The sequence below is a fragment of the Helianthus annuus genome, chromosome 10 (genome assembly GCF_002127325.2).
Source record: "Helianthus annuus cultivar XRQ/B chromosome 10, HanXRQr2.0-SUNRISE, whole genome shotgun sequence".
NCBI lineage: Eukaryota > Viridiplantae > Streptophyta > Magnoliopsida > Asterales > Asteraceae > Helianthus > Helianthus annuus.
Window position 1 is genome coordinate 21,054,704 of NC_035442.2, and position 72,089 is coordinate 21,126,792.

General features: G+C 37.8%; 1 protein-coding gene and 2 long non-coding RNA genes across 5 annotated transcripts; 2 read left to right on the forward strand and 1 right to left on the reverse strand.

The window, feature by feature from the left end:
• Window positions 1-11,905: 11,905 nt before the first annotated feature.
• On the forward strand, window positions 11,906-14,982 carry LOC110884159 (gibberellin receptor GID1B). 2 transcript variants are annotated; one of them, XM_035978606.1, is made up of 3 exons: window positions 11,906-12,315; window positions 12,401-12,451; window positions 13,315-14,982. In XM_035978606.1, the coding sequence occupies exons 2-3, from the start codon at window positions 12,413-12,415 to the stop codon at window positions 14,317-14,319; spliced, it is 1,044 nt and encodes a 347-aa protein (XP_035834499.1). In that variant the 5' UTR covers window positions 11,906-12,315; window positions 12,401-12,412; the 3' UTR covers window positions 14,320-14,982. The 2 variants fall into 2 exon arrangements, with proteins under 2 accessions (XP_035834499.1, XP_021987532.1); XM_022131840.2 differs by having other exon boundaries at window positions 11,907-12,315; window positions 12,347-12,451.
• Window positions 14,983-41,968: 26,986 nt separating this feature from the next.
• Window positions 41,969-43,791, forward strand: LOC118483036. Of its 2 annotated transcripts, none has more exons than XR_004869491.1 (6): window positions 41,969-42,288; window positions 42,379-42,448; window positions 42,596-42,759; window positions 42,831-42,923; window positions 43,226-43,503; window positions 43,673-43,791. It is a non-coding gene; the product is annotated as an uncharacterized LOC118483036 (long non-coding RNA). The 2 variants fall into 2 exon arrangements; XR_004869492.1 differs by having other exon boundaries at window positions 42,382-42,448.
• A 14,606-nt stretch (window positions 43,792-58,397) lies between these two features.
• On the reverse strand, window positions 58,398-60,089 carry LOC118483037. Its single transcript, XR_004869493.1, has 2 exons — window positions 59,715-60,089; window positions 58,398-58,541 (listed from the first exon to the last, which is right to left on the reverse strand). It is a non-coding gene; the product is annotated as an uncharacterized LOC118483037 (long non-coding RNA).
• Window positions 60,090-72,089: the final 12,000 nt, after the last annotated feature.

Sequence of the window (72,089 nt, forward strand, 5' to 3'; positions counted from 1 at the left end):
ACTTCAGTGATCATTTTCTTGGGGACTTCTACAATGAAATCAGCCAAGACTTGGGCTTTGATGGCTTTTCTTGGAACATAGGTGATGTTATGTTCACCCAGTTCCACCGCCCATTTGGCTAATCGTCCTGAATTTTCTGGTTTTTCAAGCACACTCTTAATGGGTTGGTCAGGACCACTTGTATAGGGTGTGCTTGGAAATACCTTCGGAGCCTTCTAGCCGTTTAGACTAGGGCCAAAGCAAGTTTTTCCAGAGGAGGATACTTGATCTCTGCCAGTTTTAGAGTTATACTAAAGAAATAAACGGGTACCTGAACTTTGTCTTGTTCAATGGTGAGGACCGCACTTATTGCTTCTTCAGCAACCGAAAGGTATACAGAGATCAACTCTCCCATTTCTGGGGCTGCAATGTCTGGGAGTGAAGCTAGGTGTTGCTTCATCTGGTTGAAGGCTTCCTCAGCTTCTTCGGTCCACTTGAAATCCTTTTTGTCAGAGCATCCCTTGAGTGTTTTGAACAAAGGCAACGATCTTTCAGCCAATTTTGAGGTGAAACGCTTTAAGGCTGCAAGCTTCCCGTTTAAGCTTTCTACCTCCTTTTTGCTTCGTGGTGGCTTGGTTTCGAGGACAGCTTTGACCTTGTTTGGATTGGCCTTTATACTTTGTTTTCCCACAATATGCCCCAGGAACTTACCTTCTTTAAACCCAAACGAACATTTCTCGGGGTTGAGCTTCATGTTGACCTTCTGTTAGTGCATTTATGTCTATCGTCTCTGTCAAGATAGCTCGTAGCAGAAACGGTTTAATTATAGACTTTATATTGTAATATGTAGGAAAAGGCAAGGTGGCATTTATGTAATTAATGAAAAATCTCATTAAGCCCCTTGGCCTATAAATAGAAGGCTTATGCTTTAGTTTAGAGACTTTTTCCACTTTGGAGACTTGGAGAGCTAGAGGCTAGAGAGAGAAAGTGGCAAGGTGATTCACGGTTCAGTTGTATTTTTCATATCATCAATCGAATCACCGATTATATTACGTCTTGTGTACGGATTCCGCACATTACACGAGTCGGTTCACAATCGTTACGGAGTCAAAACCGGTCCTACACCTTCCCTAGGTTCTTGAAGGTTTCTTGGATGTTATCAAGCATTTGGTATTCTGATTTGCTTTTGATTACCAAATCGTCAACATATGCTTCCATGTTCCTACCAATTTAACTAGAAAAAGCCTTGTCAACTAGGCGTTGGTAGGTTGCACCCGCATTTTTGAGACCAAAAGGCATCTTTTGGGAGCAAAAGATTCCTTTGTCCGTGTGAAAGGCAGTTTTTTCTTCATCTTTTTCCTTCATGAGAATTTGATGGTAACCCTTGTAAGCATCGAGAAAACACTTGAAAGGGTAACCAGTGAGGGAGTCAACCTTGAGATCAATTTCTGGCAACGGGTAACAATCTTTAGGACAAGCCTTGTTCAAGTCCTTGAAGTTTATGCACATTCTCCAAGAGTTATCGGGCTTTCAAACCATGACTGCGTTTGTAACCCAGGATTGATACTTGACTTCCCAGAGAATTCCAGCTGATACAAGCTTTTCAACCTCTTGGCATGCAGCCAAGCTTCTTTCGGGTGCTAGACTCCGCTTCTTTTGGACAACAGGCTTGACATCGGGTGGTATTTTCAACTCGTGTTCAGCAATGCTTCGAGGTATACCCGTCATATCTTCTGGGCACCAAGCAAAGACATCGCTGTAATGTACTAGCAGCTTTTCAAGATATGAGAGAGTTTCTTGTGAAAGGCTTGGGTTAACCCTTATCCTTTGTTCAGTATACTTAGGGTTTATGAGTAGCCTTTGCTTGTCTTCTTCACTCTTGGAACTTTCCCCTTCAACCATGTAGGCCTCTTGAGTAGGTCGAAGGGTTGCAATCCCTCTCTCGGTAGGAAACTTGACGGTGCCATGACCAACAGAAACAGCCATGTAGAATGCACACTGCCCCGGCCTTCCTATGATCACGTCATAGTTTAAAGGCATATTGATAACCACAAAGGTGAGAGGTTGAACTCTCCCCATCTTACCTTCGCTGAAACGAACATCAAGGGTTAGTTGCCCTAAAGGCTTGAGGGGTATGTCTGTGACAATCCGAGAATTCCAGATCCTTTTCTACGCTTCGTTTGTTTCGCAATCTTGTTTTGACAATTTGTTTTATTTTATGGCATGAATCTTTGTGTGATTGATTTAACTTTAGAGTATTGTGTAGCGGCCTAGTTCTTTATACAGGCCCAACCCACTCCCTTTAGAACGTACGTGTATATATGTCGTATAACAGATCAATTGGAAACCCTAGACTCCCTCTAAACCTAGCGACGACAGTTCCTCATCTCTCATCCGAAACTCTCAAATCCTAGGCATCACTAATCTATACCACATCAAGGTTAGTGTCATGTTCTCCTTCTTTGGTTGATCCTCGTTTTATCATCCAGATTCCTTGTGTGGTTAAACATATATTATTAGGGTTAGATTTGTATGAATCAAGATAATGTGATGTAGGGTTTGTAGAAATTAATATTGATCTTAGAATGTATTAGAAACTGTGTATGATGTGCTCGACTGAATAATATCGCATGATGTGATCGGCTGATACATGGTAATTGCATGATAGAATTAGGGCTCTATGATCATGTGAATGGAGTTAAAACTTGTATACTTGAGTAAATTGATTTAACTGAATATTGATTATGAGTAGCATGATTGAATACCTTGCCGATTAACTCTGTAACAATTATTGTTACAACTATCAGTGATAATTGAAACATATTGGAGTTATGGATTATGATTTGTAACTGCATGATTATGGTTCGTAGGGAACCATCATCAGCTGTGAATGTGCAGCGACGAAGAACACAGTCCCCCGTTGGCTGGCACTCGACAAAACTCCCATGTCGACGAAAGATGGGTTCTTCGTCGACAGGGTTATGGCGAACACGGTAGTTCTTCGTCGATTGTGAGTGTGTGGCGAAAAACCAGATTATTAGCCAACTTAGGTTTTTCGCCAGGCTTTTCACATTCTTTGTCACGAAATGGGTCAGGGATGTTATGGGTTATACACTATCATTTAATGGCACACCCGATCTCCGGTCGCACATGTTGAATCACAGCCGCACATTTCAGTTGGGCTGAACTCGGTCGGGCCACACTTTGATATGAAGACCATATTAGGCAGTTAAGTGTTTTGATGATGTACGTGGTATATGTGATCCAAACAGTTAGTGTAGTCATAATATGTAGCTAACCCCATGACATGCCATGCTATGAGGATAATAGGGAATGTGAAGCGGTTCCATGAACCAATACATGTATTGAATAACTAGAGTGTATCATGATATCATATACATAGAATGCAAGATGTTAATTATGTGATTAGGTATATGTGAATCGAATACTTGCCATGTGATGATTATGAACTGATAGGTGCCTAATTAACTGTTGTGAATAGTATCATGTTATGTGCACTGTTGGTCTGTTACTGGTGTACTGTGAGCAACGAGTATGTGATCTATGTGTTTGCAAAACTGACTATCTTTGGTAACCACGGTAGGGTTTGGTTGACTAACTTGGAACGGGTAATGTAACGTAACATACCGAGCAATCTAAGGTGAGTTCACTGCTCTTTTTCCAAGCATGCATCCCGGGGAGGGACATCTGGTAACGTTCCAGGGAGGAATGTCAGGTAATGGGGTTTGACTGGAATGTTAAACATGGGATGTTGGTTAATACACTCATATCTATCATTTAAGTCCCTTCTACCGATTTGTTGCCGGGGAGGCAACGGGGTATTAGTTAATAGCGCTATTTAGGTTTGGCACCCTCACACCGTACCGGGGAGGACGGGCGTGAACTAATGACCCCAGTCTTGACCTTTGCTTAGATAGAGGCATTGGGGAATAGGGCAAATAATCTGGAGCCATCGGCGGTAATCGAGTTATTAACAACATCAAATCTCTAAAATGTTTTAGACTTATATCCAGTAACTAAAACGTGTTAACAAACTTTGAACTCACCAGCGTCGTCTGACACACTTGTCTGCATGCTTGCAGGTCGTTAGATTCATGGTTGGAACTTGCTATCTGGGAGTGCTGGAGTGGTCATGGGTCGTAGCTCTTGGATACATGTTTATTGATTTTGCACAATTGTTTGGAATACTTGAATGACTATTTACATTATGCTTCCGCTGAACGTATTTGTTTTAAGTTGTGAATTGAGATTACTTTATGAAATAAATAGGAACTTTTATTTATATCTTGTTATGGTTCAATATGATTAGTGGCTTGGATCCTGGTACGTCACACGCCCTGCGGTGTTTCCGCATGTGGTATTTTGGGGGTGTGACAATGTCAGCAATACCTTTTATGGAGGTTCATGAGGGTTGAAGCTTTAAACGTTCCTCATTGCTTAAACGGTTGAAGAACTTTTCAAACATGATTTCAGTGGCTGCACCAGTGTCTATGTATGCTCTGCTGGTTTGTAGTGTACCCACAGTAGCTTCAACCACAAGGGGGTTTGAGAGTGGGTCTTTTTCTGTTGGAGGGAAACAAACACACTGAAGCTCCCAAGCTTCCAACCGCTGCCTTTTGTGAGGAACCTTTCCATCAAAATCCATGATGTTAACTTCCTTGCCCTTTCCTTCGGCCATCTTGTCCCTTACCCCCTTCACTAAGTGAGCAAGCTCCCCGGACTTGACGGCCTCTTCAATCCTATTTTAGAGTTGGAAGCAATCATTGGTATGGTGGCCCTTCTCTTCATGAAATTCACAGAATTGGGTGGAATTTTCATTTCTTTTGCTTTTAGGGAGAGGCCTGGGAGGTCGGAAGCTTTGCTTTACTTCCTCCATGGCTAGAATCTCTTGAGGGGTCTTGGTGAGTGGTGTGAAATTCATGGCCTTCTCCCTGCTTGGAGGGTTTCGGCCTTCAGACGTTCGTTGCTCTGAACCCCTTTGGCGCCTGTCATAGGAATGAAAGTTTCCCTTTTTCCTAGCTGGGCTGTTACCTCGCAAACTAGATCCCCTTTTTCTTTGTTCTTTTATGTCTACAGCCTCCTCCCCTCTGATGTGGGCTTCGGTCCTTTCGAGAGCTTCTTCTAAGGTTTTTTTGCAGGGACTTGTTGAAATCCCTGGTAAGGTACTTGGAGGTAATTGCATTCATGAAACTGGCTACTCTCATCTTTTCATCTGCCCCCACATACGTTAGACCTTCCTTTTTGTACCTTTCTATGAACTCTCGAAGGCTCTCGTCATCCCTTTGTTTTATCTGGAAAATTACTGTAGCATCCTTGACGTATCGCCTTTGCTGGGAGAAGTTGGCCAGGAACCCCTTGCTAAGGTCGTCGAAGCTTCGAACACTTCGGGCAGACAAGTCATTGAACCAGATTCTGGCTGACCCGACAAGGGTTTGCATGAACATGAGACAACATTCAGCATTTGACCATTTCTCGATCCTAGCAGCACCAGTAAAGATCTGAAGATGGTCCTCAGGATCCTCAGTCCCATCATATGTCTTGATATGGGATGGCATTTTGATCTTCGTTTGGAAATCATAATCAACGATCTGCTGAGAGAAGCATGACAAATTGCTTGGTATATATGGCTTGGCCAGATCCTCTTCCACTCTTGCACCTGTGTTGTTGTTGTTATTGTTGTTCCCTTGGGTGGCCAACACTTGATTAATAAAGTGTTGCCACGGGAAGCTTGCCATCATCTGGGCCATCATCTGGGGCATAAGGTTGAAGCCTTGAAGGCTTCCAGGTGCAACTGGGCAGTTTACCCCCAAGGGAGTGCTCATAACGGCACTCCGTGCCAAGGGAAGCACAGACAAAGCTTGTTCCTATGTAGTTGTTGCTGAGGGTGGAAGGCTTGCTACTGGAGATTGTAGGAGATGGTCCAAAGTCAACTCGTGCCCCAAGGGAGCACCGGTTGCAATTGGTTGGGAAGAAAAGAGAGGAAAAGACGTCGGATCTGACCTCGTGTACAAATATGGGTTAGGATTTGGAGGAGGATTGCTGGGACCAGCCTCATTCCTGGACACAGCTGGTTGTGAGCTTGTAAAAGGAAGAGCGGGTGGTCCAGGAGAAAGTGATGGCTCCGGCTCGTCATAGTCCAAAGGGATCCTCACTCCCTTGTCTCGTTCTCTACTCACGTATTGGTTAAGAAGGGACCTTAACTTGAGAAAGTTGTTAGCAACCCCTTCGAGAGTAAGGTCAACACGTGAGGGAGTGTTAGAGGCACCAATGTTGGGAGAAGGAACTCTGGAACGAGATGGCGTCGGTGTTTGGAAAGTGAGAAACTCGGGATATGTTGCTCCAGTTGGAGTGCTTCCCGGTGTTGAGATGGAGGTTGGTATAGCCACAGGAGTTTGGCTAGTCTTCGGGGAAGAGGTACGAGGGACTTGGGGTAACCTCTCCTGGAGATTCACCTTCCGACATGCTGATTCTTGAGCAGAAATGGAGCTACACTACTAGGTCTTTTGGAGAAAATTAGTGGCGTAGCCCCACGGTGGGCGCCAACTTGTTGATGCAACAAATACTAGACCTATGGTAGTAGTTGGGCTGGTTCGGCAAAAGGGTTGGAGGGTTTAGTTTTGCCTAACGCAGGTCGTGGGGTCCCCCCACGTTTGCAAGACGTGGAGAGAGGTTCACTAGTTAGATTTTGTTGTTTGCTCGAAATCCTCAACTGAAATTCAGCTTCGGATGTAGGAGCAATGGAAATGTGTGTGTTGAATGTGAGGAAGAGTGACTTGCATGGAACAAGTACTCAAGAGTAAAGATCAGAGATCCCAAGGGAATCAGAGCTGATCAGAATGTCTCTAGCACTAAATGAAGTGTCATATATATAGAGAAGGTCATCACTCAAAGAGGAAACCATTAACTAGTGAAACATGCTTGCAGTGGGGGACTTACCCTTTTGGGGGTTGAAGCGTTTTGACCTGCGGGTAATAGACTACACTCTGTGCATTCGTCTTACTTTTGCGGCTAGGAGAGTTGTTGAAGTAATCAGAGACATGACCGATTACTGTACACATGCTGCTTTATCCTAGCTCCCGGGTTTTTAACCTTTGAACCTTTTAACCTTTTAAGCGTTCATGTGTTTAAGTCATTTTATTTTGGTCTTGGGCTACCCCCGTCATCAATATCCAACAATAGTTATACACCCAAATAGGGGTGAGCAAATTAACCAACATAACCGATAACCGAACCATAACCGACATAACCGAACCACTAATAACCGATAAACAATATAACCAATGGTTATGGTTATGAAACTTTGTATAACCGCTCAATCGGTTATGGTTATGGTTATGGTTATGGTTATGGTTATGAAGCTTTAGTTAACCGATATAACCGAAACCGAACCAAACTTGTAATGTTAACTTTATATAATGGATTTGTGTTTTACAAAACCATATAGAGGGTTTTTACTAAGATAAAAGCATGTTAGTAACAAAATGATCTTGATGTAGATGTCATTTATTTTGATAAAGAACTAAGGTGTTATGGCCATTATTTTTTTTTTTTTTTTTTTTGAGAATTACCTTATTAAAAAGAACCCCAAATTGGTAGTTTAACCAAAAAGTTTAGTCTCCGTTATCTTATAAAATAGGCTCAAGCTAAGTTCAAATCATGCACAACCCAATTTATTTCAAACCTTGCTTGGTTACTTAACCGAAATTAACCAAAACCGAACCATAACCGACTTCATAACCGATTAACCGTAACCGAAGTTTGGTTATGGTTATGGTTACCAAAACTCCATAACCGAGCTAACGGTTATGGTTATGATTAATAGTAAAAACCGAACCAAAACGACACATGCACCCCCCTACACTCAAATACATTAACATACACACACAACTAGTATAAAACAGTGTATGTAGAATTACTTTATCTTTTTTTTTTATATCCATTAACAATATTAATCATTAGTATGAAATTAAAAAATAGGGGTGTGCATCGCCAATGAATTGTGAGTTCGGTTAACTGACGATTTGGTTAATGAAAAGTGTTAACCATGATCATAACCGCATAACCGACGGTAGGTTAACCGTGGTTCGATTAAACCAACGATTATGGTTCGGTTATGGCTTCTCCCTCCTAATTTCCCTTTCTCCTCTAATTGTCCATTTCATATGCTTGTATAATGAAATCTCACAATTGGTTACTTGGGTTTAGCCCAAAGAGAATGATTAACATATATATAACTATATAAGGACATAAAAAGTTACCAGATAGTCAATTAAAGACTAATATATGTATATAAATATTATCAGTCATTTGTGTGTATATACGAAGAAAAGATCATAGACCAAAATCCAAGAGCACCCAAAGGTTAACATCTAATTGTATGAGTTGGATATGTGTTAGTTAATTAATTATATAAGGAAATAGTTCATTAATGTACGTATATATTAATAATAAGATAAGATGTGGAATATATATGATGATTGCAACAACAATACTTAAAATGCTAATTAGCCATTTCAGTTTTGGATGGGTGGTCGAGTAAAATATCAGAGTTTGATTCCTGGCATAGATTATGAATAATTTGTTGTGCTTTCAGTTTTGGATAGGTGGTCGAGGAAAAGACCAAAGTTTGATTCCTAACATCAAATAGATTATGAATAATTTGGTATGCCTTAAATGTATGAGTATAGTTACATTCACCGTTTAAAAGTATTTTAAAGGCTTCTTAATTAAATAACAAGAAAAAAAGTTGGTTTATCTTTCTTAGGGTGGAAGGGGCGTACTTGGTAAGTGGTTGCGGGGAGTTGTGAAAATCGGTGTGTAGTCACCGAGTTGTTTGAAGGTTGATTTGATTGTTTTTTTTTTTTTTTTTTTGAATTTCTTTGGAGAGAGGAGCACTCCTAGCGTTTGAGTGTAAGATGGGAGTTGGATAAGAAAGTTGATATGACATGAGATGATTTGATAACTGGAAAGTTTATCACTCCCTTTGTGTTTGGGCACCTATTCCACCCTTACTACATAAAGATTTCTCCTACCACTTAGATATAAGACTACCCGGTATGGTTTGGTTCGTCCCCAAAGAGACTACTCGCCACGTAGGCGCCACCTCACCAAGGGTGGAGGACCATCCCCTTGGGGACTACCCAAGGGTGTGTAAGACTACCCAACCCATAATAAAAACCAATATAATATTAATATATTAATAAAGGGGAGAGAGAGAAGTCAGAAGGGGGCCCACATCATTGTCTCGTCTCCAGCGGCTTGGAGGAGACGCCAATGCCGCGACGACCCGGGGAGGGGTGGTGTGCGACGTGGGGGACGGACTGGGACGGGGAGGGGACGACCCCCTTAGGGAGGAAAGGACCCTCAAAGGTTTAACCAACCAACACCCGCCATGTCAAATTTGACTCAAAGAACCCATTAGCTAGTAAACATTGGCGGCACCTACCCATGTCATAAACTATTTTCTATGTTAAATAAAGTCAAATATAACATAAAACCTAAACATTACATTAAAATAAAACATAAAACTTTAAACATTACATAAAACTTAAAACATTATATAAAAATAAAATATAAAACCTAAACCTTAAATAAAAAAACATAAAACCTAAACATTACATAAAAATAAAACTTAAACATACATCTTTATAATTTGCCACGTCGAAACGTGCTCAAAGTTCTCGTCGTAGTCGTGTTTGTAGTCCACAAGGCCACTTGAATAACTTCCAATTCCGAGAGCTTGTTGTCGGGATTTTCCACAATCATGAACCTTCCATGGAATCTTGAACATTTGAAACGGATAATTGAGAAACGTGAATTTAATTGATCCACATTTCGAGTGGTCTCACCTATATGGATACATAATTGTTGGAACACTCGGTTCCAAAACGAAGCCCTTCTACTAGTGGACAAGTGTTCGTGATAGGTTGTGACAAAAGACAGAGCCAACGCGATGTCTTCCTCTTCGGTCCATGAGTTTGTTGCCATTTTGAGAGGAGATTTTTGACGATGGAAATATAAAATTGAGAGACTTTTTGTAGATGGAAATATAAAATTGAGAGAGTTTATGTGGATGAGGTAAATTAAAATAATGAAATGGGTTAGTTAAATAAATAAATTTATTGATTATTTGAATTTGATTTTTTAATAAAGGTAAACAATCAAATTGGTGGGTGCAACGGTAAAAAAAAGACCGACCAAAACATCGAAATCGTAAATGTCACGCGGGTTGTGGAGCTAACTAGTAGAACTCGCCAACCATACCCCCAAGGATGGCGACGATGTTCTGGCACGGCTTCGAACCCGGGGAGGCCTGCCCATGAGGTTCCGCGACCTACCTAATGTTTCTGTGATGATAATGATAAACAAGGATGCACACATTAAGATAAGTTCAAATACTATGTATTCATCTTTACATAAGCTTGTTATATTTGATTTAGTAGGTTCGGTTAACATTCAATTATAGTATACATTTAATCATAATCATAAATCGATTAATAAAATAACCTTCTTCTTCTTCTTATTATTATTATTATTATTATTATTATTATTATTATTATTATTATTATTATTATTATTATTATTATTATTATTATTATTATTATGCATACTAAACTTTATGATTTTTTTTTATTTCTGTATAAATCAAACGAGTTTAGCCATTTGAGAGACGTTTTGGGGGACATCTTGAAGAGAGCGGGGATTTCTGCCAAGAAGGAGGGCCCTGTGAATTTCCTTACAGATCCGATGGAAGTGAGATCTACATTGAGACCAGCCGATCAGCTCGTCTTTGGCTGGGCGGGAGGGAAACATGCTTGTGTGGATCTCACAGGAGTCTCCCCCTTAGCTGGTTTAAGGGAAAGCGGGTTTGTAGCAGGACATGCTATAAGGAAAGCGGAATCTAAAAAGGTGGATAAACACGCTAAAACATGTGCTGATAACCAACATGCTTTTGTCCCCTTCGCCTTCGACACTTTTGGCTCCCTAGCTCCAGAAGCTATCCGTTTGTTGACTAGGGTCCAAAAGGTTGTCCACAACAGTTGCTCATCAACAGGGGGGGCATGAGTTTGTCTTTAATAGGCTAGGGTTTGCTATTCAAAGAGGGTTAGCGGTGCAGCTTGTTGCTCGCTTACCTGCGATATTGATGTAACTCGGCCAGTATTTTATATATAAATAAAAATGATAGCTAACCGACTATTTGAAACATAGTGAAGAATAGTAACACTTATTTTTTTGTTTTTGTGGTTTATCTATTTATTATTATTATTATTGTTTGCATAGTAAACTTTATGATTTTTTCATTTTTGTAACAAAACTATAGTTTCTTTTATAATTTTTTGTAACAAAACAGTTAAGATGTACTCACTCCTATAAAAATGTATTTAATTAGTAAATGGACTGGTAAATAAGATCTTAAAAAACAAACAAAAAAAAATAACATTTTAGAAAAGCCACTACAATAGCACAATCACGTATTCGGTTTGTCAGTTCAGTCGATCAACATCATAATCAGCCAATTCAAATAAACACGATTGAAGAGTACTCAACCAGACCAATCGTACATAATCGAATCATAACAATGGGAATAATATTTTAAAGTAAGTTTGATGAAAGAAATATCCACACTTTAATCATCCTACAAATTCATATAACTCACTTTTTTCATCATATGATAATAGAAACCAATCAAGAAATATTATTTCCATTTTCCAGAAACCCCAAAATAAAAATTCAAGAGTTAGTAGACCAGATTTGGTTAAATTTAGAACCAAAAAAAGAAATTATTAAACCATTTTAGTGTTAGGTGTTGTTTGTGTGTACGTGGGTCCCACTTTCAAGCAGCATTTCGGCCGCCTGCTTTGTCGTCTCTCTCGTCTCCGTTCACCACCGTGTTCTTTTCTCTTTGACTCCACTCCCCCCCTCACTTTCTCTCTCTACAACTTTCTCTCTCTACACCTTTCTCTCTCACACACTACACACACACCCATTTCCCTTATCCTTCACTCTTACCTTACCACCACCTCCCCAATCCAGCAAAACTTCACCCATCTCCCCTCTCTCTCTCTCTACAACTTTCTCTCTCTAAAACTTTCTCTCTCTAGAAGTCTCTCTCTACACCCCCTTCAAACCCACTCATCTTTTTTTTTAACATCAGACAATAACAAGTGTCTCATCTTGTTTCAGAAACACCCAGAAATGAAAGATCAGTTATGTGTGGTCAAACACTCTTCTTTTTCAAGATCTTTAAAGTCTTGAGTCTTGTAGCCAATCTTGTTGCTGTTATAGTTACTATTGTTGTTGTTCCAGATAATTAAGGTTGTTTTTTAAGTTGTTCCAGAAAATTAAGGTTGTTTTTTAAGTTGTTCCAGAAAATTAAGGTTGTTTTTTGAAATATTCAAAGGTTGATTGATTCATGGCTGGCAGTAATGAAATCAACGTGAATGAAGCCAAGGTATTGTTTGTTACTTACTCTCTGATCTGTCTATACTCTGTTTTTTTTTTTTTTTTTTTTTTTTTTTTTTTTTTTTGTCATGTTGTTCCCAAAATGGTTAATATTTTCCTTATTTTTTTATGCCTTTTGTTCGATTATTTTGGTAATTCTACTTTCTTCTTGGTTGATTTTGGGGTAAACTTTTGGGGGTTTTGTTCCTGATGGTTTTTATTTTTTACACGTTTTTTATAAACTTTTGTTTCTTTTCAACAATTATATTTCCCATTTTCTTTATTCTTGATGGGGTTTCATAGTTTTAACTAAAAATTGTTAATTTCTTTTAGTTTTTTTTTTCTGGGTTTTTGTTTTCTTTGATTTAGGTTCTAAAAGTTTCAACCTTTTTTTTATTAGTTTTTGATCAATTAATTTGATAATTTTTCTTGATTTTCTGTTTAGGGGTTCTATTTCTTTGATTTAGACATTAAAAGTTTCAACCTTTTTTTTATTATTTTTAGTTTTTGGTTTACATAATCTGATAAGTTTTCTTGATTTTCTGTTTGGGGTTTCTTTTTCTTTGATTTAGCCATTAAAAGTTTCCACCTTTCTTTCTTTTTTTTTTTTTTAAGTTTTTGATAACTTAATCTGATAAAGTTTCTTCATTTTCTGTTTGGGGTTCTTTTTCATTAATATGTGTCTAAAATCTTTAATTTTTTTTGTTAACATTTTCTCAAAGATTTTAATGGGTTTCTTGTTTTTATTTCTGGTCACCAGAAGTTTTTGTTGTTATCCATTGGTGTTTGAGTGAGCAATCTGTAGTTGCCAGATGTTAGTTTTCAGAAATATATGTTGATTCTATTTTTTTTTTAATTTTTTTTATTTTACAGAAAGTAGTTCCCCTGCACACATGGATCTTGATTTCCAACTTCAAGTTAGCTTACAATATGCTCCGGCGACCGGACGGCACCTTCAACCGTGAACTGGCCGAGTTTCTTGACCGGAAAGTGGCCGCCAACACCGTTCCGGTGGACGGCGTGTACTCATTCGATGTCGTTGACCGGGCCACCAGTCTCCTCAACCGAATCTACCGGTGTGCCCCGCCGGAATCAGATTCCGGCCGGCAACCGGGTGCCGGAATCTTGGAACTCGAAAACCCTTTAAGCACAACTGAAGTTGTGCCGGTGATAATCTTTTTCCATGGTGGAAGCTTCACTCATTCGTCAGCGAATAGCGCGATTTACGACACGTTTTGCCGCCGTCTCACCGCCCTGATCAAAGGGGTGGTCGTGTCGGTAAACTACCGCCGGTCACCGGAGCATCGGTATCCGTGTGCTTATGAAGATGGGTGGGAAGCCCTCAAATGGGTTCATTCAAGAACATGGCTTTTAAGTGGTAAAGACCCTAAAGTTCATGTTTATTTAGCCGGTGATAGCTCCGGCGGCAACATAGCCCACCACGTGGCGGTTCGGGCCGCTGAGTCGGGTGTGGAAGTGTTAGGGAACATATTGTTGCACCCATTGTTTGGGGGCGAAGAGCGAAAAGAATCGGAGAGCAAACTCGATGGGAAGTATTTTGTTAGGGTTCAAGATAGGGATTGGTATTGGAGGGCTTTTTTGCCGGAAGGGGAAGATCGCGATCATCCGGCGTGTAACATATTCGGGCCGAGAGGGGTTGATCTAAAAGGGGTTAAATTTCCAAAAAGTTTGGTGGTTGTGGCTGGATTGGATCTTGTTCAAGATTGGCAATTGGCATATGTTGAAGGGTTGGAGAATGCAGAGCAACAAGTGGAGTTATTGTTCTTGAAAAAGGCTACAATTGGGTTCTATTTCTTACCAAATAATGAGCATTTCTACACTTTAATGGATGTGATCAAAAACTTTGTGAGCTCATAGATGAACGAACACCCTACCCCCACCCACCCCCCTAAAAAAAACTTAACTTTTCAACTTCAGAAGAAGGCATACATAACACAAGCTTTTGACATTTTTACTACTACTACTAGTATTATTATTAGTTTCTTTGCTTTATTTCTCTTTTCTTTTCTTCTTGTGTAGTTATATATATGAATTTTTGTGCACCTTATTGATGCTATAATATGTGGTTATCTTGTGATGGGAGAGTGGGTTCTCTTCCGCATGGTAAAACGGTAACTTCGTGATGTTTTACAAAGGATCATTGGCAAGAATCCTTTGTGCACTTGATCAAACTATGGGTGAAACCATGTTTAGTAGAGCATGGATGTTTGGTTTGAAGAGGTCTCTCATGGCATGGGTAGAATGGTAATTTCATGTATTACTACGGGTTTAGAGAGGGGTGAAGTTAACTTGAGAAGAGCATGAATATGGATGTTTGAAGGCAAAAAAGCAAGCATTCATGGATGTCTTACTAGTGTTTAAATCTTGTATTGTTGCTACTATTATTACTGCTAGTGTTATTGTTCTTAAATATACTTGTGATCGTTGATCTAGTATAAGTATATAAAGGTTTGTTTGGTTTTGAACAATCAAAAGTGTAAAGCTTAATTAGTTTCTATGTTTCTTTTGACATTTAGTCTCTATGGTTTTCTTTACTTTGGGTTATATTTGTTTTCATGATGATTATGTTCACATTCTTTAGTAAAATATCTTGTTTGATTCAAGTTTCTGAATATTTGTTGATATATATGTCTAGAGGGTTAGGTTCATTTGTAGACAAACATCTTGACAGTGAACTGTGTGAACTAATCATACCCTTGATTATCGATACACAAGTGTAAATCAACGGTCAGGATTTGATGATGAAAATCACTAGTGTATTTTACGATTTGATAATGTAAATCAAAGGTCAGGATTTGTTCACATAGTTTACAAATACACTAATGTTCACTCTAGGTTCATTAGTGAACAACCCCCTTGATAGTGAACACTAGTGAACTAATTTTAGCCCTTGATTATTAATACATAAGTGCATACACAAGTGTAAATTAGTGACCAAGATTTGATGATGAAAATGCACTAGTGTATTTTACGATTTGATGATGTAAATCAATGGTTAGGATTTGTTCACTTAGTTCACAAATACACTATTGTTCACTCAAACCCCATCCTATATATATATATATATATGTATACATTTGGTGGAAATAAATAGATATGCATGAATGTTTCCCTAATGAACACAAATATAACTCCATTTGTGTTTGTTTTGTTTATTTACAACTCTACAGCTTAAACTTTATTTGGAAACATTTAAGAATTCATCTTTTCAAAAAAAAAAAAAAAAAATCAAAAGTAACAATATAACATTATAAAACTTTGTTGTTTGTTAGTTGATTTCATGTGATTCTTTTAGTTATCATGACTCATGAGTGGATCTCAAATTATGACTCACCTTTTTGTCATAACAATGGATTAAAACTTTATAACACCTTATTGAAAGTTAAACTCGTAATCTTTATAAAACTCGTATTCTTTGATTGATATATCTAATCGTATTTCCTAGTACGTCAGTCATTATTGATGTAAGCAAGCAAGCAACATTATTCGTTAATGACACACACAAATGAACTAAGTCATTTCAGTTTTTTATGTATATAAAAGTTGAAAAGAAAAGTTGTATACGAAACGATGGTTGATTGTTGTTTGTGTGTGAGTGTGGTGATTGTGGACCATTACAAATTGGAATAAAAGCATAGAGGAAAAAAAGAGAATTTGAGAATAGAAATGATTGGGCAAATGAGGACAAGTCCAAATCATGCATTTCCTTTTCTCTATTCTATCTTTTGATATTGTTTGAAGTTTTGTGTGATTGATTCTTCTATTCATGGGGATTGTTTTGGAATTTGGGATAATTGCAACTAACAATGGGAGCAAGATTTGGTTTTGTGTCAATTCCAATGGAAAATCAAAGTTTTTCCCACTTGTGGTTGGGAGCTTTGGATGCAAACCTAGGCTAGGGGCCACTTTTGGAAATCACAATTCACACCCCTCCCTTTTTTTTTCTTTGAAGTTTTCTAAGTGTAAAATGATGTGTAGTGTACCCTTTCAAAAGAAAAATCAATTATCATGCTAACTTTCATTTTAGCATCTTTTAAGTGGGTTATTAAACTAATAATAGTTTGCTATATCATGTCACTAAACTTATATTCCATTGATATATAAACCACCCTAATATAGGAATGGGATCAAATACAAACACTTAAGTTTGTAAGAACCATAAGAACCAATACATAATTGACAAGTGTCCATCAATAAAAAATTAGTTTAGGGGTAATTTAGACTTTTTGACCATATTTATTTATAACTAATTAAAAATAATTACAAAAAATATAATCAGCACAACACTATATAATTAGCACAACATCATTAATCGTTCTTCATTATCAGCACATCGTCCTCGAATCGTTCTCCATTATCAACATAAACGACATTAGCACAACATCTTCAATCGTTCTCCATTATCAGCACACCAGATGTGCTGATTATATCTACTTTTGGTGTTTGTTTGTATTATTTTGTAATTAACACATAATCAGCACCTTATTAGCACAAATATAAAACACCTTTTGTTAACTTTTTTTAAAAAACACTTTTATAAATACAAAAAGGTATAGCAATATGGTACTCATATTAAAGATAAAAAAATACTTGATTTTATGGTATATATTTTTAAAAAAAATAATGAAGTATATAAAAGTTATTTTAGTTTAAAAAACCTTGGTGGAATTTGTATTTAATAGAAAATGGTCAAATGACTAGCAATTTTACAAAATTACCCCTAATTTGTTAGTAGTAATTTTTAATTATAAGAGTTTTATTTATAATCAATATCAACCCTTGATTTAAATTAACAATGGTTCAGATCTGTTCTTACGGTTCTTATAATTAGCACTGTTTGTACAGGATCTCAACCCCCTAATATATATTCCGTTTTAACTCTTGAGTCTTCTTTTTATTGGTCATATTGTTTAGTAGAGTATTTGTGAGTTGTAATGAAATCAACGGCAAGAGATCCTATGGTCATGAAAAATAAATATTAAAATGGTGAATATTGATAGTAGTGACAAAGTTTGATGACTTGATTAACAAACGAAAATTAGGTCTATTCAAACTCTTAGATTCACGTTAATAGGATGAACCAAATATATAGTTTTTCTAAGTTAGTGGCCTAATTGAAATGGCGAATGAAAAAAATGGTTTTATATAAAAAAGAAATGATACCTAAACTAGTAATAAAAAAAAGTAAATTGTCATTTTAGTCCTTGAGTTTTTTTCTAAATTGTCATTTTAGTTCAAATAGTTTTTTTCTCATCTGAGTCCATGACTTTTCTCTTTTCTTGCCATTTTGATCAAACTGCCTAACTTAGTCTAAAACCAGGTTATAATCAGGGGTATTTTTGGCATTAAATTATTATGAGGTTTATAAATTATGTTGTAAACTACCACTGGTTATCACCACACAACAGTTATGCCAAAAATACCACTGGTTATAACCAGATTTTTAAACTGAGTTAGGCAATGTGATCAAAATGGCAAGAAAATTGAAAAGTCAGGGACTCAGAGGAGAAAAAAAAACTATTTGAACTAAATGACAATTTAGATCAAACCTCAGGGACTAAAATGGCAATTTACTCTAAAAAAAGGAAAAAAGAAATAACATACGAGATTATGCCGGTTTTGTTAAATAGACATATTTTGAATGGTAAAAACTATTTTGAGTTGAATAGAATTTAATATAAAATAGTTAGTATGTAGGTGTATTTAACATTCTAAAATTAGATTGGATCGTACCAAACTAGACCGAACTAGAAAAAACAAAACAAAACTGAGTATTAGAACGAAGAACTCGTTTAGCTCCGCCATTTGATGTTGATTTAGTGGAATCAAAGTGTTGGGCTCGTGATCAATTATAGACGGGTTGTTCGACTCTGAAACCCAAATTCCTTCGTCTAAAACCTTGATTGGATTTTTAAAGACCTTTCCCCACTTTTAACAGTTTTATTGTATTCCTTTAATGAACAATCACGTGAAATTAGAGTTGTATCAGCGATCTAATTTAATTTAGTAGCTTCCTTGATATTAAAAATCACCTATTAAAAACATGCAATATAATTATTCTATAATATAATTCGTATATATGTAATTTTTAAATACATGTTTCTACACTTTGTATATCATTACTTACGTATAAACAAGCCTTTTATATTAATTCTTTTTGTACATAATACAAATATGTTTTTCAAAATATAACACACACTCTATTTTGAGCTCCATAGACATATAATGCTTATATATGGGAAAAAAAATCAAATATAAACATATTCCACTCTATATGCTAAGCACCCATAATTTTGTATATCAAAACGTTATCACGTAAGCATTTGTTCACCTTGTCCTAGTTTTGCCAAGTTAATAGTCAAAATCAGCTTTTAAAACGCCCTAAAAGCGTGCCCTTTGTCATCCCCTTATTGTTGGTGAATTCGTAGGGCAGTTCAGAATAGAAATTCGAGTGCAATTCGAATACCTCAATTAATCAAACAATTAATTATATCCACAATAATTATCTAACAAGTCTCCTACCATAATCCATATAGAAACAATAATTATCCACAGTTCATTAATTGAGGGATTCGACTTGCACTCGAATTCCTACTCTGAGCCGCCCACACACCAACCACAACTAACCATCTCATCTCCTTGAATCTGATTCGTGCCAAGGCTTTCGTTAATGGATCTGCTTTGTCTCCAGAAACATGTTCAACCACCACTTATTCGTTTTCCACACATTCATGAATAAAGTGATAACGAGTGTGGATATGCTTGCTTCCACCATGGAAAACCGGCTTCTTTGATAATGCAATTGTTGATTTATTATCAACCCGAATCAATACCTTCTGTTTTTCCCATCTTGTCAATTCCGTGTTGGTTCAGTTCTGTTTGTTCATGATGGAAAACATACAAATCATACCTGTCACCGCAGATAGTGCAGAGGAGAATCCTGTGAGAGAGTTCGACATGCCTGTCATCTTGATTCGGTTCCTCCTTAGGGTGCTGACTGATGATGGTGACTTAGAAACCGAAAAGGGTATCGGTTTAGGAGAGGAGGTTTCGTGATGATGTTATGGCTTATGGGGTGTGAATTGTGAAACTGAGTAACCCCTAAACCTCCACATAACTCTCCTTATATAAGCACCCAGGAGGAAACCTAATTAGTTACTAAGGGTAATATGGTCCATCAACAATTACCTACTAATTAAATAATAGGTTCTAATATATTTTGATCTCTATAATGTAAATGATTAAGATGGCTATAGATTAAATATTAATACGTAATATATTTAATCTTACATTCTCCCACTTAGCCGAGTAATCATTTACTATGAGTATTAGATAAGCCTGATCAGGAGTTAACACTCATTTTAGCCTTAAACAAGTACTATAGCAGAAAAATACAGCCGTTGAATCATTATGCGACTCAGGACCCCCATTAATCATACTATAGCCTTAATTTAAAACCTAATCATCATGATCAAAATACGCGTAAGCCCTTTGTTTGATTTGTAACTTTTATTTGTCTATATGCCATTATACCGGTTGAACATATTCTAACAGACATACAAAATCAAACTTGAGGAAAATTAACTAATACTTAGTCATTCATAGTACGATATGCGGTTGCGCATGGCCATTAATTAATACCCGTCTATGAGCTCTCTTAGTAAGACTTATGGGTAATAGCCCTTCAGTTATAGGATCCTTAAGCATATCATGAATGTATTCGATACAAAACTTAGTTTCCTCAATTCGTTCATAAACGAATAATTAATTGCGTATCGAAACTTAATGCAGCACCTCTTGAACTGTTACTGTTCAAGGAGTTATGGTAGCTGACTTTATCACACTAATTCTTCAAAACATTATATGGAGTTAATAAACTTATGAGTCCACTGATTAAATTTCCAACAACATTTAGTGACCATGTTATGTCGTTATAACTTAGGTTGTTAATATCAGTGCATTATGACTCCTCCATGAAATAGGTTTTGTCTGCTGACATAAAGATATACCCGAAACTGCATTTTTATAATCTTTGAATATCTCAAAGTTAGAGTAATAAACCGGTTTTAATTCTCACTTCTTCTTTAAATTGTAGTCTCTCGTTTCTTTTAAAGATATTGTAATACTCCATTAGATGCTACACATTAATCTAGACATATCTAGTGTGTTGCAATATGAGTAATATCTAAACGAGTATAGACTTAAACTTACATAAGGCTTCTAATTAATGAAGCATAAATAAATAATCTCATTTATCCTATTATCCTCTATAGGAGAGCAATATTGATTGTTACATATGTAAGGACCCATTTAATGTTAAACTTATGGAACGAAACTAATATCCCATTGGGTCTATCTCAGTATGTTATGATATCAATCACGTAAGAGATATCTCTGAGTTTTATTATATCAAAGTTTGTGTTAACAATGCTTTGACTTATGTAACATATGCTTGTCAAAGAATGTCATCTATATAGACAAGTTTATTTTAGTTGCTCCCACTCATCTTGAGGTAGGTACATTAATCCACTTGATTCTTGATGAAAATAATTACGTTAGCTTTTCATCACATTATGATGTTTGCATTAACCCATACATGGATATTATTGGCTTACAAATAAAGTGTTCTTTAACCTTCAGTTTGAAACTTTAGGTTGTTATCTAATGAACATGTAAATGTGTCAGCCATTTATTAGGGAAAATCGTTTTAATGTTCATCTAATGTAGCTTAAAACTATTATAAGCTACTAGAACAGTGATGATCCTCAAAGAAATCTTTTGTTAGATATGCAAAAAAGAGTCTTTAATAACTTATCTCTTCCTGAGTACAACCTTTGACAATCAATCATGCTTTTGAGTGTCTTAATGCTTATATTAGGATTTGGTTTAGTCATGAACACTCTTAGGTAACTTAATCAAATCCCAAACGTTATAAGAACACACAAAGTCAGTTTTACTAGAAAACTGTTTTATTCCATTCAAATGATTGATTTACACTAATGGCTTAATTTGAAGAGATAGGATCAGTAAGCATTTCCAAAATCCATTTCAACTTCAATTAGGGAGGTTATGTAATCATCAAAGTTAGTAGGCTTTTAAACCTAGATGACCTCCTGAGTTGATTATTGGGTTCATTAGAAGTTTCAATTTTATGGATTAGCTCTTGGTTAGGTTGCTATCATTTTCATTCTAAGTTTGTAAGAGTTGGTGCAGTATAGTGTACAAGAGGTGTAATCGGAGTTAAATTCGGAGTGAATTTAATGACACTCTTCCCCCCGCCTCTTGTATTCCTTGCAAGTCATAATAAGGACTTTGACTGCTCCCACTAACCTTAGAAATCTTTAGGAACTCAGCATGCTTAGGGTCAATACTTAACGACCAACAAATTCTAATAAAGAAAACAAATTAATGACATTAGTCGTTGTAGTTTCTCTTGTTGAGGATTACGTTAGTTTAGGTAAGAAATCTAAGTGCGCCCACAATTAAGCAACAATGAAACTTTTGTAAGAGTAGCATTAGATTTAAGGAGATAAGGTTTGATTGAACAGTGTCGTGATGGAACGATGTCTTGTACAAGAGGTGGAAATTCAAAATTTTCAATCCCCCATCTCTTGCAACTATTGCAAGTTATTATTAAGACACTTAATGCTCCCACTGATCTTTAATATCTCTAGAATGCTACAAGAGAAGTTTCAATGAGCTACGTGACGTGGGAACCTATCACATATACGTTAGACTTTATTTGATTTCTTTAATGTCCAGATATCATAAGAAACTTTAAGGACATATTTAATAGAAATCTGATTAACTACATATATGAATAGAGTTCTTCTAAGACCGTAGGCCATATGCGACAAAATTTAGATACAAGTTGATAGTCTTTCAAATGATAAATGAATTATGTCTGAATATTCCATTTGGAATAAGTTCCACGAATGTCAATGAATGACTTATGATGGACCCATACTTATTCCTTAAGCCAAGTAATATTTAGGGCTGTAACGTCATGATTTAGAATCACTGAAAATGAGATTAGATGAAAAAATCATCCTCATTAACCATGTTATGATTTCTCATGAATTTTGGTTCTAATGGATGAAATTTATAAGTCTCATTTTCCTTTTGTCAAATTCTCATTAGCATGATGACAAAAGTTGTGAAAAAATAAGGTATCATCTAGTTTCATCTTAGTAATGTTTCTATCCAGATATTTAGAACAAATAAGAGGAGAGTTTAAGATAAGTGTGACTTTATGTTGACTATGCAAACCTCACAACCTTCATAACATTGCTTAATTATGATACTATATTCTGATTAATCTTCAGAATATATAAGGTATCGAAAAGCGTTGTTGGAAGAGTCTTCATTATGGTTCTTATAGTCTTGACATTTAATTTTGTCACTAACTCTCATGTTAGTTATTTGTCGAGTTCTGGTAAGGAAACGTATGGAACTAGAGTCAACTAATCATGTGTTAATTGGAATATTAAAATTATCAGACTTAAATATCATTAGTAAGTTACTATCTAATTAATTTATCCAACTGTTCTTTAGAATAATGGATAGTCTCGTTGCTTATGCCTAGTCTAATGACATAATTATGCAGTGAGATTTTCCCTTGAAGAACCTTAACGTTGGGATTAGCACTTGTAATTTGTCTATGGACTTTAGAACAATCCTCTCTTAAGGTTTTAGTGGTTGTAAGGTGAATAACATCTTATTTTCCAGTTTCAAACATTTATTTCTATGTACATATGTTGCTTATCAACACACTCGTTATACTTTGGTACTTTTGAGTGTTATAGCTGATTTATAATGCATCAAATTGTACAAATGAAAACTTAGTATGTAATGTACTGGAAAATGTACTTATTTCCATGCGTAAGCCCTTAACTTTATGGGTCATGGTATTGTACATTATAATATATTCACATATACCACTTAACCATATAATTTATAATTAGTCAAATGAAGACATGCACCTTAGGAGTTCTTGTAATTATTCCACAATTATAGATTAGTCTTAGGAAAAAATTAATCTGGAATAACTTTAGTGATAGCAATTATATTAGAGAGTTCTTGATTATCATAAGAGACATCATGTTCGATTTATCCTAATCATCATGCTCTACTTTTCTTCTGTAGTGCCTTATCAGAAGAGAGCAATAAGGATCATCGTGTCTTAAGAGATAATCAAGGATTTAATTTAAGAGCTAATTCTTATAGAAACTTTAAATAAAGCAAAACATTTTAGGCTTAGGAATTAGAGTGGATGAGATATAGATTTATAGAAGAAAATTATAGTGAGTAAAAATTATGGGTACTAAGAATAAGGCAGACAAAATGATCACAAAAATTAATTGAGGATCATTAATATAAGGATCATTATGTGAAGAGGTTGTGATATGTCTATTACTAACATCAAAATAATAGACTACTTAAAGTTCTACTTAAACGAAGACAAAACAGCTTTGGCCAGAAGTGTAATCATTTAAGCATATGTGCAAAGTGGTTGTAACAAATCAGCTTTGGCCAGAAATTGAGACAAACACTTTAGTTATGCACTTGTTGAGTATGCCATCTATGAATGAATTAAATCAGCTTTGGCCAGAAATTAAGACATTCATGCTTATGATGCACACACAACATAGCTTTCGTAATACTTGGATGATAAGTAGATGCATCAAGTCAGCTTTGGCCAGAAATGATGCATCAGAAGCTCATTCAAGTAAAGCCATTTTGGTTTTGTAAAACATTATTTGATCCTCATTAATTAACTAAATAATTACAAAAACCAATCATTTAATAGCAAACCACCCGTTAGCGCGGATCGAACTAATGAGATTGCGAGTCGCAACCACGATTTCGACTAATGACGTTATGGTTGCGAGTCGCAACTACGGTTTCGACTAGTCACGTTATGGTTGCGAGTCGCAACTACGGTTTCGACTAATCACGTTATGGTTGCGAGTCGCAACCTCATGGTTGCGAGTGATGACATTCTGGTTGCGAGTAGCAACCTCATGATTGCGACTAATGACGTTATGGTTGCGAGTAGCAACCTCATGGTTGCGAGTCATGACGTTATGGTTGCGAGTAGCAACCTCATGGTCTCGACTAATGACGTTATGGTTGCGAGTAGCAACCTCATGGTTGCGAGTAGCAACCTCATGGTTGCGAGTAGCAACCTCATGGTTGCGAGTAGCAACCTCGTGGTCTCGAGTAGCAACCTCGCTAACAACTGTTAATTTGATATCATAACCGAAAATTCGAAATCTAAGGGATTAAAAGATATCCTTTCCTGTTTAAGCTGATCTAATTTTGTTAACAGATTTCGAAATTTCAATCTCTTTATCTTTTAACAGTTTTCTAAAAAAATTTAGAGGACAAAATTAGATCAAAATCAGGAAAAACACTTAATAATCCAAATCATATTCCAAAACATAACAGAATATTCGAATTTTCACATAAACGTGATGAACCCTAATCATAAAAAATAAAATTCTGGAACCCGAAACCTGAATTTTAATAATTTTACTAAACAGATTTCGGCTAAAATTATAATCCAGTTAATTCGGTGAACAAATAAATGACCTTTTCATCGAAAAACAGAGATCTCGAGTCGCAAACTTGATGAACTCGAAATCGGCTGTCATGTTCATACGGTTTCAAAAAATTCCGTTTTCCAAGTTTCAATCCCAGAATTATGGATACGAAAACAGAACTGACTAATCAACATTTGCTCTGATACCACATGTTGGTTCAGTTCTGTTTGTTCATGATGGAAAACATACAAATCATACCTGTCACCGCAGATAGTGCAGAGGAGAATCCTGTGAGAGAGTTCGACATGCCTGTCATCTTGATTCGGTTCCTCCTTAGGGTGCTGACTGATGATGGTGACTTAGAAACCGAAAAGGGTATCGGTTTAGGAGAGGAGGTTTCGTGATGATGTTATGGCTTATGGGGTGTGAATTGTGAAACTGAGTAACCCCTAAACCTCCACATAACTCTCCTTATATAAGCACCCAGGAGGAAACCTAATTAGTTACTAAGGGTAATATGGTCCATCAACAATTACCTACTAATTAAATAATAGGTTCTAATATATTTTGATCTCTATAATGTAAATGATTAAGATGGCTATAGATTAAATATTAATACGTAATATATTTAATCTTACATTCCGCGAGTAACTCTCGTAGCCAAATTGCCTAACATGTAGTTGCCTTAACTGCCATAAATTCAGCGTCACACAAAGATATGGCCACGATAGCTTGCTTTTGCAAACACCACGTGATTGACGAAGATCCAAGATAAAATACATGACATCATCTTTGTCGACATTGTGATTGTTGTCACTGTAACCGGTATTTTCACTTTGTTTGTGCTTTATCCCAAAGGAAACCGTTTCTTGAACATAATGCAAAATCTGTTTAATAGCAATAGCATGCAATTCTCTCGGGCTCTTCACTAACTAACCCACTGAATAAGACAAATCTGGACGTTTATGTAATAAGTAACGAAGACAACCCACAATCTTACAAAAATCAATCGCTCGCACTTCCGGTTCGTCTTCGGATTAAGACAACAGGAGTCCCGGTTCCATCAGACACAAAGTTGGATTACAATGTTTCATACTGGCTTTTTTTAAAATTTTCAAGGTGTAGCTTTCTTGTTTGATTTGACACAATCGTTATCTTGAGAAACTTCTATACCTAAGTAATAAGTTAGCTCACCAAGATTCGATATTTCAAACCCTAATGCCATCACTTTCTTCAACTCGTTTATGAAAACCACACTTGTTCCTGTCACGAACAAATCATCAACATAAACCGCAACAATTAAATAAATAATATCAACCACTTTTCAATAAACCGCTTTTCTTGCATGTATAGATGAAAACCCATATTCTTCAAAATACATGAAGCTTTATATCCCCATGCTTTCGGGGCTTGCCTGAGGCCATATAAAGCTTTCGCCAATTTGTACACTTTCTAATTTTCACCTGATTTCTCGAATCCCTCTGGTTAACAAACATATACTTCTTCCTTTAAATCATCACGAAGAAATGCCGTTTTTACATCCAAATAATGAATCTTCCATCCCTTCCCGACTATGAGAGCAATCAATAATCGCATTGTCTCAAGTCGAGCTATTGGTGGGAATACCTCAGCAAAATCAATACTAGGTTGCTGGAGATAACGTTTTGCCACTAACCGTGCCTTGTGTTTATTAATCGAACCATCTGTGTTTCTCTTGATCATAAACACCCACTTCGACCCGTTGGGTTTTACGCCTTTTGGTAGAAAAGTTAGATTCCACGTGTTATTCTTCTCAGTTGACTCGATTTCACCTTTCATAGACATTACCCATTCCGGTTTTAATTTTGCTTCGGTATAACTTCTTGGTTCCTTGTCAAAAGTTAACATTAACTCTTTACGCAATTCGTTAGAATTTAAATTGTAAGCTCTTAGCTTAGAAGGTAAAACTGAATACCAGTAGAATTTTTGCATTCTTTAATTGTTGAGGCCATGTGGTCCCCAAGTAATATATTTCATATTTTTTGGTAGATTCCTAAGTCCTAAATAAAATATTATTTGCATTTTTTATAGTTATTTTCAACATCTTTTTTGGTAGATTCCTAATTCCTAAATAATATATTATTTACATCTTTTTGATTATAGTTATTTTCAACATCTAAATAACTTGATTGTATTTTTACTACGATTTAATGTAACTATTGTTACTTGACCTATTTTAGCCAAGATGAAAACATTAAACATTAAACATTAAGATTCTTTAATGTTAGTTTGTATGATACTAAACTTTGGTTACAATGAAAAGATGCTTCCTTTCGTTTTTTTTGGTGAACAAATAGCAAGAAACACTAAAAAACAAGTAATACAACAATGACATACTAAAAAGATATTTGTACATACCGTAAATCCACTTTCTTTTTCTTGTTTCTCAAACCTTTAACGTTTTTGTCATAAGCTAATCACTAGACATTGTAAGAAGTGTAATTTGTTGCAATGCTAAAATCTAGTTACTGATTTCCAAAACCCTTTTCTTTCTTTATGTTTTCTGGCATTGGCGATGGGGAACAACGGTGAGGACGTGAGGTAGTGAGTTGGTGAATATGGGCGGAACTAGATAGGGGTTCATTTGCCTTTTCGTCCGACAAAAAGTCATATAATGACACTATTCGGTTGTAATAGATGCACTATTGAAGTAAATGTAAAAAAAAAGTCCAATTGTGACCGTAGTCGAAAAGTTTATTTTGATTCCGACAACCACTAGCCATTGGTGGTGACGGTTATGAGATGTGGCAACAGTGATAGCGGTAATTAGGGGCGGGACCTATATAGAGCAAGTTTGTGTGACACCCCAGGAAAACCAGGAAAACCATGCAACTTAACTAGCTTCCTCAGTGAGTACGTACCAAATTTCGGGACGAAATTTCTTTCAAGTTGGGGATAATGTGACAACTCGTATTTCAAACCTCTATTTATGTGCTTCGATGTAACTTGTTTGGACTATACGTGACTAGTTGACATGTTTGATTGTAATGGAATACTATGTTTTGTTATGCTATGTGCTACGTAATTGCGTGTGAATATTATAAGCTCGGTTACACAACACTTGTCCAGTCACACGAGCCTTTTGGGCCGTGCACTTCTCTCCCTCGGCTCACTCTATTGGACTCGAGACCTCAAGGGCAGCCCAATGCTGGGTTCGGCCCACTTCTCTTGTTCACCTACACTTAGTAGCATTGGGGTTTAATTCCCCATAATTTACAAAACACTAACACACACCAAACCCTAAGCTCTCTTCCTCTCTCTCTCTCTTGTGCGATGGCATCACCTCTCACCCGAAGCCCTTTCTCTCGATCAAGCTTGTCACATCACACGACTCGGACGTGGTTGACCACCTTATAGCTTGATTGACTTTTCTGTGTATCTGCCGAGCAAACCAAGGTGAGTTCACACTCTTACCAAGGCATGGGGTTCCCAGGGTCGGGAATGGGTTTGGAAGATTTCTTATACTTAAGACATTATCGGGATTACGTACTCTAGGCCTCGGGGGAGGAAGGTTATTGATAAATACTGCTAGACCAGTGATACAAATACTTCTCTTCGCACACACGCCGGGAATGGCTGCGATAATAGAACCAATCTTCGCACACATGCCTGGAATGGCTGCGAACCATACACTAAACTTCGCACACATGCCGGGTGGGCTGCGATACAAATATACCTAGTCTATAAATACTTGGGAAACTCCCACTAATCTTCGCACACATGCCTAGAGGGCTGCGATACAAATGCATACGATACATGGTTTACTAAACGAACATACGATTTACATTTCTATTACGAACACCGAACAACCAACTGTGAACTCGCTCAACTAGTTGTTGACTCTCTATTACATGCCTTGCAGGACCTTAGGTACTCATGGAGCTTGCACGGGAGGCGCAGTCGTTGTGGGACATGGATCGTGGATGCCATGCTAAAACATTTAAACAATTGAACTTATTACTTACATTGGGTTTACATTTATGCTTCCGCTAGACACTTAACATGCTTTGTTTTGAACACCTTTCATATTGTTTGGTTGATTTACATTTATTACTTATTATGTTCGATATGATTGGTGGCTTGATCCTGGTCATGTCACGCCTCCAAGCGGTGGTACTCCGCGTGTGGATTTTGGGGGTGTGACAGATTGGTATCAGAGCCATTGGTTATAGAGAACTTGGTTTTAATAAGGGAAAAACGTTTTTGTTATTAAAACCAGACTATAACCAGTACAGTGCTCAACGATCCACAACGACGCTTCGCTCCACGTGCAAGACTCAACATGCTAGGTAATATGGTATATGTTATATTGCCTACTTGCTAGATTACGTAGAACTTTGCTCAGGGTATGCTTAGATACACACAACGACTATCGCTTGAGAACACTTGTGTGCTTACTCTTTTCTGTCATCGCATTCTTCGCGAACCTCTCTCTCACTTGTGTTACCTTTGCTAATGAAGATCATGTCTGGACGTATTAACATGACTCAAGCCCAGTTGACGGCTCTCATTAACGAACAAGTCGCTGCGGCACTTGCAGCCGTACAGGCAGGAGGTATATCCTGCAGTCGTAACTCACACTAGGATCTTTAGATCCTACACTTCCAAAACCAACTCTTGTGTTTAACCTTGTCCTATTCTTATACACAATAGGTCAACACGCACAGCCACCTGTTTGCACTTTCAAGAATTTCATGGACTGTCGTCCTAGTATGTTTAGTGGCACTGAAGGAGCAGTGGACTCCTCCATTGGTTTGAGAAGCTCGAGTCAGTGTTTGAAATGTGTGAATGCCCTGAGGCTCGCAGGGTGAAGTACGCCACTGGTACTCTGGAAGGAATTGCGCTGACTTGGTGGAACGCGCAAGTTCAGATTCTAGGGCTGGCAGCTGCTAACGCCACCCCTTGGAACGATTTCAAGGAACTCATCAAACGGGAATACTGCACACGTGATGATATCCACAAGTTGGAAGTGGAGCTCTATCATCTGAAAATGACAGGATCGGAAATTGAAGCTTATACGAAACGGTCAAACGAGCTGGCCATCTTGTGTCCAACTATGGTGGACCCTCCAATCAAGCGCATTGAGTTGTACCTCAAGGGCCTAGCATCAGAAATTCAGAGCCATGTGACATCGGCTAACCTCGACAATATCCAGGACATTCAGCGTCTTGCTCATCGCCTCACGGATCAGGCAGTGGAACAGAACAGGCTGCCTAAACGTATCAGCGCTACTACAACCGCTACCACTTCTGCTACTCCCGCTACTCCCAATGACAACAAGCGGAAATGGGATGGGGATTCCAGCAAGGGCTCAGCTATCGTTCAGTCTCAAGCACAGCAACAGCGCAAGAATAGTGATTACCAGAGCCCGGGTCAGCAAACTTTTGGTGGTCAGGGGCAGGGTGGATATCGGGGAATTCACCCACTGTGTAACAGGTGCAACAGACACCACAGTGGTCAGTGCCGCAAGGGCCGCTGTCAGAGATGTCTCAAGATAGGGCACGAAGCTAAATATTACAGGAGCTCACGACCTGCGAATCAGAACCAACAACAACCACCAGCTCCTCAAAACCAGCAGCAGCAACAGCGAGGCAACAGGGGATGCTTTCAGTGTGGTGCTGAAGGTCACTTCAAGCGGGATTGCCCCCAGTTGAACCAGAATCGCAACAACAATAACAATCAGGGCAATGGGAATAACAACGGTGGAAACGATAATGGCAACGAAGCTAGGGGACGTGCATTTGTGCTGGGGCAGGGTGATGCCAGGAATGATCCCAACGTAGTTATGGGTAAGTTTCTTCTTGACGACTTTTATGTTACTGTATTGTTTGATTCGGGTGCGGATACAAGTTATATGTCTTTGAAAGTTAGTCAGATGCTAAAACGTGCACCAACTCCCTTAAACACCAAGCATGTCATAGAGTTAGCTAACGGTAAAAGTCTAGAGGCCACACACATAGTACAGGGTTGTAATCTTATCCTCGCTGGTCAGACTTTCTCTATCGATCTCATTCCCATAGCTCTGGGTAGTTTCGACATCGTCATTGGAATGGACTGGTTATCCCAACGGCACGCAGAGATCCTATGTAAGGAGAAGATCGTTCGTATTCCTCGTTCTGGTAAAGAACCTCTCGTGATTCAAGGCGACAAGAGTGGTGCTGTGGTAGGCATCATCTCCTTTCTAAAGGCCCAGAAGTGTTTACGAAAGGGTCACACTGCCATTCTGGCACTTGTTACCGATGCATCAGCAAAAGAAAAGAAATTGGAAGATATTCCAGTTGTACGCGACTTTCCTCAGGTGTTCCCTGAAGATTTACCTGGTCTACCGCCTCATTGCCAGGTCGAGTTTCAAATCGAGCTAGCACCAGGAGCAGCACCGATAGCACGTGCACCGTATCGCTTAGCTCCATCAGAATTGGAAGAACTATCGACACAGCTACAAGAACTCTTGGATAAGGGATTTATCCGACCTAGCTCTTCGCCTTGGGGAGCTCCAGTATTATTCGTGAAAAAGAAGGACGGTACCTTCAGGATGTGCATTGATTACCGCGAACTGAACAAGGTGACAGTGAAGAACCGCTATCCTCTTCCACGTATTGATGACTTATTCGACCAGTTGCAAGGGTCGAGCTACTACTCCAAGATAGACCTGAGGTCAGGTTATCATCAGCTGAGAGTCCGGGATGATGACGTCTCCAAAACCGCATTCAGAACCCGTTACGGCCACTACGAGTTTCTTGTCATGCCATTCGGGTTGACAAACGCACCGGCAGTCTTTATGGACCTTATGAACAGGGTGTGCAAGCCCTACCTAGATAAGTTTGTGATTGTATTCATCGACAACATCCTGATCTACTCCAAGAGTCAGGAGGAACACGAACAGCATTTGCGACTCATCCTGAAGCTCCTTCGAACAGAGCAATTGTTCGCCAAGTTTTAAAAATGCGACTTCTGGCTTCGTGAAGTCCACTTTTTAGGCCACGTGGTAAACAAGGACGGGATCCATGTTGATCCATCCAAGGTAGATTCGATCAGGAACTGGCCTGCACCACGTACACCAACGGAAATACGCCAATTCTTGGGTTTGGCGGGTTATTACAGAAGATTCATTAAAGACTTCTCAAAGATTGCACAGCCGCTTACACTACTGACACAGAAGGGTGTCACCTACCGTTGGGGTAGTACACAGGAAACTGCTTTTCAGCACTTAAAAGATAGGTTCTGCAGTGCGCCTATTCTCTCATTGCCAGAGGGCACGGACGATTTTGTGGTCTATTGTGACGCATCGATACAGGGGCTTGGTTGTGTATTGATGCAACGGGATAAAGTTATTGGTTATGCTTCGCGCCAACTCAAGGTTCATGAACGAAACTATACTACGCACGATTTAGAGCTTGGAGCTGTTGTTTTTGCACTTAAGATATGGCGACACTACCTGTACGGTACCAAGTGCACTATCTACACCGATCACAGGAGTCTCGAGCATATCTTCAAGCAGAAGGAATTGAACATGCGTCAACGTCGATGGGTTGAACTACTTAACGATTACGAATGCACCATCAAGTACCATCCAGGCAAAGCCAATGTTGTGGCTGACGCTCTCAGTCGAAAAGACACTCTACCTAGACGCGTGCGAGCACTACAGCTCACTATTCAGTCTAGTCTTCCTGCACAGATACGAGATGCTCAGGTAGAAGCATTGAAATCAGAAAACGTCAGGGCTGAAGCCTTACGTGGCTCAAGGCAACAATTAGAACAGAAGGAAGACGACGCCTACTACGTAACGGGGCGTATTTGGGTCCCACTGTATGGCAACTTACGCGAGCTGGTAATGGACGAAGCTCATAAGTCTCGCTGCTCGGTACATCCAGGTTCGGATAAAATGTACCACGATCTCAGAACTACGTATTGGTGGCCTAGCATGAAGGCCCACATAGCAACTTACGTCGGCAAGTGTTTGACCTGTGCGAGGGTCAAAACGGAATACCAGAAACCATCAGGCCTACTTCAGCAACCCAAGATACCACAGTGGAAATGGGAGGAAATTTCCATGGATTTTGTTACTGGCCTACCTAGATCTCAGCGGGGTAACGATACTATTTGGGTGATCGTGGATCGAGTCACAAAGTCTGCACACTTCCTGGCTATTAAGGAAACGGACAAGTTCTCCACTCTAGCAGACGTATATCTCAAGGAAGTTGTCTCAAGGCACGGGGTGCCAACCTCTATTATTTCGGATCGTGATGCACGATTTACTTCAGAACTGTGGCAAGCAATGCACAAATCTTTTGGCTCTCGATTAGACATGAGCACAGCATATCACCCTCAGACGGATGGGCAGTCTGAACGCACGATTCAAACCCTAGAAGACATGCTTCGGGCATGTGTTATTGATTTCGGCAACAGCTGGGAAAAGCATCTCCCTTTAGTGGATTTTTCGTACAATAACAGTTACCATACCAGCATCCAAGCCGCTCCATTCGAGGCATTGTACGGACGTAAATGCCGGTCACCTCTCTGTTGGGCAGAGGTGGGGGATAGTCAAATCACAGGTCCAGAAATGGTAGTTGATGCTACTGAACGGATTGCACAGATACGGCAACGCATGTCGGCGGCTCGTGGCCGTCAGAAAAGTTACGCTGATAAGCACAGGAAACTACTCGAGTTCCAAGTTGGGGATCGAGTGCTACTCAAAGTCTCACCCTGGAAGGGTGTGGTTCGTTTTGGCAAACGGGGTAAACTTAATCCACGGTATGTCGGACCGTTCGAAATCATAGAAAGAATAGGCAAAGTGGCCTACAAACTGAACCTACCAGCAGAACTCGGTGCAGTTCACAACGTCTTTCACGTGTCGAATCTGAAGAAGTGTCTGTCAGATGAGACCCTCATAGTTCCTTTGAAGGAGCTCACTATCGACGAACAGTTGCGATTCGTCGAGGAACCAGTTGAAATCATGGACCGGGATGTCAAGGTCCTCAAGAACACTAGAATACCTCTTGTTCGAGTTCGTTGGAACTCCCGTCGTGGCCCAGAGTTCACCTGGGAACGCGAAGATCAGATGAAACAAAAGTATCCCCAAAACAGTACAACCACTACTGAGGCTGAAGCTACCACGGAATTTCGGGACGAAATTCCAGATCAACGGGGGGAGGATGTGACACCCCAGGAAAACCAGGAAAACCATGCAACTTAACTAGCTTCCTCAGTGAGTACGTACCAAATTTCGGGACGAAATTTCTTTCAAGTTGGGGATAATGTGACAACTCGTATTTCAAACCTCTATTTGTGTGCTTCGATGTAACTTGTTTGGACTATACGTGACTAGTTGACATGTTTGATTGTAATGGAATACTATGTTTTGTTATGCTATGTGCTACGTAATTGCGTGTGAATATTATAAGCTCGGTTACACAACACTTGTCCAGTCACACGAGCCTTTTGGGCCGTGGACTTCTCTCCCTCGGCTCACTCTATTGGACTCGAGACCTCAAGGGCAGCCCAATGCTGGGTTCGGCCCACTTCTCTTGTTCACCTACACTTAGTAACATTGGGGTTTAATTCCCCATAATTTATAAAACACTAACACACACCAAACCCTAAGCTCTCTTCCTCTCTCTCTCTTGTTCGACGGCATCACCTCTCACCCGAAGCCCTTTCTCTCGATCAAGCTTGTCACATCACACGACTCGGACGTGGTTCACCACCTTATAGCTTGATTGACTTTTCTGTATATCTTCTAAGCAAACCAAGGTGAGTTCACACTCTTACCAAGGCATGGGGTTCCCAGGGTCGGGAATGGGTTTGGAAGATTTCTTATACTTAAGACATTATCGGGATTACGTACTCTAGGCCTCGGGGGAGGAAGGTTATTGATAAATACTGCTAGACTAGTGATACAAATACTTCTCTTCGCACACACGCCGGGAATGGCTGCGATAATAGAACCAATCTTCGCACACATGCCTGGAATGGCTGTTAACCATACACTAAACTTCGCACACATGCCGGGTGGGCTGCGATACAAATATACCTAGTCTAGAAATACTTGGGAAACTCCCACTAATCTTCGCACACATGCCTAGAGGGTTGCGATACAAATGCATACGATACATGGTTTACTAAACGAACATACGATTTACATTTCTATTACGAACACCGAACAACCAACTGTGAACTCGCTCAACTAGTTGTTGACTCTCTGTTACATGCCTTGCAGGACCTTAGGTACTCATGGAGCTTGCACGGGAGGCGCAGTCATTGTGGGACATGGATCGTGAATGCCATGCTAAAACATGTAAACAATTGAACTTATTACTTACATTGGGTTTACATTTATGCTTCCGCTAGACACTTAACATGCTTTGTTTTGAACACCTTTCATATTGTTTGGTTGATTTACATTTATTACTTTTTATGTTCGATATGATTGGTGGCTTGATCCTGGTCATGTCACGCCTCCAAGCGGTGGTACTCCGCGTGTGGATTTTGGGGTTGTGACATTTGGGTCCCCGGACCAAGTGTTTTTAAAAAAATTAGTAGATCTGGTATATTAAATTTTATAAGGACCTCATAAATACAATTAAGTGGACACCTTAGAAAGAAAAGGAAGCCTGGAGTAGTGGTAATTGATAAAACCCCCTCTTTACCAACAGAAGGTCATGGATTCGATCCTTGTATAGTTTTTTTCTGTTTTTTAATCTAATTCAAAATTCGCTCTGACCCCACCCGAATGAGGACCAACCCGAAAATTTATTGTTTTGTTATGATAATTTTGAACATCGGAAAAAATTGAACCCCATTGGAAAAATATCCTAGGTCCGCCACTGACAGTATAATGAACAAATAAGGTGACGACCATGGCCGCTTAATTGTTAATAAATATGTTGAAGCTTGGAACTCACATATTTAAGACGACCTAATTTTTGTGGGGTTTGACCGTATTCGATTTGCATTCGATTCTTTGTCTGCGATCACTCCTCCCTCGCCTATTAGTCTCTAGAACTTTACGTTGGAATTGCGATTTATATTTGTACTCATATTTTTTGGTTTTCTCAAATCGGGTGTCATTATGAGATTTAGGGTTTAACTACGTTAAATTTTCAGGTTTTGACAAGAAAGGCAAAGAATGTGTATACTTGAAAAAGTTTCTTTTCATCTAAACTTCTCCGACTATAATATGTGTGGTTGTGTCTTTTAGAAATTGTAAAAAAATATGTCATCCTGTTCTCATGTGTTAGGCTACTAAATATTTTTCCAAAACAAGATTGGAAACGTGAAATTGATTGGTGGATATTTCGATATGTTGATGAATGATGAATCCAATAACGTTTTAACATGGAAAACACAAACATTCTCTAGAAGTGGTTTAAAGTTAAAACATTTGTGGAAGGTATCACCCACACTTTACGAAATACAAAAAGGAAATCTTGCCATTTTCATATGTGAACTTACCTTTCAAGATATAAGTTAGGCACACCTTTTGGGAAGTATAAAATTCGATGTAAGTGTGTTGGAAGGATAGATCATAGATGGGACAATACACAACGTTCAAAACTCAAAAGCAAGTGAACAAGTGGATTAGGTCATCCACGGTGGTTTGGTCAATAACTATTTGCTTTTGTTTTGTTTTCTCTCTTAGTGAGAAGTCTGTATGGTGTATCAGTATACTTTCTAGTGATTAGTGAGAAAGGTAATCACTACATTAGTGAAACCGAAGAAGGTAACCACTAGATCTAGTGGGAGGTTGCATAACGTAATCATTACCTTCATACAGCGAAATGCTTGTCTACCAATGATCTCTTCAATTCAAGAGAAACAATTAGTGGAGTAATTTCCAATTAGAGAATTGGGGAAAGGACGTAAAGTGCATTAATTAATATCCGCTTGAACATATATAAATTCCGTTTTGTCTTTCTAACTTTAAACTCTTTACATTTCTTGCACCATCTATATGATTGTGTTTTGGACAAATATTTATTATATGGGTTTGGTTTGTTTTTTTGATTTTTTTTTTTGAACGGCGAACGAATACTATACAAGCCTGATTACCCGGTAAACCCATTGGCGAAAGGCCATATACGCCCTACATACGCAAATATCCCTGGTGACCAGGCCCGCCCACCATTCCAGGGGAAACCCTCCGTCCGAAGGCCCACTGTGGTAATTCTGGCCCACCTGAACCAAAGTGCATGCAAATTGCACCAAGTGGGACTCGAACCCATGACCCACAGTGGTAAACCCCCTGACCCACCTGAAACAAAGTGCATGCAAATTGCACCAAGTGGGACTCGAACCCATGACCTCCACATTGGAAGATCATAGGGTTTCCTCCTCCCAAACAAAGTGATCTAGGACTCATTGGCATATGGTTTGGTTTTAATTAACAAACAAATTATGAAAAGATATTCACATCCTCTAGTGTGGGTTAAAGTTGATAATCTAAAGTGTTTAGTTGATGATTTTTAGTGGTTTGTATGTAGGGAATGCGTTTACTTAGAGTATGTTTATGATTTGTAGGTCAAAACATGGTTTGGATGGTGTTTGTGAATGATTTGGATGAAAACTGAAGAAAAGAGGCAAAACTGAGTTGAACACTACGTCATAAACAGTGAAAACTTCATACGGCCATAGCATGAGCTAGAAAATGAGTTTCGGGACTTATAATATATGCATTTGGGGTAAGGCAACGAGAAGAATCCAAATATTCGGTTTTGAAAACCTAAAAATGATTCTTGGAGACGCCAATGTGCCTAGTGACGTCAACGATACGTTTCACGTCGGTTGGATCCTTTTCTTCGCGTCTTCCAGCAAGCAGTTGTGTAGGAAAGTTTGGGGTGCAATGTTGATGCCCCTACATGCTTCCGCAACGCCCCGGGACGTTTCAGCATTTTAATTCTTGATTTTGACCATTAAAGACAAGCTAAGTTGAGGGTTTCGTTAATTTTGAATAAAATTGACCCTTAGGACCATGTTGAATCATTTTTGGCTTATCTTAGAGCACTCTAATCATCCAATTGAAGAACAAAACACCAAAATTGAAAATTTGATGATGATTTCCACCACAATGCTTGGCTTATCCTACACAATCATCCCCGGGTGAACGATTGTAAGTTGTCTAGGGTTTTGTTTACATGTATGGTTTGATAGAAACATTTGGTAATCTTTTAATTGTAAAATGGTATGAATCACTTGCTAGTATTTTCATGAACTCATGGTTGTTAAGATTTTCTTGCATCATTAACATTTAACATTGTGAGATGATAATTTTTGTTGATTTTGATTTGTATTAGGGTTTGTATAGGTTGTTCTTGATTAATATACATACTTTTGTCCATTGATTGATGAATGTTGATGTCTAAGATCAATGATTAGCTTTTTCACAAACTCAATAAATTATTAGTGTTCTCAACTTGATCAAATCATTTGTGTGCCCAAAACTCGTGTGTGATTGCTTCTAGAACATTGTTTACAACTTATCTTAATCAACCGTTTTTTATAATCATCAAACTAGTTACAATCATTATTTGTTTAACACAATCACTCGAAGCAATTTATGGTTCAACTTTCAAATCAAAGTTTAAAGATAACAAGCAAGTTTCATAATTACTTTCAGTTCCATAAGCGACCCGTTTAATCAACTAAACCTAAACATTGACCACAATCTCTCCGTGGTTCGATACACTTCTTGCCACTAACTATATAACTAAGGTAACTAAGGAAAACATTTTAACTAAGGGTTCTAAGAGCACTCTAGTGCAGGTTTTAATGACATTTAATGTCGCAACCCCCGTCCCCTAACAAATCTGGGAACGGGTGGTCGCGGCCAGTTTTGGTGGTATCTTGTGTTAATCCATTTTGGCAGCGGAAATTTCATCAGGACCGTAGTTAGGAAATATTTTATCAGAGTAAAATACCACGCTTTTATAATATTAAACACATGGGAAAAACCCAAGTTTCAGGTACACACATTTTCATAGGGATAAACCCTATTTTATTTAATAAAACATCTATTTAATTTAGGTAACTTTATTGCCACTTTTCCAAGCCTTCAGTGTTGTCCAGCTGGCCTCTATTTGGCTTTCACATTTTGTTACCTGAAACGCGTTTAAAAACATTTTGTCAGTGGAAAATACTGGTGAGTGCATCCCAGCTTAATCAAGTTTAAATAAAAACCATTGTACAGTATTGAGGGCGTTCACGCAATTACATTTGTTTCCAAGTCATACTAATTACCACCCACGGTACTGTCAACCCGACTTGTGGAAATGTTACTCCTCGCAAGGCAGTAACAAATTTTGTATACAAAACCCAACATACCGACGATAATTGTATCCTTACAAATACTCAATAACTGCTTAATATATAATTAATCGTGTGAGGTTTTGTAAAAACAGTTTACAAAAAGGAGATTACTCACTTTGCTGTCTTAGGTTTTCTGTAAGAGTTTCCTGGTGATTATCTATAAATTACACAAATGCACACGCGTTAGTATAATAACCCATTTTAACATTAGCAATACCCTCCCCGAGACGGCATTCCAACGACTACGTCGGGCAGAACCACGACAGCCTTTACGGAACCCTAGATCAATCGGGCAGAGTATCTAATACGTATCCAGGGGTTATGATACTTACAATGGAGCAGAACTTCGTTATTTAGGGGGGTATTATACCAGAGTATAATTTTATCACTTCAGAATTGAGAGAGACTGAGAGAATTTTGAACGAATTGAACCGAAGGCCGAAGGCCTCCCTTTATAGGGCTGGTCGACAGGTCTGTTGTGCCCCGCGACGAAGGAAGGCAGGGCCTTCGCGGCCCGCGACATAGGGGGTCTATGGCATAGCTTGGCCTGGTCACGAGATAGGTTCAACACGCGTTAGGATACGTGGCGGCTCAGGGTGCGGCCGCTTGTCCAGGCGCTCGCGGCCCGCGTAGACTTAAGTGAAGTCTGTCGCGGGGCGCGACAGATCAATAAATTTTGTTTTTAATTTATTTTAATAAAAATTAAGGTATTCGGGGTCCGTTTTCATGTATGGGGTGTATTTTAGGACATATTGGGATTTTTTAATATTTTTTAGGGTGTCGGAAAAATTTTGGAGGGTTATTATATTTAAGGTTCACGTGGATGAGATACATAGTGCGGGTTTTAATGACATTTAGGGTTCACGTGGATGACATACATTTTTGCTACAAAAAATGTTCCCAAAAGTGTATGTGGTAGGTGGAGGAGAAAGGGAAGGTATTTTCTGGAGTTGTTTTATATTGGGGGAGACACAAAGCCTATTAGAGGAGACGTAAAACCTAGGCACGAATGAACATGATTTACATGAAGGCATTTTTAAGAGATCACTTTTTTTATATTATAAATACGTAATCAAAATTATATTGTTGATACTGATACGTTATTATAAGCTATTATATGTTGTTATTTAATACTGAGTTATCGAAACAATCTGTCATATTCAAATAGTTCTTCTATATCTTTGTAACTCTATTGGCTCTATTCCTTATCTCGACTTGTTCCTTGCTAACTTTTGCTTTTCTTTAAAATGATGTTAATGATTACTAAACGATGACCCATACTTATAAAGATTATTATTTTTTTATATATTCTTGTTACTTATCTGCGTACAATGATTATTATTGTTATATATATTCTTGTTACTTATCCACGTTAAATACTTATATCATATATTATATTATATCATATAAATCCATAATACAAGATAAAAGTTAAAAAACAACACAAATATTTATATCATATATTATACTATGAATCCATAATAAAATTGAGATAAAAGTTTTCGAAAAGCTAAAAATTAAATGACATGAGGGTGTTTTAAAGAGCTCGCTTTTTATACAATAAATCAATAATCATATTATATTGGTAGTACTGATATGTCATTATATGTTGTCATTTAGTACTGAATTACCGACACAATTTGTTTTATTCTACTAGTTTTTCTGTCTTTGTTTACCTTATTGGCTCCATTCCTTTTCTCGACTTATTCCTCGTTAACTTTGTTTGTCTTTAATTTGATGTTAATAATTAATGAACGATAACGACACTTACAAAAATCATTATTTTTATATATATTTTTGCTACTCGTCTTTGTTAAATACTTATTATATTTATATCTATATCTACCCTATCTACTAATCAAAGATATTGGATGGAAATGATTTCAAAGTTTTAGATTTATTTAAATGAATACTATCTATACTTTCTATAAAAGGAGAAATCCCAATGACATAAGAAAAGCATTGTTGGACAGCCTTCCAACAATGCTTTTCTTATGTCATCAACGATGAGGTGGCAGCCATAGAGGTAGCATAGTGACATCATAATTCAAAGATCTGCCATCAAACCACTGCCACATTTTCAAATTTCAAAGGTCTGGCCCACATTCAATTATGAAACCATTGATGTTCATTCAAAATTCAAACCACTGATGTTTCATTAAAATGGTAGGGTAATTTGAAATTTAAAACTTATAGGGATATGCAATTTGCATTTAATGTCATCAGAGCTTCAATTCTTCTCTCTCTCAAATATCAATTAAAACCCAAATCCAAACCCGATCATAATTTCAAAAACCCATTTCAATCTCTCTCTCTACTCCTCTCCATTCTTCACTTTCAGAATCCATCTGTTAATAACATTGAAGGTATACCCATGGCATTATAGCCTAGTGGTATCTTGGTGGTGGGTTAAGGCTTATGACCATTAGGTCATGGGTTCGATTCTCACAAAGGGGTTTTTTCTCATTTATTGGGTTTCCTCCTGAATTGGTGTATAGGCATTATTGTCTAGTGGAGATGGATATGATCGGGTGGTTCTGCTGGTGGCACGATGATACTCCAGTGGTCCGTCAGTGATCCAAATTTGCCGTTCAAAAAAATAACATTGAAGGTATAATTATTATTATTCATTTATTTGTAAGAATTTAGTTTTTTTTTGTTGGGTATGAAGATTGATGCTTAATTTTGAAGCAACTTTAAGTTTTGAAGATGGGATCATGCTTTAAATGGTTAATTTATTAAGTTTATGTGTTTATTTAATGTTACCCTGTTTCAATTTGATTTAATCCATAAACGATTTCAGATCTCGATTGATTCAGGTATAGTCATTCTTTGATATTGGTATATATTGCAGATCCAGTCGATCATCCTTCTGAGGCTGAATGCGAACTAGGGCTTAGAAATTAGGGCTTTAGCAACACCTTCATTTTCTAACAGTAAGGTATGTTAAACTCTCTGATTAAGGAAGGTTTAAAGAAAAGTTCTTACTGTATATGTGATTTACATGCTTATGTGCTTTCTTTATCTACAGCAGCTTTTGATAGGCATTAGGATAAAAGCTTCTGGTGGGCATTGATACCTTACAGATTTAGAAGAAGAAGGTTTGATTTTTATTACTTTCTTTTTGTTTTTATTACATTCAAGATTTTTTCCACGCGTCTTTTGGCTACAATCAACTTTGTTCTTTCAGCAATCTATGCTATTGTGGTTAGTAGTTTCTTATGTTATTCTCTGTTAGTCTGCTTCAGGATTGTCCGGGTGGTAATTTGTGTATGAGTTCAAATGAGTCGAATGTGAGAACATCTAAACAGTTATGGGAGTTACATTTGGAGCAATGCTTGAATAGATACAGGAGTTGTATAAACAACACCATTAACCATGTTTCTTATATTTCTAAGGTGAATTTATAAAGGTAATGAATCATTTCGCTGTTTCAGATTTCACTGATAAAGAATAAATATTTAATGGAGGTTATACTTGCAGACATTTGGATTTGACCCTTCTTACGCTGACTACTCGAAAGTGTTGATCAAATCTCTGTTTAGCAATACATCATGTTTTCTTACCAAAATTGAGGTGTGGTTTCATTCCAGCCATTAAATGTTGTTCATTAGGATGTTCCTAAGAAATTGTTTGACCCTAATGATTTCAATGCTTGGATGATTCTATTTTTAAATATTTTAAGAGAAACATATTCCATTAGTAAGGGTCAACCAACTGATTCAGATCTACGCAAGTCATGGAGATGGTGAAAAGTAAAAATGTAGACAGTTTTAATATTAAACCGCCTCTATACTCTGTGAGCTGAAGGTCATACGTTTCATCAAGTTTCTAATTTTGATATCGGTTTAATACTCACTATATTTCTCTTATATTAGGTTTGGAGATCTAAATTTGCAAAATCCAGAGAACAAAGTCATTGCTCAACTTTTTCAGAAAAATAATGCTGGAAATATTTTGGAATGTCGTATCTACTTGTTGAATGCAGTCCGCACTCGTGACTATGTACAGAACTCAGCATGTATTTTGGTCTCGGGCAGATTAAGTGATCGTGGTGTAAACAAAATGATACTAGTTGTATGCCGGAGAGAACAAAGTTCCATATCTTGGCATTTGCTTAGGCACACAGATTTCTGTTATTGAGATTTCTAGATCTGTAAGTTGTTAAACGATAATTATTCTTAATTTAACTAATTTATTCAAATCTTGGGCTAGAAAGGGGCAATGTCAATCCAACCAGTTACCCAACCCACCAGTTTTGTCACATTTAAAACCTATGCATCCCTTGAGGCTTACACTCTATTTGTATTTATATGTATTGACAGGATTTCAACAACCCGTTTAACCTGTTTGAATAATTGTTTAACTTGTTGGACGACATGGATGGAAGAAACACGCATAACACGGCTAGACAAGGCGAAGATCAAGGCTACAATCTGGTTTTAAGCTTGTCACACCCCAATTTCCACGTGTCTCACCGGTGGGCCCGGTGGGGGATTACCGTGACGATGTTGGCAACAATATAGTCAAACCACACAATTATATAAATGCACAGCGGAAGCTTTAAGATAATATATACTTCAACCTCTGGTTGTAATATCAAAATGTATTACAGAAGTCGAATGTATCCACAGCGGATCAAAATAAATAAATATTGTTCATTCAGATACGGCATCGAGTTTGCGAGACTATTCGTGATGCTTAGGAAGCTTATACCAGCCAATTTCGTATAGTACCTGCACTTAATCTTTTTGGGGAAAATACGTCAGTTTACACTGGTAAATACATTCAACTGACACATTTGAAAATGTTTATTAAAATTGATTTGAATGCACAAGGCACAAACTCTTTTATAACTTGGGAAAATTATTAAAAATCTTGTGAACGTTTTACATGTTCTTTTATGCGTTCAGTAGCCCGGGTCACGTCGGGTTAAAGATTTATAGACACACCACATTGCGTAAAACCGTAGTATAAAAACCAACGGCTACGTCTTTTAATTTAATGTCGACAATATATACCAGGTGTACGCCTACACCGGGATGTCGATGGTCGTGGCCATTTCGTAAAATGATGCCAAGGATATCCGGGACAACGGTCATTAAACCCCCCAAAGGCTTTTAAGAAACAAAACTGTTTAAATGAGCCGATCATATTATTTAATTAACCACCTAAGCGATGGAAAAATATAATGCTCAATCAAGCGGTATTAATATACCGTAACCCAAGCCCATATAGGGGAAATAAGTTAAAGTATTTACCTTTGCAAGTATTATTCCTTAGTTTGATTAAATCACTGATAGCTTTTACTGGGCTCCTAATCTGGAACGAAGGTTTTAATTAACCTCTTAGAATCCTAACGGGTCTTTATATTGGCCGTAGCCTAGACCGGTTGGTTCCGGAATATAAATATGGTTTAATCGCGCGAAAAGGCGAAAACCGTGAATGGAATGTGATTCTGCCCCAAACAAGTTCAGAGACTTGTTTTATATGGGTTCAAGGTTCACACTCTGGATTTTGGGGTTCAAATAATATAATTTGACCCGTATCGGCTAATTTATGAAAACTAGTTTCATAAGCCGAACCGTGCGCGCAATAGGCGAAACGGTTAACCATGAGAGTCTTACGCTTATTTCCTGAGTCAATATGCCTTAAAGAGGTTGTGGTATCAGTAGGATACCTTCCGTGATGCCCGTAACGAGTTTAAGTTAATATTACGCCCCGTAGGGGTTTTTCGGTCATTTTAAAGACTTTTAAAGGGCTTTTCGAGTTCTACAGGAAATCTGAGTTTCCCGAACAGTTTATAAAGTCCAAAATACTTTATTTATTATTTAAAATCAGTAGCAACTGGAATCGGGTCAAAAGACCTTGTAGAACTCATGTTTTGGCCAAAAAGGGCATATTCGGTATTTACCGAACCGTAGCCATAACCGCAGGTTATGAGCAAGGTAAAAATTATTAAAAATCTCTAAAATTCCCCAAATATTATTTTATAACAGTGGGTAAAAGTTTTGGTGACGAAATCTTGGTTTAGATAGGTGTTATGCTAATTGCGCCTTTTATTACAAAAGTTTATTTTAACCGCGCTATTTAGCATAACTCTCATTCTAGACCTCGGATTGACGTGAAACTTTAAGGACATGCTTATAATTTAATAAGCAAGGTTCTGGTCCGTTCACGTGTCCGAAATACTCGTTTTATTTTCAAAATGGCGTTACGGTCAACTTTTAGGCGATTAACGGAAATGCGCAAAAGACTCGGATAACTCATGAACCGATCACAGAGGTTTATACCATCATGTAACCTGGTCCTAAGAGAGTCCTGAGGTATATCTATACCTCACTAAAACGGGTCAGAACTGAAGTCAATGCAAAAGTCAAACTTTTGCGACATTCGGCTCCGAACCGGGTCAATATAGCAAATGGTCGATTCAAACGAGCGCAAACAAGTTTATATACTTATTTTCATGGTTTATGATTATCAAAACAGGTTTCATAGCATATACATTACAGATTATGTACAAAATGGCAAAACGACTTTCGGTTGACTTTTTAAGTGCGCGTTTGACTCGATATTTGACATAGTTAGAGTGGTGATCAGAGGGAACCCTTTTAGGGGTTTGTTACCCACATAAATACCAACTCATAACTATCTTTGATTCGTCATAAGACTGAACCATCTGTGAGTTATCGCAAAGTCAACCGATAGTTACGACGGATTGACTTTCAAGCTATAACTATGGAAATATGAAACCACAAAGGGTTAGACCACTTACAGAAGTTTAAGGCAAGACTTAAGAACACAGAGGAACACTTTAGAGCTCTTGGAATGATCAGATAAGTGTGTTTGAGGTGTGGTGAACATATGCTCACAATGTGGCTATTTATAGTGTTCAAAAGGCTTTTAGATCATCACAACTCATTCTACAACTGAGTATGGATGATGGGCAGGTGTCCCTAAGTGTTATGGGTCGAGTAGGGGGCGCCCATGCTTCATTAATTGATGTTTTGATCGTTCACAAGCTCAAAAGGCAAGTCTGTCCAAACATTCTGCATATGGGCGTCCCACGCGGCCCGCATGGGAGTTCCATGCATGTTTAATGCGGGTCGCCTGAGATTCAATTATCAGGCGCGTATCTGAGGTGGCTCGCGGCCCGCCTCAACTTAGGCCAAAACCTCACTCGGGCCGCGAGAGGTTAAAATTTCAGAATTTTTGAATCTTTTGTAATGATGACAAAATCTGGTAATTAATAACGAAATCTTTCGTAATGATTTACCTGACCTTTCGGGTTTGAAGGGGTAACTTTGCGGTTTGGCCCTCGGTTAATTACAACTAAGGACCTCGTGTTATTTACCCGCGTTGTTAAGTCCCTATTTAGTTTATTAATTATTCAGAAAGTCTTAACTTTCATTATTGACGCTTTTAACCCTTCTCTTACGAATTCGATCGTAACTTTCTCGTTTCATAACGAAACTTCGCGAAATTTATATATTATATTTTAGTGAGTGTATAATACCGTTACAAAGCCTTGGGAACGTCAAAGGGTCACTCAGAGGTATAATTAAACATGTTGACACGGTTAACCCCTGTAGCTTGTAATCTCTCACTTTCTTTCGCGTTTCGCTTCCGTACGATCCATGATTTATTCGTTTGAAGGTACAAGCACCATTTAGGGTTTCTGTACAGTATATTTACCCTTGTTTGACATTTATAACCCTCGAATTTATATGCTTTCAAGGTTTGTCAATATTAGTCCTTTATTTCATATCAATGCCACGTGTAAACAAATGACACGTGTTAACACATTATTGGACACAAAAATTCGAGGTGTTACATCCTCACCCCCTTAAAATAAATCTCGACCCGAGATTTACTCAAATAAATAGGGGTACTTTTCTTTCATTGTGTCTTCGACTTCCCACGTATATTCGGGACCTCTACGAGCATCCCATTTGACTTTTACAATCGGTACGTGCTTTCTTCGAAGCTTTTTCACCTGTCGATCTTCAATCGACAAAGGTTTTTCTACAAACTTTAAGCTCTCATCTATATGCACATCTGTGTGTGGAATCACCAATGATTCATCGGCGAAGCACTTTTTGAGATTGCAGATGTGGAACACGTTGTGAATTCCATTGAGCTCTTCAGGCAAGTTCAACTTATAGGCAACCGATCCGACACGTTCAATGACCTCAAAAGGTCCTATGTACCTCGGACTCAGCTTGCCCTTCTTGCCGAAACGCATCACCCCTTTCCAGGGCGATACTTTAAGCAACACCTTTTCACCCACTTCGAAGTGAAAATCCTTACGCTTTGGATCAGCGTAGCTCTTCTGCCTATCGCGGGCAGCCTTGAGACGTTCCCGAATCTGGACAATCTTGTCCGTTGTCTGGAAAACTATCTCTGGTCCCGATAATTGCACCTCTCCTACTTCCGCCCAACAAACAGGCGATCTGCATTTCCTACCATATAATGCTTCGAAAGGCGCAGCCTTTATGCTGGTATGGTAGCTATTATTGTAGGAGAATTCGATTAGGGGTAGATTCTTATCCCAGTTACCGCCTAAATCGATCGCACACGCACGAAGCATGTCTTCCAACGTTTGAATTGTACGCTCACTCTGACCGTCCGTCTGTGGATGGTAAGCCGTACTGAAGTTCAAACGTGTGCCCAAAGATTGCTGGAAACTCTTCCAGAAGTGAGACGTGTATCTAGTACCCCGGTCGGAGATAATAGACACAGGTATGCCGTGTAAGGCTACAATCTTATCCACATAAAGTTGGGCTAACATATCGGAGCTATACGTCTCCTTGATGGGTAGAAAATGAGCTGATTTAGTCAGCCTATCAACTATGACCCATATTGCATCGTTTCCTTTCCTGGTTTTGGGTAACTTGGTTATGAAGTCCATAGTTACGCATTCCCACTTCCACTCGGGGAGTTCAGGCTGTTGTAGCAAGCCAGACGGCTTTTGGTGCTCGGCTTTGACTTGAGCACAAGTCAAGCACTTTGCTACGTGGGCGGCCACAGACTTTTTCAAGCCTATCCACCAATAGTTTGCCTTTAAATCTTGATACATCTTGTCTGCACCAGGATGGACCGAATATTTGGAACTATGGGCTTCCTGGAGGATAACATCTCGTAGTCCTCCATAAATCGGAACCCATATTCGTCCGTTTAATCTAAGGATTCCATCCTTGCTAAGAGTCAACTGCTCCTCAGTTACTCCTAACTTTTCATTAGGATAATTAGCTTCCAACACAGCCTCTCGCTGTGCAGCTAAAATCCTTTTAATTAAATTGTTCTTGACCTCAATGCTCTTGGCATTGATTCGAATAGGTTTTACCCTTTCTTTCCTGCTCAAGGCATCAGCGACTACATTCGCCTTGCCGGGATGGTACCTGATCTCGCAATCATAGTCATTCAAGGTTTCCATCCAACGGCGCTGCCTCATGTTCAACTCCTTCTGGTTGAACAGGTGCTGGAGGCTTTTGTGATCAGAATAAATCACAAATTTAATACCATAAAGGTAATGCCTCCACAATTTTAGTGCAAATACAACGGCACCCAACTCCAAATCATGGGTGGTGTAATTCTTTTCGTGCACCTTTAATTGTCGTGAAGCGTAGGCAATAACCTTGGCTTTCTGCATAAGCACACAACCCATGCCCGTGTGTGATGCATCGCAGTAAACTACGAATTCATCTGTACCTTCCGGTAATGTCAGCACAGGTGCGTTGCTTAGCTTTTGCTTCAGTATTTCGAAGGACTCTTGCTGCTTTGGGCCCCAAATAAACTTTTCTTTCTTCTTGGTCAGGGAGGTCAAGGGCGCAGCAATCCTTGAAGAATTTTCAATAAACCTCTTGTAGTATCCTGCTAACCCCAGGAAACTACGAATTTCGGTAGGCGTCTTTGGCTCTTACCAGTCCATGACTGCCTCTACCTTAGCGGGATCCACTTGGATACCACGCTCACTAACAACGTGACCTAAAAACTGAACTTCTCGTAGCCAGAATTCACATTTCGAGAATTTGGCATAGAGTTTCTCACGCTGTAGTAATTCGAGAATGCAACAGAGGTGCTTCTCGTGGTCAGCTTGGTTCTTGGAATATATAAGGATATCGTCGATGAAGACTATGACAAATTTGTCCAAATACGGCTTGCAGACGCGATTCATGAGATCCATGAACGCAGCCGGTGCATTTGTGAGCCCAAAAGGCATCACTAGGAACTCGTAATGACCATAGCGAGTCCTAAATGCTGTCTTATGTACATCCTCATCTCTGACCCTTAGCTGATGATAGCCCGACCTTAAGTCGATCTTCGAGAAGTAGCTTGCTCCTTGCAGCTGATCGAACAGATCGTCGATCCGTGGCAACGGATATCTGTTCTTTATGGTAACTTTGTTTAGCTCTCGGTAATCGATGCACAAACGCATCGATCCGTCCTTCTTCTTTACAAATAGGACTGGTGCTCCCCAGGGAGATGAACTAGGTCTGATAAAACCTTTCGCCAGCAGTTCATCCAACTGGGTCCTCAGTTCTTTCATTTCCGTTGGAGCTAGCCTGTAAGGTGCTCTTGCTATCGGAGCTGCTCCAGGAATGATGTCTATTCTGAACTCCACTTGTCTATCTGGTGGCAAACCAGGTAGTTCTTCAGGAAAAACCTCGGGGTATTCAGAAATGACAGGAAGATCCTCGATCTTCGGCTTAGGTTCTTCTATTATCACCTGAGCCATGTAAATTACGCAGCCTCTGTTCAAACACCTTGAAGCTTTGAGCATAGATACGTCCTCGGGTAACCCGTACTGCGTATCTCCTCGAATGGTAAGCGATTCACCACTCGGAGTCTTTAGCACTATATGCCTCTTGCCGCAAATGATTTGGGCCTGATTACGGGATAACCAGTCCATGCCTAGGACTATGTTGAAACCCGCTAGTTTGAAGGGAAGTAGAGATAGAGGAAAAGAATGGTTCTTAATGGACATTTCACATCCCTCTAGCACAGTGGAGACGGTTTCTATCGTGCCGTCTGCTAACTCTACCTCGTATTTTACATCTAGGGTTTTGATCGGCATGTTCAATAGTTTACAAAACTTTTGGTCTACAAAGGACTTATCAGCGCCAGAATCGAAAAGTACTCTTGCAAATATATTATTTACGAGAAAAGTACCTGTAAGCACATTGTCGTTCTTTACTGCCTCCTTTGCATCCATGCGGAAGACTCTCGCATTTGACTTCTTGGTCTCCTCCGCCTTTTTGGCGTTCTTAGGGCAGTTGCTCTTGATATGCCCCTTTTCATTACAACCATAGCAGGTTGCGTCTTTGATTTTCTTGCAATCCACAGTCTTATGATCCTTGGACTTGCATAGTCCACAGGAAAAAGTCTTTGGTGGAGACTGTGAATTTGATGCAAACCTACACTTTCCAGAGTGAGGTTTCTTGCAGATTTTGCAGTTGGGCCTTTCACCAGCTTGCCCATCTTTCTTTGCCTCCGACCCCCTTTTGCCTTCACCGTTTCCACGGTGCTTCTTCCCTGATCTTCGTGAGGTATCATCCTCACGTTTTCTCTTCTCAGCCTCCTTGCTCCTTAGTGTCCTCAGACGGACAGCGTCTAAAGTGAGAGACAAGGAGAGGTCAGTAACTGACCTGAAGGTCGTCGGCCGGGAGGCCTTTACACTCACCTTTATCGCAGGCTCCAAGCCCCCAATGAAACGGGCGATTCTTCTAGACTCTGGTGTCACAAGGTACGGAACCAGGCGAGACATCGTATTGAAGCTCGTCAAATAAGCCTGGCAGTCCAGGTTCGTCATCACCAGTGACACAAAGTCAGCCTCGATCTTCTCAACCTCATGCTGAGGGCAGTAGTTCTCCTTAATGAGAGCAATAAATTCCTCCCATGTCATCTTGTATAAAGCAAACTTACCTGATGCCTGCACCAACACTCTCCACCATGCCAGGGCCTCGCCCTTAAATGATTGGGACACATACTTCACCACATCCCTCTCTGCACACCCGCTGATGTCCACAATAGTGTCCATTTCATCTAGCCAGGTGAAACAATCAACAGCACCTTTCTCCCCTGTAAATTCCCGGGGCTTACAAGATACAAAGTATTTGTAGGTGCAACCCTTAGCATTTGATGCATCAGTATATTCCCTATCGCGATGAACGCTGTTCTCAGTGGATGAGTGTTTGTCGTCATCTTTCTTGGGTTGAGAGGGTGGTTTGGAGTGTGTCTTTGGTTTAGAGGGTGGTTTTGATACGGTTCTGCCTTGGGACTCAGTATATTGACGATCAAGAGCTGCCTTAACAGCATTGTCAATCAGAGCCTTTAGCTGTGCGCCTGTCAGATGCACTGGCGCATTGTCGTAGTCATCTTCATTTGTATGGCTGTTCTCTCCATTGGGATCCGCCATTGTAACTTGAATCTGCTACAGAAGATAACAAAATTTTATTCAGGAGATTATTATATAATTGTTCTTTTATGACAATTTGTCAACCATGGTAACAGAGACCATATTTGGTTAACTTATTACTCATTAATTATTAGGATTTGAATATATCCTATTTCAGCTATATCAATAACATTGGCGACATAAAGCCTAATTACGAGGATGTTTTATATTATTAGCCGAGATTTCAGAGAATCAAAAGGCATAGAGATTTGAACCGTAGTTCTTTTATCTCTTTCTGACAGAGAGTCATAGACCACCATTGCCTTTTGTCTTTATAAGACAATTATTATGGCCCATAGGCACTACACCTCTAATGGATGTTTCAATATGGTTGGCCCGTAGGCACTACATCACTAATGGATGTTTTAATAAGATTGGCCCGTAGGCACTACATCACTAATGGATGTTTTAATAAGATTGGCCCGTAGGCACTACATCACTAATGGATGTTTTAATAAGATTGGCCCGTAGGCACTACATCACTAATGGATGTTTTAATAAGATTGGCCCGTAGGCACTACATCACTAATGGATGTTTTAATAAGGTTGGCCCGTAGGCACTACATCACTAATGGATGTTTTAATACGATTGATCACTTGCATAGGTGATTTAACCCACGATTTATAAATCATTTAGTTGGGCTTTGAAATCCTTAAAGGATTATTGTATAAGAATGACGCGCGTGATTTTAACGAATCACATCTGCCATGGTTGTTAACATGCTTGCAGCGGTTAACAAGGAATCTGAATCTTTTAATTAAGTCCTACCATCTTGACCGGATCTTTAAAAGACACCAGGCTAGGTTTCACTCGTAAGATTCTTTATTTAGGCAGATCAATTTAAAAGGATTGGTTTTGATTTATTTCATACATATTAAAACAAAACTCATAACATACATTCCATAATCTCAAATACAATTACATATTGCCCTAAACGGGTCTTTCAAATAGTACATACCTCCTTAGAGGTTTAAAATAAGTGACAAGTCCACGCAGGGACTAACATAAGATAAGTGTCCATGTAAGGACTAAAAGATAAGTCCACGTAGGGACTGAAATACGATAAATGTCCACGTAGGGACTTCTTTTAAAGTAGAAATTACATTAGTACAACTATTAAGGGCTAGTGGTCACGTTTCTTCTTTTTGCCCTTTAGTAGGTTCGCCAAGCCTTTGAGAAATCCTCGGTGGCTCTTTTTCTCTTCCTCGAACTCTCTCTCCACACGATCTAGTCGATGGAGTATCTCTTCCTGTTCAGGAGGAGAGAATCGTGGTTGTGGTGCTTGTTGCGGAACTGGAGGTCTGGGAGGGATTGGATACCCATGAGCTGAGTAGTCCGGTGGTCCCATGTTCCCATGAGCTCCGTCGGGGTAGCGCGCATTATATCTAGCCGACACCACATATGGGTCGCGCTCATAATTATAGTTGTATTGTGCTTGTGACGGTTCGAACGGGTTGTAAGTCGTTGGACCCGTGTAAGCAGGTATGGGTTGGTCATACCCAAATGGCGGCGAATTTGGTGCAGCTGCTGCGGAGTTCGCCTCCTGTATAGGACTTGAAGGTCCTTCTTCTTGTAGCGGCGGATAGTGGCTACTACTAGAGTGTCGAGGGGTGCTGAAGTGGATGGTATTACTGGTTGTGCCGGTGGCGGAGGTGGTGGCGTAACTGCCACAAAGCGTGAATCCTCAGAGGGATCCTGTGGATGTCGCGGTTGTTGTGATGTCTGTTGAGGTGGTGTGTAGTACCACTCATGTCGGTCAAACAACGCTTGGAAACTATCTGGTCCCTGATAGGGTGTGCCATGGAAAGATGACCCATCAGAGACTTCTATCGGATGCGTGGGCGTACCACGAGCAGGTTCAGTTGGATCAGTATCTTCATCCATATGGTCCTCGGAGAAGTGATCTTGTGGCCCTAGTGGAACAAAACCTGAAGGTTCCTGTATGTAGTCAGCCGGATTAAACTGACCTATGAAGTATGGAGTAGGGTCGTCGTAATTTCGGTGCGATACCGAACGTTGTAGAGGTATGAAGGAAGGTTGCGGGTTGTTGGGATCATTTTCTGAGTTTGGCCCAAAGGAGTGCCGGTAGGATGGCGTTGAGCTGTGCGAGGTGGAATGCCTCGCGGGTTCGTAAAGATCTCTTCGTCGTTGTGGTTCTTCGCTCCTTGTCATCGAAGGAGGTCTTGTACCTGACGGTCCAGCTTCGTGATCGTGATGTGTCACGACATCTCCTCTGCCTCTTCTTCCCCTTCCTCTTCCTCGGAATATAACAGGTGGCATTTTCCTGCTTTATAAAACTTTAAATTCCAATAATAAAAGAAAAAGACAAAATTGGAATAACAATTCGAATTTGTCCTAAGTTCTTGTCTAGACTCAAGTATGTGCAATTGTGTTATTGAGATTAAACACAATAGGATAGTGTTTAATTCACTCAATGTTGGCTCTGATACCAACCTGTCACACCCCAATTTCCACGTGTCTCACCGGTGGGCCCGGTGGGGGATTACCGTGACGATGTTGGCAACAATATAGTCAAACCACACAATTATATAAATGCACAGCGGAAGCTTTAAGATAATATATACTTCAACCTCTGGTTGTAATATCAAAATGTATTACAGAAGTCGAATGTATCCACAGCGGATCAAAATAAATAAATATTGTTCATTCAGATACGGCATCGAGTTTGCGAGACTATTCGTGATGCTTAGGAAGCTTATACCAGCCAATTTCGTATAGTACCTGCACTTAATCTTTTTGGGGAAAATACGTCAGTTTACACTGGTAAATACATTCAACTGACACATTTGAAAATGTTTATTAAAATTGATTTGAATGCACAAGGCACAAACTCTTTTATAACTTGGGAAAATTATTAAAAATCTTGTGAACGTTTTACATGTTCTTTTATGCGTTCAGTAGCCCGGGTCACGTCGGGTTAAAGATTTATAGACACACCACATTGCGTAAAACCGTAGTATAAAAACCAACGGCTACGTCTTTTAATTTAATGTCGACAATATATACCAGGTGTACGCCTACACCGGGATGTCGATGGTCGTGGCCATTTCGTAAAATGATACCAAGGATATCCGGGACAACGGTCATTAAACACCCCAAAGGCTTTTAAGAAACAAAACTGTTTAAATGAGCCGATCATATTATTTAATTAACCACCTAAGCGATGGAAAAATATAATGCTCAATCAAGCGGTATTAATATACCGTAACCCAAGCCCATATAGGGGAAATAAGTTAAAGTATTTACCTTTGCAAGTATTATTCCTTAGTTTGATTAAATCACCGATAGCTTTTACTGGGCTCCTAATCTGGAACGAAGGTTTTAATTAACCTCTTAGAATCCTAACGGGTCTTTATATTGGCCGTAGCCTAGACCGGTTGGTTCCGGAATATAAATATGGTTTAATCGCGCGAAAAGGCGAAAACCGTGAATGGAATGTGATTCTGCCCCAAACAAGTTCAGAGACTTGTTTTATATGGGTTCAAGGTTCACACTCTGGATTTTGGGGTTCAAATAATATAATTTGACCCGTATCGGCTAATTTATGAAAACTAGTTTCATAAGCCGAACCGTGCGCGCAATAGGCGAAACGGTTAACCATGAGAGTCTTACGCTTATTTCCTGAGTCAATATGCCTTAAAGAGGTTGTGGTATCAGTAGGATACCTTCCGTGATGCCCGTAACGAGTTTAAGTTAATATTACGCCCCGTAGGGGTTTTTCGGTCATTTTAAAGACTTTTAAAGGGCTTTTCGAGTTCTACAGGAAATCTGAGTTTCCCGAACAGTTTATAAAGTCTAAAATACTTTATTTATTATTTAAAATCAGTAGCAACTGGAATCGGGTCAAAAGACCTTGTAGAACTCATGTTTTGGCCAAAAAGGGCATATTCGGTATTTACCGAACCGTAGCCATAACCGCAGGTTATGAGCAAGGTAAAAATTATTAAAAATCTCTAAAATTCCCAAAATATTATTTTATAACAGTGGGTAAAAGTTTTGGTGACGAAATCTTGGTTTAGATAGGTGTTATGCTAATTGCGCCTTTTATTACAAAAGTTTATTTTAACCGCGCTATTTAGCATAACTCTCATTCTAGACCTCGGATTGACGTGAAACTTTAAGGACATGCTTATAATTTAATAAGCAAGGTTCTGGTCCGTTCACGTGTCCGAAATACTCGTTTTATTTTCAAAATGGCGTTACGGTCAACTTTTAGGCGATTAACGGAAATGCGCAAAAGACTCGGATAACTCATGAACCGATCACAGAGGTTTATACCATCATGTAACCTGGTCCTAAGAGAGTCCTGAGGTATATCTATACCTCACTAAAACGGGTCAGAACTGAAGTCAATGCAAAAGTCAAACTTTTGCGACATTCGGCTCCGAACCGGGTCAATATAGCAAATGGTCGATTCAAACGAGCGCAAACAAGTTTATATACTTATTTTCATGGTTTATGATTATCAAAACAGGTTTCATAGCATATACATTACAGATTATGTACAAAATGGCAAAACGACTTTCGGTTGACTTTTTAAGTGCGCGTTTGACTCGATATTTGACATAGTTAGAGTGGTGATCAGAGGGAACCCTTTTAGGGGTTTGTTACCCACATAAATACCAACTCATAACTATCTTTGATTCGTCATAAGACTGAACCATCTGTGAGTTATCGCAAAGTCAACCGATAGTTACGACGGATTGACTTTCAAGCTATAACTATGGAAATATGAAACCACAAAGGGTTAGACCACTTACAGAAGTTTAAGGCAAGACTTAAGAACACAGAGGAACACTTTAGAGCTCTTGGAATGATCAGATAAGTGTGTTTGAGGTGTGGTGAACATATGCTCACAATGTGGCTATTTATAGTGTTCAAAAGGCTTTTAGATCATCACAACTCATTCTACAACTGAGTATGGATGATGGGCAGGTGTCCCTAAGTGTTATGGGTCGAGTAGGGGGCGCCCATGCTTCATTAATTGATGTTTTGATCGTTCACAAGCTCAAAAGGCAAGTCTGTCCAAACATTCTGCATCTGGGCATCCCACGCGGCCCGCATGGGAGTTCCATGCATGTTTAATGCGGGTCGCCTGAGATTCAATTATCAGGCGCGTATCTGAGGTGGCTCGCGGCCCGCCTCAACTTAGGCCAAAACCTCACTCGGGCCGCGAGAGGTTAAAATTTCATAATTTTTGAATCTTTTGTAATGATGACAAAATCTGGTAATTAATAACGAAATCTTTCGTAAAGATTTACCTGACCTTTCGGGTTTGAAGGGGTAACTTTGCGGTTTGGCCCTCGGTTAATTACAACTAAGGACCTCGTGTTATTTACCCGCGTTGTTAAGTCCCTATTTAGTTTATTAATTATTCAGAAAGTCTTAACTTTCATTATTGACGCTTTTAACCCTTCTCTTACGAATTCGATCGTAACTTTCTCGTTTCATAACGAAACTTCGCGAAATTTATATATTATATTTTAGTGAGTGTATAATACCGTTACAAAGCCTTGGGAATGTCAAAGGGTCACTCAGAGGTATAATTAAACATGTTGACACGGTTAACCCCTGTAGCTTGTAATCTCTCACTTTCTTTCGCGTTTCGCTTCCGTACGATCCATGATTTATTCGTTTGAAGGTACAAGCACCATTTAGGGTTTCTGTACAGTATATTTACCCTTGTTTGACATTTATAACCCTTGAATTTATATACTTTCAAGGTTTGTCAATATTAGTCCTTTATTTCATATCAATGCCACGTGTAAACAAATGACACGTGTTAACACATTATTGGACACAAAAATTCGAGGTGTTACAAAGCTTCATACTAACTTACTAAATCCTTTTTATGGTGTATCACATATGTTTTTTTTAAGGATGGCCTATACAAGTTTCATGGGCAATGAAAACAAATCAGGGTATTTTAAAGATAAGGTAAAGTTTTTACAAGCTTCTGGTGGGCATTGATATCTTTTAGTGTTGGTATGCCATTGGCTTGCTACTTTCTTATTTTAAAAAAATAACCGCGTCTGGTAATCATTGGACAAGTAATATCATATCCTTTTCATTCCTAAATTTTCTGATGAGCTGAAGGAGGAAAAGTTGCCAGTTTACCTAGATTATTTTTAAGGATTTGAATGGGAATTAAAATTGTGAGTTGGAAGAGAAAATGTATGATTTGTTATACGATTCCAGAGTAAAAAAAGTATGGTAGGACCACAAACGTGGACGACATTGGCTTAAACAAAATCAACCGGGGTTCCATTGTTGGACATGATGAGGAAAATAGTAGAATTTGGAATGCTATGCACGATCGAGAATATGAGCAGGGTGAGTCAACTGTCTTTTATTTTTTCAAGTGCTTCACTTTTAAAAATCGATGATTTTGTATTATATTTTCATAACTAATGCTCATCAATTAAAACCACTGTTGATATCTCTGTTGATACAGTGGTTGATGCATCTGTTGACTTTGGTCAACAGATGGATGAAAACAGATGTTTGAAACCACTGTTGGGTTAAAACAGTGTTTTGTAGAGAAAACATTGGTTACTTTTTTTGTAAACAGTGGTTTGACTTTGGTTAAACAGACGATGGTAAAACAGTGGTTTGGCTTTGGTCAAACAGACTTTTGAACCACTAAGAATCATAGTTTTGCAAACAGTGGTTTGACTTTGGTCAACGTGACTTTTTTTACAAACAGTGGTTTGACCTAAGGGTGTTCAAAACCGGATATCCGAAAATTCGGATATCCGAATTTCGGATATCCGAACATTTCGGATAGTAGATTTCACTATCCGAATCCGTATCCGAAATTTCGGATATCCGATTCGGATAGTGAAACGGATATCCGAAATTCTAAAATAGAATAAATTTCAAAATTAAAGTTTGTCCTTTTCCAACTTAGCAACTGAAACATCTGATTATAAAAAAGAAATGAACATAATCCATTGTTCTAAAATTGCACATAACATTGTCTCATAGATAAACATATAATCTTTTAAATCAATTCATCTGATTCAATCCATCCTTCTAACTTCCATTGAAAAATCTGTAACAATTTCAAAAAAAAAAAAAAAAAAAAAAAACCATAAACAACAAACCATGTTCAACATTAGAAAGTCAAAATTTGTTCAATGTTCAAACCTTATCGATGAAACAAGAAAAAAAATAGAATGAATCTATGAAACATAACATAATTGAAACAAAGCCACAATGATTTACATAGAAAAACTTATCAATCATACACATCAGTTGAAACTAATCTAATCCAGATCTAAATAATAAACTAATAACAAATCAAAATCAATGAATCTATGAATCTATGAACAAATCAAAACAATGTCGTATATAACAAATCAAAGAGAAACTTGGATCTTCAAACAAATCGAACAGAAACTTGGATCTTCAAAAAAATTGAACAGGAACTTGGGTCTTCAAACGAATCAGATTCGTATGAAACAGAAACTTGGAAGTGGAAACAAACCTCGGATCTTCGATTTTTAGATCTCGACGTGTTGGTGTTTTGATTATTTGATTCTTCGATGCTCACAGTCTCACAGATCTGGATATTTTTGAGTTCGGGGGGTGAGTTTTTGAGTGAATGAGAGGTGAGAGCGGCTGTGAGAAAAAGAGAGATTAGGGTTAGGTTTTCTAAAGTGGTATTTATATACAGGTACATTTAAAAAAATCGGATATCGGATATCCGAAATATCCGAAACTTTCTGAAATCACTATCCGAATCCGAATCCGAAAATTCGGATTATCCGAATTTCGGATATCCGAAAATTCGGATATCCGAATTTTCGGATAATTCGGATTCGGATAATCGGATAAATCGGATTCGGATTCGGATTTGGATGATTTTGAACACCCCTAGTTTGACCAATAAATGGTCAAAATTACGACCCCTAATATTCTTTATTTTTCAGTTTCGTTGTTAAAGCAGAGTGTTATTTCCCGATGGACACGACAAAAGAGCTTTTACTCTCATGGTGCTATGTTTTTAGTTAAATCATACCATCGATCCAATTTTAACCTTCTTTTTGCAAAAGGCATTTGTTAGTGTAATTTTTATGAGTTTTTTTTTCATTTTTGTTTTGTTTCTATATATCTAAGAGAGTTTGGTTAGTTGATCTCATTTAATAATTGATTGATTGATTTAGTGAATATGAAAAGGACATTAGGCATCTTTATTTTTAAGCTGAAACTTCAGAGGATTTATACAAGTGGAAGGATGCACTAGAGGCAACCGGTTTGAACAACAGTTTACCACAAAGTGGCAGCCATGGTGGTTCAGTGATTACCGGTGGGCCTCAAGAAACGTGTATTTATGTGGGGAGCTAAATTTGTTCTTGCTATGTGTGGTGAACACACGTGGGAAAAGTAAAAGGAAGTATAAGACAAAAAGACAAAAAGACAAAAAAAAAATTGGAATTTGGGCAGAAAAGTCAAGTATAAACGCCGTCACTGTTAATGTCCTGTTTCTCAGTTATGTTATAAATTAATTTAGTTATAGAATTTGTTATTTGCTAATGAGTAATCATGCTATTAATGTTGGATGAATTAAAAATTACATAATACATAACGTCTTTAAGAAAATAAAGATTAAGTTGATATGGGTTAGGAGAAAAGAAAAGGTCGTTTAGCAGTTAGTGTTCGTTTGGAGAGTGTCTGTTTACTTTGGTGATTAAGTGGCTTTATAGTTTCAAATCTATACTTTCTTACAGAATTAAAGTTTGATATTAGTGGTAGTTGTGTATGTCTTAGGTTGTTATGTTTTGAAAGATACTATTGTGTTTTTAAAATAATGGATGATTTTGTAATATGCAGGTGCAAGGTAGGCATGCTAAGGGAGCGTTGTTGAGCAGGCCTTGTATATGGAACGAGGCGTTGTGTATTGTTAATGAAGAGGGTGTTAGAGTCTTTTGTAAAGGGAATATGGTTACTATTGCTCATCGTCTTCCTTATACTGCTGTTAACTTCTACGCATATGAGCAGTACAAAAAAGTGGGTTATTTCTTTTCGTTTATTATTTTTTTAGTTTGATATTGGTTTCTGCTGTTTTTGATGATCCTATTAAGTTAATCTATTATCATTCATTGTATGTGTATAAGCATGTTGCCTATTTCATGAATCGTTTATTCGTTTACCTAATGAACTGATGTTCAAGTGAAAAATTTGGAATAAAAATTTATGAAAAATGATGATATGTAATATTTGCCTTGAGGTATCTATATGTTTTCTATTTAATGTAAGATGTTTTATGTGATTGATGTGAATTTTTGCAGAGGAGGCCTCAAAGAAACCTTGGAGCATAATTGATGTTGGTTGTGGAATTGGGGTAGCGCAAGGTACCTAACAAGAAAATACAGGGCAGAATGTTGTGGGATCACTCTTAGTCCTGTACAAGCTGAAAGGGCTTAGGCGCTTGCTGCTGCGCAAGGATTGGCCAACAAAGTAATAAGGTTTATGTAATTAGATTAAAATCTCCTTTAAGAAACATGTATTATATGTACTCAATTATGTACTAATGTACGATACGTAATTAGACAACAAATTATACCATCTTTCAGTGTGGCAATGATGATGGATTTGTGTGACAAACTAAAGTTTCAATTCACCAAATGTCATGTGTTTAAATAAGTCTTCTTGTCGTTTCTACACTTCGATTTTCATGACACTTTTTTGGTTTCGAAATCAACAGTTTGTTATTTAAATATGCTTACTTTCTTTGTTATTTTGAATAAAAGAAAGTTTTCTATTGGGTCATAATTTTTAGGACAATGTATAATAATTCGTCGTTTAATAAAATGTGTTATGCATGGTTTTCTAATAAACGACCCATATTTGCACACGGGTCTTACCGCTAGTATAAACTAAACAAAAAACTAAATTCCAAATAACTAAGTATAGTAAATAAAAAACAATATATAAATAACTAAATTCCTTATAAAAAGGGACAATAAGGGTATGTTTGGCATGGAGCTTTTAGGAGTTTTTAGAAGCTTCAAGCTTTAAACTTATATAAATAACTAAATTCCTTATAAAAAATGGACGATAAGGGTATGTTTGGCATGGAGCTTTTAGGAGTTTTTAGAAGCTTCAAGCTTTAAACTTTTAAGAAAAAAAGCTCATACTCAATAAAAAGTCTTGTTTGGTTGAAGAAGCTTGAAGCTTTTAGGTTAGGAGCTTGAAGCTTTTGGTTGAACGCTTCTACTAGCAGCGTTTAGAAGGAGCTACAAGCTTTTAGGGCAAAAATGACTATTTTAACCTCTAAATATAATGAACTTTTTAATGCACAAACTTTAAATTTTTTTAGTTATGTCCATTTTAGTTATTTTATATATTTTATTAAAAGCTCCAGCTACTCTACCAAACACCAAATATATCTAAAAAGCTACAGCTACTAGCTACCTACTACAGCTTACAGCTACCAGCTTCCAGCCACCAGCTAGCTACCAGCTACTTTTGCCAAACATACCCTAAATAAAAAAACAAAATATATACATCACGATTATATATTTATAGAGTCAACGAAACAATAAATTTAGAAAAAAAATAATATCTTATTGGTAAGGTGTATGTCTCACAACCAAAAGGTTCAGGCTTCAAATCTAAGAATTATTATTTAAAATATAAGAAAGTTTATTATTTACAAGCGTTCCTATAAATACACATAAAACTACATTAAGTTGTTTTTTCAATATAAATTACTGAAAATTTAAGATTTCCTTTATTCAACCCGTGTAATACTTTATTCAACCCGTGTAATACACGTGATTATATCCTAGTCATATAATATATTATGAATTATATTGTAAAAACATAAAATATAAAATAAAAGAAGGAATGCATTTTCACCACCCTATATGGTGTGGTCCATGCCAATGTGGGGCTAGCCCAGTCGGTAGAGGCATTGCCTTTTAAAAGAGAGATCTCAAGTTCAAACTTTAGCATAGGCAATTAATTTAGGATTATTGGTGTAATAGAGTAGGAGCAAGCGTTTCTATTCGATATATATATATATATATAGGGTAGGGTTCATACGAGAACCACCTTTATTGCGAGAACCGTGAGAACCAATGTGAACACAACAAAATAAACCCACTACACTACCCAAAACCTAAAAAAACCTAACACCCACTAAACCATAAAGCTAAACCCCTAAAAAACCTTAAAAAAAAAAAAAAACTAACCCTCATCCACCCCCAAAAACCTAAAAAAACCTAACCCCTCCCCCCACACAAGCTAAATGCTAAAAACTCAACCATAAAGCTAACCCCCCAATATATATATATATATATATATATATATATATATATATATATATATAGGATTAGGTTCAAACGTGAACAAAATCCCAAGAGTGAACTGCGTGAACTGATCTGGTCCCTTGATTTTTATGATCTTGAGATTTTAAGTGAATGACATGATGGTAATTATTTGGTTATTTGTTACTATTTAATTAAGTGAATAAGGGTATTTGTGTAATTTTCCATTTAATTAAATTCCATTTTTAATACGGAGTTATCAAAATCAGTTACCTAATCCTATTTTAATGTGATTTCAAAAATATCTTTCAAACTTTAATAAGATTCCAAATCAGTATTCATCCAAAATACCTAGTTCGACAGTTTTTTTTTCTTTCAATCATCTCCTATATTCTAGAATCACATACTCTTCAATTTTATCAGTTGCTTCATCGTTTTTTCTCATAAACCAAGCCATGAATCAATAAAAAAAAGCAAATGCTGAAGAAGGGTACAGGTGGAGACCGATGTGTTGAGGATAACAAAGATGATTGGAATATGAAGAAGTATGTCCTCTGCCTCCAACTCTGGCGGCACCGTCGTCCGACTGCCGACGTGATCTGATGGTTTAGCTTTGTTTCCATTTGAACATGTTTAGCAATTTACGAACAAAAGATATCCAAAAGCATAATTTAATAATATTTTTCATACATCGGCGAAACTACAGGAGGGTCCGGGGGGTCACCGGACCCTCCGGCCGACCAAACTCTCATAATATAAGTTTTCAAAATTGTGATATTTTTTGTGCCTTTGACCCTCCATTTTAGTAGTTAGAGTAGTTAAAACGTACAGAGTAGAGTTCCGAAAGATTTCATCAATGTGTTTTTCCGTGATTGCGGTAAACGGCAAAAGCAGCAGCACTGCATTTTTAATCTAGAGAAGAAGATGATGGGGTATTTTCGTAAATAATGCTCAAATGGTTTGTTGAAGTCAAAGTTTAATATTTTATTCACTATACTTTTTCACTTTCCAATTGGTTTGTCTTTTGGGTTCTACTCCTACCTAACTAGTCACAAACGATTTATGGAGTGAATATATTAATCAAAGTTTTTATTTTTTAACTTATTTTAAAAAAAAATTATAACTCAAAATAACAATATTTATATTAATCAATCATATTATTTATTTATAAGATTATACGTAATTTGGATTTAAGTTATGTATTTCTTTATAAGATTATATGTAATTTGGAATTAAATTATGTATTAACTATATGTTGTGTAAGTTGACGAGACGAATCTAATGCCGCTAGAATGAGTTTGATTGAATCTAGAGCTTGTTTTACTTTTCGAGAAGATGAATATATGGGACATTGTTAGGCCTTCATTTATCTTTTCAATTTTAAAAATTATATTAATGCGATGTACACATGTGTATTCTGATTTTGCTCTGTTTTTAATGCGATGTACACATGTGTATTCTGATTTTGCTCTATTTTTAATGCAATGTACACATGTGTATTCTGATTTTGCTCTAATTTTAACCCAATGTACACATGTGTATAGCGTCTGCTTTTGTGATATCTCATAATTTTGTGTATTGAATCTGTAAAGTTGTTGATGTACACTTGTGAATTATGCAAAGTATTAGTTGCTGAGTTTTTTTGTGCTATTAAAAGAGATGTCGTTAACGAGAAAAGTGGAGATGGAAGGTCGATAAGGATGATTCACGTATGAGGTCGATAAGGATGATTCAAGATACAACGTGGCGAATAGTTGTAAAAGATTATGTTTTTTGTTTTTTCGATTATGTTGGGTTTATTGTTTTTACGAAACTGGAACATGTAATTATATGTTTTTTTGTTTGGTTTGGAAAACATTATAGAACTTGTAATTTGTTAAATATAAAATAGTTTTACAGGTATTGTTTCTATGTATGTATTATGCAGATAATTACACATATGTACGATGCTGAGTACACATGTGTACTGTTCTATTTATATCCAAGTACACATGTGTATACCGTTGAAATATGAAGGTTACGTGGATCTTAAAAATCAAAATTTGAATTCTGGTGATGAAATCTGAAATAAAAATTAAAATTGAAATCTGGTGATTTGTTGTTTGTTTTGATAATTATCTTATTAATAAATAAAACATAATGTGGATAATGAATTTAAATTAGGAAAGATGTAACTTAATTCAATTATTAAAATAATTATTTAAATCTAATTTTTTAGATAATTACAATCCTACCCTTAACAACTAAAAAGGAAATCAAGGGTCCAGATCTGTTCACGCAGTTCACTCTTGGGAGGTTGTTCACGCTGGAACCCTACCCTATATATATATATATATATATATATATATATATATATATATATATATGTATATATATATATAGAGAGAGAGAGTATGAGTTGGGTGGAAAGTGGGTTTTTCCTAGAAAGTCTAGGAAGCAATCAGAATGCGACATGTGGCATTGAAGATTTTTAACTAGAAGGGCAATTGTGTACTTTCACATTCTATTTTTATTTTAGGAATTTATCTTCATTAACTAACTATCCATGTCCATATTTTGTAACCGTTTTTCTCCATGATTTTTTGAATAATTTGTTTTCGAAATCTAAACCAATCGCATATTCCATTGTTCAGAAGATTACTGGAAATTATCAGCATGTTCTTGGTGCTGTGTTTTAACAGTTTACCGGGCTAAAGTCAATTTTCTTATAGATCCCACAATATAAAGATAGTAAAACACAGGGTATGAATCTGCTTGCTATTAAAACACAACTGTATGAATCTGAATGCTAAAACACAACTATATGAATCTGCTTGCTGTTAAAACACAATTGTATGAATCTGAATGCTAAAACACAACTGTATGAATCTGATTGCTGTTAAAACACTACTGTATGAATCTGAATGCTAAAACACAACTGTAATGAATCTGCTTGCTGTTAAAACACAACTGTATGAATCTGAATGCTAAAACACAACTGTATGAATCTGCTTGCTGTTAAAACACAACTATATGAATCTGCTTGCTGTTAAAACACAACCGTATGAATCTGAATGCTAAAACACAACTGTATGAATCTGCTTGCTGTTAAAACACAACTGTATGAATCTGAATGCTAAAACACAACTGTATAAATCTGTTTGCTGCTAAAACACAACTGTATTAATTTGTTTGCTGTTAAAACACATCGTCAAGAAAACGGAGATGATAAGAACAGTATTTGAATGGTGATGATGAACTCGGAGATGGTGGAGATGGAGAAGTGTTTTAATTTGATCCGGTGCTCTCCATCCTTTCTAAAGTTATCTTCTTCCATGATTGTAGTTATTTTTGGTAGGGTTTCGAAGATGGGTTTGGAGAGAGAGGGAAAATCGCGTGAAATTAGGGATTGGGTTTGACTGACGGTTATCTAATTGATTTAAAACACGATATATTGACAAAATTACCCCTAGTCTTTTAAAACAATGAATTAAATAAACTAAAAAATTACAAGATTGCCATTGACTTCATCTTAACCATTAAACACACCCATTGGATGGCCCAGATCGCTTCCTAGACTTTCTAGGAAAAACACACTTTCCGCAGGATCCCTACTCTCTCTCTCTCTCTCTCTCTATATATATATATATATATATACACACATATATATATAGGGGATGGATCACGAGAAAACTAGTTTAAATGAGAAAACCAAAAAACTAACTAAAAAAGCCCAAAAAACATACAATTTTTTTTTTAATTTCTATAAAAAATCGCAGGTTTTTATACCTGGAAAAAAAATTTCAAAAAAAACTAAAATAAAAAAAAAATTGTTGTATTGCACATGTGCACTATTACGGATATAGTGCACATGTGTAGTACATATATAATCACATATATTTCACATGTGCAATACAACAATTTTTTTTGAAATTTTTTTTATCTATAAAAACTAGCGATTTTTTGTTAAAAAATTGTAAAAAAAAAAATTTGGTATGTCTTTTAGCTTTTTTTAGGTTTTTTTAGTTAGTTTTCTAGTTTTCTCATTTATATGTAGTTTTCTCATGATCCTCTCCCTATATATATATATATATATATATATATATATATATATATATAGGGTAAGGTTCATACGAGAACCACCTTTATTGCGAGAACCGTGAGAACCAATGTGAACACAACAAAATAAACCCACTACACCACCCAAAACCTAAAAAAACCTAACACCCACTAAACCATAAAGCTAAACCCCTCAAAAACCTAAAAAAAAAAAAACTAACCCCCATCCACCCCCAAAAACCTAAAAAAACCTAACCCCTCCCCCCACACAAGCTAAATGCTAAAAACTCAACCATAAAGCTAACCCCCCCCCCCAACCAAAAAAAACCTAAAAAATCTAATAACATAGATTTTTTTTGATATTTTTTAATAAAAAATCGCTAAAATTCCTCTCCAATTTTTTTTTTAAATTTATTGACGAAAAGTAGCAATTTTTAATAAAAAAATATTTAAAAAAATTATGTGTTTTTTAGATTTTTTTAGGTATTTTTGGTTATGTTCACATCGGTTCTCGCGGTTCTCGTAGTAAAGGGTGGTTCCTAACGGATCCTTCTCTTATACATATATGGCAGAGTTCTAGAGTGAACACTAGGGTGAGTGAGAGTGAACTGTGTGAACTAATCTAGGCCATTGGATTACATCAATTAGAGATTTTTAACAATGACAAGATTGTAATTATAATGTTATAACTTCCCTTTAAAATAATTGACAGAATGATATTTTCGTCATTTGTAAAATGCATTTATTAAACAATAAAATCAAAATCCCTAAAATCTCGTTAGTTTTCGTTTATACAAGATAAACAACTGTTAGTGTATACGCATGTGTACAGTCTTATTAGTGTCAGTTTATACAAGATACACAGATGTTATCTTATACACATGTGTACAGTCTCGCTAACTATCAGTTTATACAAGATACACAACTGTTATTTAATACACACGTGTACGATCTCGCTAAATATCAGTTTATACAAGATACACAGCTGTTAGTTTATACACATGTGTACTGACTTTTATACATCTGTGTATTATATTTAGAAATGGTTACATATTTGTATATTAACAACATATAGATTCATATAAAAATTATGGAATTAATGAAAACGAAATAACTAAATATAACTAAATATTTAATTGGATAGAGAAAGAAGTAACAATTACATTCATGCCCTTAATTTAAAAAATCCCTCCACGGTCTATATGGAGGTATGTTGGCTACCTGGTCGGGGGTTAAGGGAACGTTTTGGTAAGAGTCTTGCCATTGTTCAGTGTATAGATCCTGCAAAGGACCTGGGTCAAATTTAGTAGGACCTCCTTCAATACCCAACGGTATTGGATGGCGGGGGTCCAAAATCTTTGATCCCCTCATAAGTTAATCTACTATTAAAACTTTAACCCGGCTACTTAGGACTGTATCCCTGCTGACTCAGACTACTTAGCCGAGGGTAACGTCGCCTTCAAAAGAAGGGCCTACCACATTATGCATTTATAACTTAATTAATTATCTTTCAATAATCCGACCCTTTAGGATTGTATCCTTGCTGACTCAAACTACTGGGTTGAGGGTAACGTTGTTGGTGCATTTCATCTGTTGACTTCGTCTTGTATCGAGTCATAGCCTGAGAATGTTACATCTGGGCACGAAATACGAGAAAAGGTGAAATTGTATAGAATTGATCTAGTTGGTTCGCTTATTAGTCCAATAGATTTATAGGTCCGCTCATTGGTCCAATAGAGTTAGGTTCGCTCGAGTGGACATGACAGGTCCGCTCGAACAGCATCATAGCTGGTCCGCTCGTATGCCCATTGAGTGGTTCGCTCGAATGTCAACATTGTAGGTCCGCTCGAGTGTCTTATGTCAGGTTCGCTTATATGGTTCGCTTATTGGGCCTGTCCAATAAGCGAACCCAAACACCTATATATAGTCCATTGAGCGAATCAGTCGTGTGTGTGTTGAAACTCGTACCGAAGTGCTGCCGGATCGAGAACTGATTGTAATCATTGTCAAATCAATACAGTAAGAGTTTAAAGTGATTTACAAGCTATTCCTACGTTGATTACTTGTTTTCCGCACCTGTAATTGACGAAAACGCCTCTGAACGACTCGTTTAGGTCGCCAAACGATCCTACAATTGGTATCAGAGCATCAGGAGGAGGAGTTCTACAGAGAATAGCTGAAAAACATCAAGTTTTCTTACTTCTACACGTTCTTTTTTCATTTCAGACACTTCCAACGGTCGAAAATTGCTGAAAATTTCAAGGATTGTGCGCAATAGTACAGAGACAAACCCTTGAAAGTTTGGAGCCAAAATTCGAAGAAAAATGAGGTCCGATTGGAGATCCGCTTATTCGGTCGATTGAGATTGGTCCGCTTGAACTGCCCAATTCCGGTTCGCTCATACGGTCGGTCCGCTCCAAATTAACACGTCCGGTTCACTTATTCGACCGATTTACAGGCAGGTTCGCTCCAACAGCCATCTGGTCCGCTTATCTGACCGATCCGGTCCGCTTATCTGTCCATCTGGTCCGCTCATTTGGCCCATCTGGTTCGCTTATTGATCTGATTGGTCCGCTTTTGTGTCCAATTGACATCCTGTTTCGCTTTTAAGGCTGGTTATTGAACTTTTCGAGAATTTTGAAGATGGACGAGGAATTTTTCAATGCGTTCGCTACCCCGGTGACTCCGATCACTTTTGCGCAAAATACGATGCTCGAGAACGAAAAGGGCACGATGCAAAAACCACCAAGACTCGTGAATATTGAAGAGTATAAGGGTTGGGAAGGTCGGTTTGAAAATTGGGTGCAAGCGAATTATCTTGACGCTTGGGAATGCGTAGAAACAAAGTATGTTCGACCATTGAACGATGATGAAGAACCCGTTCCAATCAAAGATTTATCTGCTGATGCTCGGAAAAAGTACAAAGATGAGAAAATGATGCTTAGTCTTCTTCAACAGGCAGTGAAGGAAGATATCATGATCCTTCTACAGCATAACGGAACTTCGTATTCGATCTGGAAAGCGTTACGGTCGAAGTTTAGAGGAAGTGAGGAGATGGTCAAGAGTAAAAAGTCACTTCTGAAGAAAGAGTTTGATTTATTCCGAGGGTTGAAGAATGAGAGTACGAGAGAAATTATTGAACGATATTGTAATCTGCTTGCTAATATGAAAAGATTGAGTATTGAAAAAAATACTGATGAGCTGATTGAGAAACTTGCTGATGCGTTGCCATATGAGACGTGGGGCACATACTTGATGATGCTCAGAAACAAGAAAGGTTTTAGCAACTTGACGCTCAGTAAGTTCATCGAGAAGATAGAGGCTCAAGAGATGGAACAGAGAAAAGTGATTAGGATGAAAGATTTCGATGGTGAACAGGACATCGGGCTGTATTATAAGGCAGGGGTAAATGAGAAGAAGTCTTCAAATTTATCTCCAAAGGTTGAAACTGCCTACAGTGCCAAGAATTCATCCGGAAGTCCATCATCGGGGTCCAACAGCAAAACCAACTTTACTTCATTTTCATCATATGATCCAAACATTTCTGCAACTAAAAATGGGAGAAAATTGCAATGCAACATAGTGTTAAATCTTGAAAATGATCAAGATTATTCTGAGGAAGTTGCCAAAAACCAAATGTCTTTATTAGGAATGGTTTTGGAATCTTACACTTGTTTTGTTGCAGGTCGTATCGGCAATCCAATGTTAACTAAAGAAGATTACGACCAGATAGATGTAGAAGAGATGGAGCTGATGGACATAAAGTGGTGTCTGGCTAGTGTTTTACGGAGAGCTGAGAAATTCAAACAAATCACGGGGAGAGATGATCTTCGTGATGCGAATGTTTCTACTTTAGGTTTTTACAAATCTAAAGTCACTTGTTTTCGGTGCAGGGAAAAAGGACACTTTAAGAGAGAGTGCACTAACCGAGAAGCAAGTGGAGCTCAAAACCCGTTCAACAATAACAATGATTATTATCGAAAAGCTATCTATCACCAAGTTGGTCAATCATCTCAACAACCTAAACATCAAGCTCAAACTGCACATGGAAGAGATGTAATTGAAGATTCCGGAAAAAGAGCTTGTGTGGGTAATCATGATAGGTTGTATGGCAAAAGAAGAGATGGTAGTGCTTTGATTATTGATCAGGATGATGAAAAGCTAGCAGAGGGTTTTAGCTGGGCAAATTTCACTTGGGATGATTACATTCCTGATCAAACTACAGCTTACACTGCTTTTACAGCAAAGATTGTAGATGATAGTGATGATGATACAGAGTATTGGGCTAGAAAATATAGAGAAGATATGAAGTTGGTTGCTGAGAGTGATAGTGAAGATGAAAAAGTCAAGAAGAAGAAAAAGAAGATCAAAACGCCGGTGAGTAGTGATGATGAAGAAGTGCCGGTGGTGAGAAGGCAAAAGGTGACAGAAGTGCCTAAGTTTAAAGTTGAAGAACAAGTTGATGCAAAAGAGGTTCCTGTAAAGTGTGAAAATTGCGAAGCTGTGAAGAAGCAGAATAGCACTTTGATTTACAACTTGAACAGTCTGAAGGAGTCGTATGATGTGCTGAACAAGACAATGAATCAGTACAATCAAACTAGTGAAGAGCAAGCTGTTGCTATGAAAACACTTCAGGGAGCGTTTATGACAAAACAAAAAGTTGTAAACAATTACATTGAAAAATGTGCTGCTTTAGAACAGAAGCTTGAGTTGCAACGAATTGAAACGGAAAGAGTTAATCGTTTATTAAAAAGTTACTCATGTACTTCATATGTGATTGACAGGATTTATCCGACGGTTGAGAGCATGAAGGTATGGGAAGAGGATGATGTAACTAAAGAAAAAGCAGCTGGAAAAGGTGCTGATGAAAAGATTGCTGACAAGAAGGAGAACAGCAAGAAAAAGGACACTGAAAAGTCTTCATCTGGTAAGAAGAAAAGTGTCAGTTA

Bases quoted from the DNA above. Each gene is read 5' to 3' on its own strand.
- LOC110884159 (XM_035978606.1), top strand. From the start codon at position 12,413: ATGGCTGGCAGTAATGAAATCAACGTGAATGAAGCCAAG. The intron at 12,452-13,314 runs GTATTGTTTGTT...TTTATTTTACAG, and splicing joins TCAACGTGAATGAAGCCAAG to AAAGTAGTTCCCCTGCACAC.